We start from the raw sequence: 72,089 nt of genomic DNA, 5'->3' as shown, positions 1-72,089 counted from the left end.
CTTTTCTCCTATTATTTAATGTTGCTCTTCTTCCCTTTTCCTTTACGATATGAGATTTCATCATATATTCTACTATTTGTGCATTCATTCATTTTGGCTGCTCCGAGTCTTGGTTTTCACATATGGGATCTTGGTTGTGGCATGAGGACTTCTTAGTTGTGGCATGCGTGCGAGATCTAGTTCCCCGACCAGAGATCAGACCCGGGCCCCCTGCATTGGGAATGTGGATTATTGCCCACTGGACCACCGGGGAAGTCCCATGTATTCTACTTTTGAGGATGCAATTTATAGAAGAGAAAGGGGTCCCGAGACTCACAGACCGGCATGCAAACTCAAATCTGTGCCTTTTGGGCAAGTTGTATAACCTCCTGTATGGTTGTTAGCATAACCGACACAATCTTGGGCCCTTACAGTTTCTCCTGTCCTCCTGCTGACCCTACCCAGGAATGTACTGTGCGGTAAATCACTTCTCTATCATCCAGGGCTTTGTAGTTAATAGATATTGTTTAATAATCATTAGGGCCAGGTAGCCTCTATGCTTTGTTAGTCCCCAAACAATGATGAAAACTTTTGCTGATGTATTGCTGGTGCCCACGAGACTAGTTACCCATTCATAAATCTTGACTTAGGAATGCATCCCCTGTTTCCAAGAACCTACCTCCATTTCACAGATTAACTATAAATTGTCCCAATGACCCCTTGATGGTGCTGAGTGCAGCTGCAAATGCTTCTGTATCGTTATCACCTCATCCCACCCTGTGAGTAAGTGACCCTATAATAAACTCATCCATTGATTATATTCAGCTGCCTGCCTCATTTTTCAGTCTCAAGATACCTTCTTAGTACAGTGGGCACTTTTCATTCCCTCTGTCCTCCAACACCTCTCAAAGATCCATCTCCTTATCCATAGAACTGGGGACACTAATCTCTCTCATTACATTATTTGGAGGAATAAATAAGATAATATACGTAAAGTGCCTGACACATAGATGGCTCTACGTAGCTGGTTATTTACCCGCTACTTCCTTTTTCCTTATTTTGTTTTTGCAGTACTATGCATGCAGTAGTCATTGAATAGATGCTTATTGAATGAGTATTTACAGTTTAATTTGGTAGACCCTCATATGCTTGGAGTGATTGAGATTAGGAGTGATTTAATAATTATTATTATAACCCATTTATTATTTTATGACAGGCACTGAAGTTGGGGCAGTACTTTTTATATAATATCTGACATGACTCTCCCCAAACATATAAGATAGACATTATTTTTATTATTAATGATACAGCCTGTATTGCTCAGGATCTACACTTCATTTTACATATTAGGAAGGTGAAGCTTAGAGGAGTTGAGTAATTTACATGAGGTAAACTATATGAGTAATCTACATGAGCAGAATCTTGACTCTAGAACCCAAACCCTGAACCACTAAGTTAGACTGTAGGTTGCTTGTTATTTAATCCCCAGCAGCCCCATAAGGAGGATAGAGCCCCACCACTAGAGGATCATTTGTTTCCTGAGCGCAAAGTGAAATCATCCTTCTTAAAGAGAGTATTAAGTAATGTGCAGTCATACAAAATGGAAAGATTTGAGACAGGGCCACATTGTTCCATTGGAAAGGATGAATATTCAGGGGTGGGGAAGATGGAAAATTAGCGGTCTGGGAGGAAAACGTGTTGAGAGAGACTTTGTAGGGCAGCCCAGAGCTGGTGGATAACAGGAAGTACAAATGGGAAGTTTTACTAGATTGTTTGCAGCTTAAGATGCAATATATGCCTTCCCTTTGTCTGCCACAGCATCTCTAATAAGACTGATGTCGTTCTCTGAAGCTTTGTGTAAACCAAGCCCTATTTTCAAAGCTGGAGAAGAGTCGGCTCACAAGGAACCATGACACCCAGGCTAAAGTTCAATGAAATTCAGACCTTATTTTCCTGTTTTCTTTTCCCACCATTTTCCTTCTCTTCTACATCTACAGCCTTGTCTTCCAGGCTTGTGTCCTTATTAACTCAGCTTCTGCCACCAAAACTTTAAAAGGCCTTAGAGACCATCTAGATGTGACTATAACAATGTTCCCTAGGAGTTCACTGGGGTCTCATATATCCTTTGGATGAAGCAGAGTCAGAGCCAGATATGTGTGTGTTCTACTACATAAGTATATATATATATAATGATATTGACATTTTGGTCACTGCAACACCACCAAATTGGTGTTGGACTGTCACTGAATGTGTCCAAATATGTTCCTAACTGAACTGTTTTCTAACAAGCAGGTCACAAATGCAAAAATAAGTTGGCAAAATCCTAATAACGTGTTCTCTCATCTTACTGGGTGGGCCAAAAGGTTCATTCAGTTTTTTCTCTAAGATGGCTCTAGTAGCACTTAGTTGTCTTTAACTTCATTTGAAACAATGTTGTTAGACTGTATGTGACAGATGACATATCAGCATGCACTTAAGACTTATCAAAATTGATGAATTTTTGTGTAGACATTTTAATATTGAAGATGGAAGGAAAAAAGCAACATTTTCAGCATATTATGCTTTATTATTTCAAGAAAGGTAAAAACACAAGTGAAATGGACAAAAAGATTTGTTCAGTGTATGGAGAAGGTGCTGTGACTGATCGAACGTGTCAAAAGTGGTTTGGGAAGCTTTGTGCTGGAGGTTTCTCGCTGGACAATGCTCTATAGTCGGGTAGACCAGTTGAAGTTGATAGTGATCAAATGGAAACAATAAATTCAGAGCAATCGTTTAACCACGTGGGAGACAGCCGACATACTCAAAATACCCAAATCAAGCGTTGAAAATCATTTGCACCAGCTTGGTTATGTGAATCGCTTTGATGTTTGGGTTCCACATAAGCAAAAAAAACCTTCTTGACCATATTTCCACATGTGATTCTCTACTGAAACCTAATGAAAACGTTCCGTTTTTAAAACGAATTGTGACGGGCGATGACAAGTGGATCCTGTACAACAGTGTGTAACGGAAGAGATCGTGGGGCAAGCAAAAGGAACCACCACCAACTACACCAGAGGCCGGTCTTCATCCAAAGAAGGTGATGTTGTGTATATGGTGGGATTCGGAGGGAGCCCTCCGAATGAGCTCCTTCGGGAAAACCAAATGATTAATTCCAACAAGTACTGCTCCCAATTAGACCAACTGAAAGTGGCACTCGACAAAAACATCAGGAATTAGTCAACAGAAAACGCATAATCTTCCATCAGGATAATGCAAGACCGCATGTTTCTTTGATGACCAGGCAAAAACTGTTACAGCTTGGCTGGGAAATTCTGATTCATCCACCGTATTCACCAGACATTGCACCTTCGGATTTCCATTTATTTCAGTCTTTACAAAATTCTCTTAATGGAAAAAATTTCGATTCCCTGGAAGACTGTAAAAGGCACCTGGAACAGTTCTTTGCTCAAAAAGATAAAAAGTTTTGGGAAGATGGAATTACGAAGTTGCCTGAAAAATGGCAGAAGGTAGTGGAACAAAAGAGTGAATACATTTTTCAATAAAGTTCTTGGTGAAAATGAAAAATGTGTCTTTTATTTTTACTTAAAAAACTGAAGCCACTTTTTGGCCCACCCAATACATAGAAACTGATAATAGGTCAGATTGCATATTGTTGGCAGCAAAGTGAAATAGCAGTCAGAGCAATGATTCTGAATCATGTTTAAAATGCCAGGGCTGGGGGGAGGGGATATGGGTGAAGGTGATCAAATGGTACAGACTTCATTATAAGTTATGAATAAATTCTGAAGATCTAATGTACAGCATGGTGACTATAGTTAACAATACTGTAGTGTATATTTGAACGTGGCTAAGAGAGTAGATTTTAAAAGTTCTTGCCACACACAAACACACAATATGTAATTATGTGAGGTGATGGATGTGTAAACTAACCTTATTGTGGTAATTGTTTTGCAGTATATACATATATCAAATCATTATGTTTTGTACCTTATACTTATACAGTGTTATGTCAATCATATTAATAAAGCTGGAAAATAAATAATTTCTTAAAATAGCATCACAACAAATAATAATACAATGACAGTAATTCCTGCAAAATAGAGACCAACTGATAAGAGGCAGGATATCTCGAACTGTTTGGGGAGGTCTGAGGTACGTTGCTCTGGAAAGTTTAGTACAGGTCTCTTAAACTTTAATGTGTAAGTGAATGACCTGGAGAGCTCATTAAAATGCAGATTCTGATTTAGCAGGTCCGAATTGCAGCCCAGGAGTTTGCATTTCTAACAAGCTCTCAGGTGATGGCAATGCTGCTGGTCTGCAGATCACACTAAGAGTAGCAAGCATTTGATGGGCGGTAACTGTTTCCTCTCTTGTATATTCTGCTTGGTACCAGAAAAACGAGTTACTGAAGAGGGACACGAGCTGAGTCTGTAGGTAAGAGCTCCCGAATTGACACTTCCTACATTTAGTAAGAGTTCGGGGTAGTTGCACTGCCTTTACTTTACAAATATTTGTTTTTCTGATCCCAAGATTGCTCTATGTACCTGTATAGTCCACGCTTTCAGCAACCCTAGGGTTCACACACGATTTTAAAATAAAGTTGTTTGTTTGTTTAGGTGAACCATGATCTTAGCATATCAAACTCAAAGGGGTTAAAGGACATTAGGGTTGCCTCGCTAGCCATGATGGTGTTGTCATCCTGTTCATCAGTTTGATAAGGCAGACATCTATTCCGGGGAGCTGTCAGTCCAAGTGCAAGTTTGAGAAAGATATGTTCTACTTGAGATTTGAAGAAAGCAGAAATAAGGTGCTGGGGTCAAAGGCTGTGTCAGAAGATATACTGGAATAATTCTTCTTTCAAGAAGTTAGATGGACATAACATCTTATAGTTGTTTAATGTTTACAATTACAGAACAACTTCATCTGAGCTATGTCATTTAATTGTCAAGAAAACCCTAGGAGGCAGCTTTGCCTTTTCTTTTTTAAACAGATGAAGAAACAAGAGCTGAGAGGTAAAGTGATTTGCTCAAAGTCCCCTGCTAGAGTGAAGCTGGGACTAGAGCAGAGATCTTCCGCTCTGGTCCTCTTCTCATTACAACATTGACAACTACATCATATGTTTGTTCCCACTAACCTTTCCTGGGCAGACACCAATAGTCTATCTCAGAATTCTTTTCCACTGAGCTCTTAGCTTCACAACCTTCCCAACTCCATGTCCCAGGAAGCTAGAAAGCCACTACCAAGGAATTGGACCTAGCGTGGATAAGAAACGTATTTCCCCCGTAGAAGTGCTAACTTTTATTATCCACAAAGAATGATTATAAAGAGACTCACTTTCCTTGGAGATCTATATAAGGATAAGCCCTCATTTTTTCAGGTCTAATTAAAGACTCTGGAGGTCCTTTCTAACCCTGGAATTCCATGAAGTTAACTTCCAAGTTATTATTTTTCCATGGATTTGCCCTGAAGTTACAGTGAGGGGATATCTATGCCAAGATAGGAAGAATTCTAAGATGGGCCCCCTGATTCCCTCCCTAATGTTCACACCCTATATAATCTCCCTCTTTGAGTTTGGGTGGGACTGGTGGCCTGCTTCTAGCCAACCGAATATGGCAAAGGGGAAGGGATTTTGCAGATCTAATTGAGGTCCCAAATCAGTTGATTTTGAGTTAACTGAAAGGGAGATTATCCTGGATGGACCTGATTTAATCAGTTAAATGTCCTTATCAGAGGACAAGCCTCTCCCTTTGGTCAGAGATTCTCTCTCCATTGCTGGCTTTGAAGTACAGTACCAGGTTGTGAGAGAGCCTATGGAGAGACAAATGGCAGGGAGCTGTAGGTGTCTTTAGAGCTGAGAGCAGCCCCTGGCCATAACCAGCTAGTGAACAGGCACCTCAGTTGTACAGCCACAAGGAGATGAATTCTGCCAACAACCTGAGGGCGCCTGGAAGCAGATCCTTCCCCAGTTGAACCTCCAGATGAAAATACAGCCTGGCTAACACCTTGCTTGTAGCATTGTGAGACCCTAAGCAGAAGACCCAGCTAAGCCATGCTCAGACTCTTGACCAATAGCACTTGTGGGATAATAAAAGTGTGTTGTGTTAAGTTGCTAAGTTTATGATAATTTGTTATGCAGAAATAGAAAACTAACATTCATGCTTTATATTGCACTTGCCTTAATAAATCTTAATCCTGTTCTGTTTCTCCACTGCACATCTATTCACCTCTTCAAAGTGCCAGTTAAAGCTCACTTAGGCTCAGTTTTGTCCTGAGAACAAAGTAGAGCACAATAGGACACTTAAGGTGGCAGAACTCCTCCCTGGAATAGAGGGAAGACCTCACTCCACACCCCTATATTTATGCATGATATCGCAGTCCAGTCTAGTTGACAATTGGCTGTGAAATCAGCACAAACCTTGGAACAATCCTTACACTTTACTATGATTTTCCAACTTTTACTAAGAACCACCACAGCAAAAAGCCACTTAATGATATGCATTCTGAGCAGTCCTGCTTGAAAGTCCTGCTTGAAAGTTCTGTTGGAGAAAGCAGTTAAACTTGACTTAGTTTTCATAATAAGAATAAATTCTGAGTTTTCTTTAGTGAGATTTTCCAACACAATATAGGCTTAGAGATATAGCCATTCATTTAATCATTTAGCATTGACTCTGGGCCATGCTTAGTCCTGGGCAGTAAGGATATAAGGGTGATAAAGATAGGGCACTTGCCCTCGAGTTTCTAGAGGAGAAAATAGGCAAGAAAACCAATAATTACAATGCAACATGAATGAAAAAGGCAGTGGGTGAGAATCAGGAGTCCAAAAGAAAAAACTATCCCCCCAAATTACTACATTGAAGTTTATTGTTTATTTCTCTCTCCTAAGAGACTGTGAAGGCTATTCTTTCTATTACTATTCTTTAGATTCTAAATACTTAGCAGTGTCTGCAAATAGTAGTTATTCAATTCTGTATATCACTAAAAGAAAGACACCACAATTAAGATCATATCATTATCTTAAGTCCCACCAAAAAGAAAAAGAATGCTGCTAATTAAACTACAACATGCCAGAGATCATAAACAGATTCTGATTTCAGCCATGTTAAAATATGGGGGAAAATTCTCAACTTAGTATTGATTTATAGCAAGTAATCACTGAACTGTTGTGTTGAATATCTAGAGGGATTATGGGAGTAATAGAGATTTCAGAGTGGATTTCAAAGATATAAGGTACGTTCATAGCGTGTCATCCAGCCCTGTACACTGTCAACTCAAGCCAAGTTGTCAGAAGAATGACCTCTTGAGTTCTTGACCCCAAGACAGACAGAGCTGCGTGACGATGTATCTTTATATAGTTCTAAGAGTTGTAAGGTGCCAAAGCTATGAAAGAATGAAAGATCCCATAAAGTTTAAAAATTTTTAAATAGATAGAAAATACATGTACTTATCTTAGAATCCCATCTAATTTAAAGGTCTTTAGAGTTAGACCAGAAAAAAAAAAAAAAGCATCTATTATTTTGGGTTGAACTGTGTCTCCCTACAAATTCTTGTGTTGAAGTCCTAACCCCAGTACCTAAGACTGTGACCTTGGAAATAGGGTCATTGCAGATATAATGTTATGATGAGGTCAAACTAGAGTAGGGGGCCCCTACTTTAATTTGCCTGGTGTCCTTATAAGCATGAAAAATTTGGACACAGGCACATGGGGAGAATACCATTTGAAGATGAAGGCAGAGATAGGGACGATGCATCCACAAGCCAAGGAATGTGAAAGATTGCCAGCAAACCATCAGAAGCTGGGAGAGAGGCCTGGAACAGATTCTCCCTCACAGCTCTCAGAAGGAACCAACCCTACCAACACCTTGATTTCAGACTGCTAGCTTCCAGATCTCTGAGATAATAAATTTCTATTGTTTAAGCAATCCAGTTTGTGGTATTTTGTTATGGCACCTTAGCAAACAAATACATCTCCATATCCTAAGAGCTAAAGAAACACCACACCCGGTCACATGACCAGACTGGGTAAAAGTTGCAGTCCTCTGTGAGTAGGCAGAATTCAACAGTGTGAGTCAGAAGACCAAAACTCTTTCCACATTTTGAAATCTATGACACAACATCTGTAAAAAGATGGTCTGACAGTGAGAAGAATTGCTTCGGATGTCTGCAGCTCCAGGTCCCACCTCTGACCAAAATCTCTGATCATTAGAATCCTCTAATAATTAAGGTGGTAATTGTCATCCTTAGTAGCTGGGCAACCATAGTCTAGATGGTAGCACTCTTCCTGGTCTTTCCATCCCAGGAAGATTAAGAATCGGGTACAGAAAAATTTAAAAGAGTCAAAATGAAGATATTAGTATGTTTTATATTAGGAAAGGATCTGTGTACATGTGACATGTTTCAGGTGTCCTTCATCCTCTCATAGAACATTCTACCATCTAGGCTGGAGAGGCACAGAGCTTGTGTTGACCCATGAGAGTGGATCATTACATTTTCAGGAATTTTGCAAGCTATTAATAAACAATGTTCCGAACCTTGCAACTGCACAAAAATCTAAAACCATGGCTAGCACTGTTGCAACCAATAGTGCCCAAGCAGAAAGAGATGCCAATTTAGTGATTATAATTTGTATGAGGATGAGAAATAGTTTAATAGCAGATGACATATCAAATTTAACGACAATACTTCTATTGGGAATGGGATGCAGCTCTGTTAAGTCATGGTCGAACTGCAACCACAGTTTGGCTACAGATGCAAGAGTTTGACAAAAATCTTCAATGACATTCTGAGGGAATCAGTTGACTATATGGCATATACAATCAAGAGTATTGCAGATTTTATTATTATTTGGAAATTGTGTGCTACATGTATTTACTATCATCGCCCCTCCCCTACAGCCAGTTGTTAAACATTTACCACCACTCGGAGACAGACCATTAACAGATACTCAGATAATACATAATTAAGATGAATCCAGGTGGTGGGAAGAGCTATGAAGGCATTAAAGCAGAGTGATATGGTGGAGAATGACCAGTGGTTGGGGAAAACTCACAGAGGGATGAGTGACTAAAAGTAGCTGGCCGCGTGAATATGGGGGGCGTGTCCTTCTGGAAGGGCAAGTTCAAAGGCCATGAGGAAGGAAAGAATTTGTGCGTTGCTATTATTGTGTTGTTAGCAGTATCTACACCTGAGATCCCAAATCCAAAGTCTCCACTTATTCCTTTCTTCCCTGATCTATATCTGGGAACCACTCAAGGTCATTGTCCCTTTGGCCCCATGGAAACACCTGTGGTTGCTGGCTTCTTCCATGAGCCCTCAGAGGTCTGCTCGGTTTAGATAATAATTGTACTATACATTCCTTTCTTGATTCTCTTCTTTGGAATTCAAAGCGCTGGAACCTATATTTTTCCATTTTCCCTGTTCCTAAGTTAACTTCCTTACAAAGTTTAAACTAGACTGCATCTGAAGCCTCAGGACTACCTCCCCACATTCTCTAATGGTGCAGCTGTGATCCTTCCAAGAGCCTCATTGCAGGGCTTGTTTAATGCTGCCCTTGGTTAAGGGCAAGTTATTCCTCGTCTATGCCTTTTAAAAAATGTTTATTCTTCAATTTGGTTTTGGAAATTGACAGCTCCTAAAGTAAAAGGAGACAGTTTGGGGCAGATGTTTTGATTTCCATACCTTCCATAATCCCATTTATTCAGTCATTCACAGTTCCCGAAATCTGGAGGCCTGCCTGGGCTGTGGGCTCAAAGGGTGCTTATTTTTAGTGTCACAGCACCACATTCAACTCTTAAATGCCACGGCCCTAATTCATTTCTTAATGATGGTGCAAATGAGTTGAATATTTCACATTGTCGACTTTTAACTTCTCAAACATCATTAAACAAAACCATTACAGTGATATATTCGCTCCAAAAGATAAGTACTTTGGCTGCAGCATGAAATAGCTAATTAGTAATTTAAAATATGGTGCCTTGCCTTTTTTCCCTTTTAGTTTATAACAAAGGAAACTTTTCTCCTCCCGGGGCTGAGGGGCTGGTTCTTCTCACAGACTGTCTGCAGAGTGCTTCCCTTATTGCCAGCGCTTATGATCCAGCCTGGAGTGTGTAAGTTAGCTTGTGCAATTACTAATGTCAAGTCAGTTGCTGACATTAGAGCCAGCTGCTTGAAGTGTCAGCACAGCTGCTTTGTGAGATGAGAATGAAACCTTACCACTGCTCCTTGTTCTAAGGCTAGGCTATAAGAAAATGCTGATTATGAACCAAGGGGCTTATAACATATTCATTTTTGCTCTTTTTACCACCAGCTCAGATTTCTAAGATAGCGAAACCTAAGTTCAGGAATCTGGAAGCAAAAGCAAAAATGTGTCCCTGATTCTGAAACAGTGCTCTATTACTCATGGATTTCAGGATCTGTTTTTTTTTTTTCCATTTTTTGATGGTATGACTCACGGGGTTTTTAAGGAACCACCCATGAAGGCCCCATTCTCTTGGGTAATTAAAGTTCCTCCTGGGTGAGAACAATAGTCCCTACTTCCGGAATGACGGAGGACTTAATAGCTCTGACCATCTAAGCAACTTTGAGCACAAGCAAAGCCTTCCTGCCGTGAGGCTTTGCTTCAGCATGTTCTGGTCCAGATGGAACCAGTGCCTGGGTTACAAAGATGCCTAAAATGGAACAAAAGAAAGAATTGAATAGGCCTGGACAAGCCTGCCTCACCAAGGCTGGGGCAGAATGGGGCAGAGGGAAGCAGTGTGCAAGCCCAAAGATTCTTTCATCCTTTTTATCCCAAGCTCTAACCAGGTTTAGTTTCTTTAACATCCTGTATTAATGCATTTGATGCAAACGTGACTGCCTCTAGGCAAGGGAATATAGATGGTTATAAAATGAGTGATTAAAAAAAAATTACGTGAGGGGAGTGACAATTTCCTCTACCCTTCCTCTCCTTGTCCTTCTCTCTCTTCCTTGTGCTAAAAACAAAGGTCAACCCAGTAAATCTGAAGATCTCATTTGCTTTATGAGGGGGTTTGTGAAAGGACAGCATCCCATCTAGGAACTAGAAGGGGGCTCAAAGGAGCGGTACAAACTGGAAGACTTTCATAGAAAGGGGTGGGCGGGAGGAAGGAAGTCATTAGCAAAAAAACAGAAAAGGTTATTCTGGGCCAGGACATCATCTTTTCTGGGGTGGGGAAAGGCAGGATTCTTTATCATACAGGTCACTTCAGGTGTTGATCGGGAACCTTCAGATAGACTGTTTTAAAGGTCACATTTCTGGGAGGGGTTGAAACAACAATTAAGTCCTGGTTTGCTGTAGTCAGCGGCATATGACTCCATCTGGGGCTTGTTATTATTTTTTTTTTTTTTGCGGTACGTGGGTCTCTCACTGCTGTGGCCCCTCCCGCCGCGGAGCACAGGCTCCGGACGCGCAGGCTCAGCGGCCATGGCTCACGGGCCCAGCCGCTCCGCGGCATGTGGGATCTTCCCGGACCGGGGCACAAACCCGTGTCCCCTGCATCAGCAGTCAGACTCTCAACCACTGCGCCACCAGGGAAGCCCGGGGCTTGTTATTTTTTAACACTTGGTTTTTAAAGATTAAGAAAAAACAAAACAACACTACAGTTTGCTGTGGGAGTGTAGTTTCACCAACTCCTTCCATTCCAGTCTATCCCAGCTGTCAATCAAAGCCAAACAACCAAAGTTGGCCCTAATTCAAAAGAAGAAAATGTCTTTTATGACACTTTGACATGTGTTGGATGATTTAGTAAGATCATGGTTTCTCATCTCATTTTCTAAGACTTACTGAATTCATCTTTTCCCCATTTGTCATCGTTTTCACTGACATTTTCTTCTAATGGTCAAAATATTATCTTTTTCTGCTCTTCACTCTCAATGTACTTCATTAGTTGCATGACTCTGGCCAATAAGTCTTTAAATAAGAAAACAGAAAGGAAAATTTAAAGAGAAAACAGAGCTGTCAACTGAAGAAAACTGCACAACCTCAAAGTTGTGAGTTAAATTTTATTCAGGGACCTTACTGAGGACTGCTGCCTGGGAGATAGCCTCTCAGGTAGCTATAAGGAACTGCTCTGAAGAGGTAAGGGAGAAGCCAGGATATACAGTGGGGATTTTTGCTGGAGAAAAAAACCCCCATGTAGTCAAACATCAAAAGATTACTGCAAACAACAAAAGATTACTGCTAATCACAAAAAATAGTCACCTAAAGTTAATGATTTTAGTGCTTTTCTATGTATGGGAAGATGAAAAAAATCTGGGTTCACTGAAATTATTCCTGAGATATGCATCTTAACTGTCTAAGCCAGTACCCAAAGCACAGAATGCTTCCTGTTTTTCTCCATCCTGAATTCCCCTCAGGGTGCACCGTCAGTGGGGAGCTACAGTGGCTAGTGGCTTGATCCTTGTAGAACTGGGATGGCAGGCAACATTCTTTGTTTACTGGCACGGCAGTTCCTCGTCCACAGAGATATTAGTATGAAAAGTGATGAAGTGCCTACCAGGGCCATGATTCCCAAGCTGTGCTTCAAGGTGCCCTGGGGTGCTATGGCAAACTCACAGGGATGCCAAGGGATATTTGAAAACTTGAAGAGAAGCACAGGATCTATTCAGATGCTGCATCAACTGTAAGCTCAAGGTAGTTCACAAGATCAGCATTAAACTGTGCAGCATCCCTTAGCATGACATATACTTGTGCAAAGTAGTGTAGAACAGGGAATGAGGATGATGATGTCCAGTCATTGAAATAAATTTCTAAGCCCAGAGTGGAGCCACTCCTGAAACCGAGCAGGACCCTGTGAGTCTCCTGGGCAAGGAAGTCTTTCCGTGTCCCCCATTTCTTGTCTGTAGGAAATAGACTCCAGCATCCATGACATACCCTGAGTCCCAAAGGGCAGATTTGAACAGCTGCTAATGAGGGAAGGGAGGGGATGCAGAATCAAGGGAGACGCAGTCAAGAAACAATAGTGCAGTCTTGAGGCAGGGTCCTGGTTCCACCGCAAGGGATACACATAACAATATCTTTGAGTTCTTTATAGAACTAAAACCCCCAACAAATGGAAAATGTTAGCATTCTTCATTCTAGAGAAGACTACCTGAGACCAGATTAAAGGAATGCAGGCCCTGCACACACCCTAATCTTATCAGCAAACCTGCCCTTGAACCATTGCTATAAAACTCCTCACCAGGAAATTCACTGGCAGTCCAGTGGTTAGGACTCCACGCTTCCACTGCAGGGAGCATGGGTTTGATCCTTGGTCAGGGAATTTAGATATTGCAAGCCATGGCCAAAACAGAAAAGAAAAGAAAACAAACAAACAAAAACTCCTCACCAAATCCTTCCAGGTTGGGACACACACAGGTTTTTGAGGCACAAGCCTGCTGTGTCCCCCTTTGCCTGGCAAAACAATAAGGCTACTCTTTTCTACTTCACCCAAAACTCTGTCTCCAAAATTAAATTCATCACTGGTGCCTGGAGGCTGAGTTTTCGGCCTCACTCCTGCCCTGGGTACCACATCAGCTAACCAAAACTTAGGTAATTTTCATGTCCCTGTAAATGTTCTGCTTGACCAGAATTACAGGATATCCATTCAGCCAGTCCCCAAACACCAAGCCAGCTCTGGGCTGTAGTCTTATTTCCTTGTTCCTTATTCCTTTTTAATTTTTCTTTTCCTGTTCCTTATTCTTTATCCTATAAAAGCGTCCTGCCATCTACCTTATTTTTCACTGAAGTGTTCAATAAAGTTTGTTTGTATCACCTAAATTGTCCCTTTTAACCATTTTTAATAAGTCTGATCACAAGATTTGAAAAGCTCTCCAGTGCCTAACAGACTACATGTCCCTTAATAAGTAATTTTGGTTATTTAAGAATGAAAAAAAACTATTATTTTTCTTTCAATTTATATGTACAATTTTTTTTCAAACAGCTACTGAGTTGTTCAGACATAAATATTTACTAAGTTGTTTAGACCTAATTAATAAATGGAACTATTATGTATTTCTTTTGTCCTAGGGATACTGAAAAAATTACCAAGACACTAAGAATGCCACAAATGGAGAAAGTTTGGGAACCTTTGTATCAAAGTATCAGAGAAATAAATATGAATAGGAGCATGAGAAAAACTGGAGGATATAATATAAAACTTACACTGGAGATGAATATACAAGGTATTGGGAATTGAGGGGCACGTGGCAGTAGAATGTAGACATTCCAGCTGACCTTTGAGGTGGTCTCTCCATGGTAGCATTACAATAGTGATACAGGACTCTCAGGCCACCCCATACTTCTGTCCACAAATACTGGCAGGTGCCACCGACCTATGTGGACATACTTCCCTGTTGAGTTTAAACACATCTTCAGAATCCTTCTCAACTCAGTGCTCAGACAGCCAATCATCTGTCAGAGCTGACAGCTGAGATAAAACCTACCTGCTCTCCCTGTTATAAATCTAATTCACAGCTGCACAGTCTCAAAAACTCAGAATTTCTCATTCTGTCAGAACTTTTTCAACACCTGTGATTAAAACTGGCCTGTGCACACAGACTCACACTTAAATAATGAGAGGGAACCATTGTAGGAGCTTAAATCTGTCTCTAGAATTTGCCCAGAACCCCTCCATCCACCCCCTGCCTACCTTGATGGGTACTTTTTGCTCTTTTTTTCTCCCATGGCTGCTTGAAACCTCCTTCACTGGGAGTTAGTGTTTCAGCTTCTCCTCCCAGCCCGGCGTACCTGATCACCTCGGGACTCACTTGCTGGTTTTGATCTCAGCAGCCCTCCGCAACATGGCTCTTGGCATCTGTGCCCCGATTTTTCTGGGGTCTTGAGTAGGACCCCACCCCCGCCAAGCTACCTTAGGTCCTATCCCTCCTGTGATGGTTAATTTTATGTGTCAACTTGATTGGGCTAAGGGATGCCCTGATAGATGGTGTGTCTGCAAAGGTGTTTCTGAAACATATTAGCATTTGAAGAAGTGAACACAGTAAAGCAGATTGCCCTCCCCAATGTGGGTGGTCAGCATCCAATCCATTGAGGGTGCCAAATAGAAAAAAAGATAGAGAATGGATAAATTAGCTCTCTCTGCTTGAGCTGAGACATCCATTTTCTGCCCTTGGACATTGGTGCTCCTGCTTCTTAGGCTTTTGAACTCAGATCAGGACTCACACCACTAACTCCCTAATTCTTAGGTCTTTGGACTCAAACTGAATTACACCACCAGCATTCCTGTTTCTCCATCTTGCAGATAGCAGATCACGGGACTTCTCAGCCTTCATCACCTCATGAGCCAGTCCTTATAATAAATCTCCTTTTATGTCTATCTTTCTATCTATACTGTTTGTTCTGTTTCTCTGGGGAGTCTGGATTAGACTCTGAGATTCTCAAATGTGGGTGTTGGGGAAGAAGACATCTTTCTCTACCCTTCTAGGTTCTTTTGGCTGGCCTAAGAATTAAATGGCATGAGACAAATTAACAGGAGAAAATCAAACAAAGTTTAATAACATGTATACATAGGAGAGACCCAGAAAAAATGAGTAACTCATCAAAATGGCCGAGTTTTACATACCTTCTTCAGCTAAGGACAAAAGAGGATACTGAGGGTGGGGAGAGTCAGTTTGGGAGGTTACCAAGAAAAGCACAGTAAACAAGGGTGAGATTGTGATGCAGATTTAAGTCTTTGCCTTCTCCATTGATAAGTTTCTTGAGTACTGGTCACCCTACTCTTCCTGGTACAGTGAAGAGGACATCCTTACAAATGGAGATTTCCCTTTATATATGTAAATATTTCTTACAAAAGGGTAACTCCTATTCAGTTTTCAGAGTGTTTTCCATGTCTGCTGTTTCTCAAAAAATAACCAGCTTAAAATAATTCATATGCCAAAGAGACATATTTGGGGATGACAAATTCTGCTTCCCTACATGGGAGAATTCACTAACACTAATTGATCCCACTGTGATGGGCTTATGTGCTGTGCTAAAGTGGATGGATTTTATTGGGTAGATAATTGGAAGTTGATATTGTTACTGAACTGAACTTGAATCTGCTCACCCACTGCACAGCAAAGCCAATTTACTGACACCAGGTTGTGGTGAAGGAAAGTACAGTGTTTACTGCAGGGTGCCAAACAAGGAGAATGGGCAGTTCATGCTCAAAAGACCAAAACTTCCAGGTGGCTTTCAGGGAAGGGTTTCTAAAGGCAATATTTAGGGTGAGGGTTGTAGCTCACAGACTTTCTTCTGATTGGTTGCTTGTAAGGTAACATGGTGATATTTCAGGAATCTTAATCATCAACCTTCTTGTTCCAACAGTCTGGGGTCAGCATGTAGTCACCATTCTCTACCTGGGTGGGGGATCTTACTTTCTGCATAACAACCCGAAGATATGCATCAGATTGTTATGTATATCCCTTGAGGAGGAACTAAAACTGTTTTACTGCTGAACTTGCTTGTGACTGCTTTTCCTTTGTTTCTACATTTCCTCACTTCCCTAATTAGTAACTGTTTGAGTCTGCTCTTTGGAACTCAAGGAAGTCTTAGGGGACCAAAGCCTTTTTCTACAAAGAAGAAATGGGACACAGGGGCTTTTGTACCCAGAAGGGTCCCACAGGTTTCTGCTTGTTATATAAATACACACACACACACACACACACACACACACACACACACATTTTTCTGGCTGTAGATTTATTTAACATAAAACAATCTCCTCCAACTTTATTGAGGTAACTGACCATATCCACAACCAAATTCACCTCTAAACTGGAATCTGGTTGCTGATCCGGCCCCAGCCTTGATTTTCTTGTCCACACCAGGGGGCACAGAGCTTCTCTGTAGGTGTCTCTGTAGGCGTCCCCTCAGGTGAGTCTTGCAGGTCACTCTCTCTCCAGACCCTTGGGCCTTGACCTGCCAGTCTCAAGACAGCTGTGGCTCAGGGGGCAGGTGGAAGTTATCACAGAGATACTGGACACCCTCCTTGGTAAGGTAGCAATAGAAACGTCTTCAGGCAAACTGTTCTCTCACATCGCCTTGTCATTTGAGAGACTGAATGGCCTTCATAATGTGAAGATTGGGCGCATTCTTATCTGCCAGCTCCAGGCTATAGGGGAGTAGAATTTGCCACCCCAAAATATGTCTCTTTGGCATGTTAATTATTTTGAGGTGGTCTAGGTAGCAATAGAAACGTCTTCAGGCAAACTGTTCTCTCACATCGCCTTGTCATTTGAGAGACTGAATGGCCTTCATAATGTGAAGATTGGGCGCATTCTTATCTGCCAGCTCCAGGCTATAGGGGAGTAGAATTTGCCACCCCAAAATATGTCTCTTCGGCATGTTAATTATTTTGAGGTGGTCATTTTCTGAGAAACGGCAGACATGGGAAGGGCTCTGAAAACCTAGTAGGAGTTGCCCTTTTGTAAGGGACATCTCCATTTGTAAGGGTTGTAAGGCCAACTGGCCCGAGGCAGGGGAACACAATCAGATTCACAGGTTGCATCAGACCAAAATTCTCCGGACCACCCAGTTCCAGAAACTGCCCTGGAGACATTCCGGACCACCCAGTTCCAGGAACTGACCTGGGGACTTTGAACCCAGTCCAGCCTTCCCGCCTTTCGAGGGGCGGGACTAACGGTCCCCCAGGATACCCGAAAAGACCACCAAATAAGGAACACCCTGCGCCCTCCCAGATTCACCACACCCCTTTCCCTTCTTCCCCTATAAAATCTTGCCCAACCCTCGCCCAGGTGCGACTTCTCTGGCCCCTTTCTCTCGGACCAGTGAACCTCGCCCGGGAGCGCTCCCTAATAAAGCTCACTTGAAGCTTTCCTCTGTTTCGTGGTGCCGTTTGTTACGATCTGACCTTACAAGGGTGTCTCCCTCCTTGCTGGAAGAGGAGGATGACCATGATCCCTGGAAACACTTATCAGTGGAGAAGGCAATGACTTAAATCTGCATCACACTCACCCTTTTTTACTTACTTTCCCTGATAACCTTCCATCACTGACTCTCCCCACCCTCAACATCCTCTTTTGTCTTTAGCTGATAGTGGTATTCAAGATGAGGGCTTTGGCCATTTTGGTGAGTTACTCAGTTTTCCTGGGTTTCTCCCATGTATACATGTTACTAAACTTTGATTTTCTCCTGTTAATTTGTCTCATGTCAGTTTAACCCCTAGACCAGTCAAGAGAACCTAGAAGGGTAGAGGAAAATGTCTTCCTCCCCGACAGGGTGTTTAGGCGTGTGGATATCATTCTTGGCCACCATCAGTCCCTCCTTAAAAATGAGTCAATAAGAGGCAATCTGGTTCTTCTTGGGCATCAAGATCTTGATTCTGTACCCTCCAGGGCTGGAGCTGGAAAACACTCAGGTCTATATTTGAGCAAGATTATTTGGGTAGTGAAACCTAGCAGGACCCTGGGGCTCCCGGGCACAGAAGTCTTTCCGTGTTCCCTGTTTCTTGTTTGTAGGGAATAGACTCTAGCCTCCATGACCTTCCCTGAGTTCCAAAGGGCAGATTTGAACAGTTGCTAATCAGGGAAGGGAGGGGATGCAGAGACAAGGGAGGAGCAGCCAAGAAACAATAAGTGCAGCCTTGAAACAAACAAGTGCAGCCTTGGGGCAAGGTCCTGGTTCCCCTTGAAGGGATACACCAGGTAACAATATCTTTGAGCTCTTTACAGAACTAAAACCCCCAACAAATGGAAGATGTTAGCATTCTTCATTCCAGAGAAGATCACAGTTTGATAACCTAGAGAGGCTTATCAGGAGACCACCTGAGACCAGATTAAAAGAGTGGAGGCCCTGCACACACCCTGATTTTTTAATCAGCAACTCCTCTGCCCTTGAACCATTGCTATCAAATTCATCAAATCCTCCCAGGTTGGGACAAACAGTTTTTCAGGGTATGAGCCCACTGTGTCCCCCTTTGCCTGCCAAAGCAATAAAGCTATTCTTTTCTACTTCACCCAAAACTCTCTGAGATTTGATTCAGTACTGATGCACAGAGGCCAAGTTTTCAGCATTAGTAGCACGATGATGGAAAGATTGAAAAGAGAATTCTTGTGAGTAAACACCTGATGTTTTAGTTGCCTGCAATCTTAATTATGAGCCAACCATATAATGGGATTCTGTGGCTACCCAACAATCTCACATCAACCCTAGACATTACAGAAATTTAGCACTCATATCAAGAAAGTACAGAACCCTTCTAGACCATGCACTGATCAGATCATGTCTGTGTTACATTTTTCAGTTTCAGCACTCACATTTTATTTTATTTTATTTTATTTATTTTTGGCCACTGTGCAGCTTGTGGGATCTTAGTTCCCTGACAAGGGATCGAACCCAGGCCCTAACCATGGGACCACCAGGGAATTCCTGCAGCACCCACATTTTAAAACAGGCAATACTGTAACAAAGATTCTCTCCTTGACCAAACTTAGGCTCCTCTAAGACCTATTTTCAGCTAGGTCTTGACCTTGGCCCATGTCTTATCTTCAGCCTACCTAGCGCAGTTGTAGCAAGAAATCCTGCTAAGTCAGTTTACTTAGACTCCTTCTACCCTTGATGTCGCCTCCTAGTAATTTTCCATCCACTGACTCCTCACTCAGCTCACTGGCTATAAATCCCCAACTATCTTGGTTGTATTTGGAGATGAGCTGAATCTTTCTCCCCTATTACAGTACTTTGACTGCAATAGCCTTTTTTTTTTTTTTTTAATTTTTGTCTGCATTTGGTCTTCGTTGCTGCACATGGGCTTTCTCTAGTTGCGGCAAGCAGGGGCTACTTTTCGATGTGGTTTGGGGGCTTCTCGTCGCAGTGGCTTCTCTTGTTGCAGAGCACAGGATCTAGGCATGCGGGCTTCAGTAGTTGTGAGATGCAGGCTCAGTAGTTGTGGCTCACGGGGTCTAGAGCACAGGCTCAGTAGCTGTGGCGCACAGGCTTAGTTGCTCTGCGGCATGTGGGATCTTCCCGGACCGGGGATCAAACCCGTGTCCCTGCATTGGCAGGCGGACTCAACCACTGCGCCACCAGGGAAGCCCTGCAATAGTCTTGAATAAAGTCTTCCTTAACATTTTAACAAAGGTACGACTAATTTTTTAAACAATTGACACATTATAAAGTGTCCTGAGAGGATGACCCAAGAACTAAAGGGTCTTGAAATCACATTACTTGGGGTACAGTTAAAGGGTCTAGGGCTTAGTTACCGAGATGTGATTTTAAAAATAGCATAGTTTTTGCTCTACCTGTATTTCAGTTACTGTGCAGCAGGGGTTCCATCTTGAGAGTCTAAGGACTCAGGAGTGGGGTGTGTCTAGAGGTTTGGTAGGAACTTCTGTCCAGGAAAGGATCAAAGGAAGAACAAAGGAGGCCTCTGGGGGAAGTGAAGTCAGGCAGAGAGAGCCATGTTATCAGCCCAGAGGAAAGCAGGGTCTGGGAGGAAGAAATATTCCTCTACCCTTCTAGGTTCTTCTGGTTTAAGAACTAAAATTGACATAAGACAGATTAACAGGAGAAAATGAAACAAAATTTAATAACATGTATACATGGCAGAAACACAGAAAATCCGAGTAACTTGCTAAAATGATCCAAGCTTTTACCTTAAATACCATCCTCAGCTAAAGACAAAAGAGGGGTTGATGGTAGGGAGAGTCAGTTATGGGAGATTACCAGGAAAAGCACAGTAAGACAAGGGTGATTGTGATGCAGGTTTAAGTCTTTGCCTTCTCCACTGATAACTGTTTCTAGAGATTTTGTCATCCTCTTCTTCCAGGCACAGAGAGGGAGACACCCTTACAGATGAAGATTTTCTTTACAAATGTAAAAGTTTCCTACAAAAGAGCAACTCCTACTTGGTTTCCAGAGCTCTTCCCAAGTTTGCTGTTTCTCAGAAAATAACAGCTTAGAACAATTACTATGCCAAAGAGACATGTTTCACAGCAGTCATTTCTGCTCCCCTACAGTGGGGACTGTGTTGTTCACCATGGTCTCCTCATCAGGACTGTTGAAAGAGTCCTGAGGAGAGGAGAGATGAAAACAAAAACAGTTCTGTTAGCAGCTCTATAAGCTGTTGGAGGAGAATGGCTGCTCTGCTGTGGTTCCTCCTCACAGATGAAGCCCCACTGTATTCGCTCCAGTGAGACATTCATGTGGGGATTCTTATGCTCTTGTCTGGACCTAATTCCAGCAGAAAGATAGATGGTACAGCGAAAGGGTCTAGAAAGCAACTAGACCCAGGAAGAAGGATTGGAGACCTCACCTGGTGTCAGAGAAACAGGAGGGAACGGAGCACAGCAAAACCTTTAAAAGAATGACATAGCCATAGGACATGACAAAAACTGGTTAGAACCAACTAGGTCCAAACTGGCAGAAGATGTGACTTCCAGTAGACCTTGAGCCTCATTATATGCTCACTGTAATACTTTAGCATATGATAAATGACACACCCACCAGTGCCATGACAGTTCTAAGGCCAACCATAAAAGGTCAAAAAGTGGACAGTGACCCAATTCCTGGACATCTCTGTCCCTTCCCCCCAAATAGTTGGAATAATCTTCCCACTCACTAGCCTATGAAATTACTCAGCCCATAAAAACTAACCATGACATATTTCAGACCTCTCACCTTCTGAGATGGCCCACACTCTATCTGTGGAGTATGTTTCTCTCTAAATAAATCCACTTCTTACCTAACACTCTGTCTCTCACTGAATTCTTTCTGCAACAAGACATCAAGAACCTGAGCTTCATTAAGTCCTGAGACCAGGTGTGTGATCTCAATTAAAAGACCGTGGGTTCAAGTCCCAATCTGAGTTGCATGGTTTTGGTTTCATCAGCTCTACTTTTGCCAGCAAGAGTGGTACTACATGCCAGGATGAGAGGACGCATTGGCCAGCAAAGGTGACACACTGACTTTAATGGAATTTGAGAAGACTTGGGGTCCCTATGATCGGATAGGTTGGGCAGAACCTAAGAAATACAGCTCTAGGACTGTACTTTTGACAATTTTTATCCCCAGACTGGTGTCACCAAGGAAAACATGATTACCTTTGTAAAGATATGGATAATGATTTCTAGGAGCATAGTACCCACCTTCCTAATCCTAAAAGTTCCTACCTAGTGCAGTGCCTGGCATATACGTATAGGGGCTCAGACATTTGTTGATTTCCGAAAACATTATAGGACAGTCATTTATCTTTAAATCCAATTCAACACAATAATAACAAAAACAGCAGCTAATGTTTGCCAAGCATCTAGGTGCTTTCTGAGCACTGTCTCATTTAATACTCCAGGCAGCCCTGCCTGGTAATTACCAGCTTCATTTGACAGAAGAGAAAACAGTACCCCTGAGAACTGCATAGCTAGGTGGTAAGCTCCTCTGTAATCCTAGTGTGTTTGTGTGCATAGATATATGCAGATGCTCCATAGATAGCAGACCTCAATTGAAAGGGGGAAGCTGAGATTTGGGGCCAAGTCTAACTGACCGTGAAGCGTACACAGTTTCCAACACTTTTCAAGAATGAAAACATTTTGTGCTTCCTCGGACATGCCAAGTCCTACCTGGTAGAGGAAAGAGGGAGAGAGGTTTCCTTCTCTAGAGGCCCACAGAATCGGACCAAAAAGAGAGGAAAATCCACGCACAGTGTCATAGAGGGTAACTTTGGCATAATAGAGGCTACTCAGAGTTCTTGTTCATTTACTCAGCACCATCTGTGTGTCAGGTGCTACTTAATGTACTGGGAACACAGCTGCATCGCCTGGCTTTGGGTCCAGATCCTTAGTTCTTTACTTTTGCAGCTCTGATAAGTGTTTTTAGGATTATTTGATGTGCTTCTGGTCCCCAGACAAGTCAATCTGACTTGCATGCTTCTCACGCATGATTTCCTTACAGTTTGGTGGATCGCTAAGGAATCATGAAAAAATACAAAATATGAGGATGCTATGTATGATGTATCTTTTTAAAAAATTATTTTTGTAATAAATTGGAAAATTATGAAAGTGAACCATTAAAATGAGCTGTAATCCTATCACTGGCAATGTCTACCATAAATGTCAGTGTCTTCTTATACACACACAATTTTTTCTTTTCTTTTTTTTAATAAAACTGGGATTGCTGTCTCATAACTTTTTCTTTCTTGTTTTTAAATAAAAATAGCTTCCCCCCACCTATAAACAAAATCCATGCATATTGTATGGAGACCAGAAACCATAGCAATGTATAATAAGGAAATATTCCTGTTTTGTCTGTGAGTCTAAAGGGACAGTTCTAAAGGACTGTCTTATTTTGTAGGGTTGAGGGAGGGAAGAAGGAATGAAAGAGAAAACTTCATTTCTCTTTTTACTCACAACACTTATGACACCAAACCAGTGGGTTTTCCACACCAAGCTATTCTCCAATTCTCTGCAGACACCAACTGGTTGCCTTAAAATTCAATTCAATTCAATTCTGACACTATCTGCCTGGAGGTAGCATGAGAACCCACAGGGTAAGGGCTCAGTCCCACAAGATGTCCCCAGTTCAGATGCCGATCCCAAGCAGTAGGTCCATAGGTTACCCACAACTCATGTCCTACTTGGCAACAAACTGGAGGTGTCCATGACTCTTTCCTCGGGTTCAATAATTTGCTAAAACAGCTTACAGAACTCGGTGAAACATGTTTATTACTTTATTCTAAAAGATACAACTCACATAAAGAACAAAATCTTACTGTATAGCACAGGGAATTCCCTGGTGGTCCAGTGGTTAAGACTCAGTGCTTTCACTGCCGAGGGCAGGGGTTCAATCCCTGGTCGGGGAACTAAGATCCCACAAGCTGCGTGGTGTGCCCCACCCCCCAAAAATGGGGCTGTTGTGAGCTGGATGTTCTAAGCAGGACTAAGGAGGACAATTTAGTTGTGTCCCCTGCATTAAGCAGCACACAGTAGGTGCTCAGTAAACAGTGAAGAAAAATGTAGAGGTGGGACATAAAAGCCAAGGTGGTTGGCAAAGTTGACGTTAACTTTACAAGTCAATATCTTGTAATAAACTATAATGGAAAAGAATCTGAAAGAACTGAATCACTTTGCTGTATATCTGAAAGTAAAAAAAGCATTGTAAATCAACTATTAAAAAAATAAAAAAGATACAACCCAGGAACCTCCAAATGGAAGAGCTGCACAAGGCAAGGTGTGTAGGAAGGGGCAGAGAGCTTCCAAGCCTTCTCCAGGCATGCCACCCTCCCAGCATGTGGATGGGTTCACCAACCTGGACGCTCTCCAAATCCCTTTGGAGGCACGATTAGGTAGGCACGATTGACTAAATCATTGGCCACTAGTGATTAACTCAATCTCCAGCTCCTCTCCCCTCCCTCAAGCTGGGGAGGTGGGGCTGAAAGTTCCAACCCTCTAATCACATGGTTGGTTTCCCTGGCAAAAAGCCCCCATCCTTAGGGACTTTTCAAAAATCACTTCATTCACATAAACTTTTTTCTGGTTGGAAGGGGCTTGTTATGAATAACAAAATATACTCCTTCCACCTTTATTGTTCTAGAGCGATTTCAGAAACTGGGGACAAAAACTAAATACTATAACAAAAGATGTTCCTTTCAGCTCTTATCACTTAGGAAATTACAAGGATTTTAGGAGCTCTGTACCAGAAACTGGGGAGGAAGACCAAATATATATTTCTTATTATATCACAATATCACAAGGACACAGTTGGAGGAAGACATCTTTTGGGATGTGCACAGCTGGAGCGCTGGTTCAGGAAGGACTTCCTTCCTCTCAGGGTATGTGCAGCATCCTGGTAATCCTTGGACCAGAAAGAGGAACTTGGTGGGCAGTCCAGTCAGGACACTACTTATAAACAGAAAAAGTGGAAAAGGCAGCCAGGAGGAGAGGTGAGACTGACAGGCTTCAGATGGCAGTGTGAAAATTAATGAATAGAAACTTCATTTAAAATGGAGTTGGAAGACCAGAAAGGGGAGATCTCACGCTCTAGCACTTGACCCCAATTGCAGACCCAGCAGGAAAAGATATTCCTTGCAACTCCAACAGGAAGAAGGGTACTATTTTACTCCCCAGCAGGAGGAAGGAAGAATTTCTCCTTGCCTGGCAACAGCTCAGTCAATGAGAGATTATCACAACTTAGCAAATGAAAAGCTACTGCATGTTGAACTCTCAGTTTCCTCTGATGGATTCTTTGTTATAACAGCTCCTCCCAAGTATCCTTTCTCCTCACTATTATATCCTGGTGAAAGGAGGACATATTGGTAAAGAATCTGTATTAGTTCCCTATTGCTGCTGTAACAAACTACCACAAACTTAGTGACTTAAAATAACACATATTTACTATCTTCTGAAGGTCTGAGGTCTGAAAAGGGGTAAAATAAAGGGGCTGCATTCATTCTGGAAGCTCTAGGAGAGAATACACTTATTTGCCTTTTCCAGCTTCTAGAGGCCACCTGTGTTCCTTGGCTTGCAGCCCTTTACCATGTCTCCAAAGCCAGCAGTGTAGCATCTTCAAATTTCTTTCTCTCTCACCTTTGATTTAGCTCAAAATAGTCAAATAGACATATAAACAAACATTAAAAAAATGAACACATGTCTACAGATCTTTATAATCCAATAATCCCTTTACAGAAATTACTAAATAGTCAGACCATAAATCAAATTCCCAGTCATTGCTCTCACCAGTGGGGAAACACTAATTGGCCATAAACAAATCAGAACACAAAATTAGTAGAAATACAATTAAAATTAGAAAAACAGAGAGTAAGTTCAACCAACTCTGTCAGGTGAATCCATTGGGCATCTCATGAAGACCTTCAAAACTGTTAAGAAGATAATTTTCAAAATGGTAAAATCCTGACTTTCACTCAGATATCAAGTGAATACATGGTAAAGATTTTATTTAACTCATTATTTACTGATGGAACCGGGCAGATGTTACAACCAGTTCAAAAGGAGAATCCAAAGAATAGACATACGTATGGATCAGGAATACTGAAATGAACGTACAAGTGTATACAAAACTGACTTTTTAACAGTGGGGTAGTGCTGCTCCTCCACCAGATAGAATTTATTTGCATGTCTATAGTCAAGAATTATTTGCATTGCTATTGCTTTGCTACAACATACAGAGTTGTAAAATAGCCTAGTCACATTCTTGACTCCCGCATTCCGCTGAAAAACTATCCAGTAGTCTTTTTTGCTTATCTCGAAGTCTTCAATGTTTCCTTATAGTCTTATTGACTCAATTCTTCAACACTAGCACGTTTTTACAAAATGAGAGACATGTTAAATGTGCAGACTACAGAGTCACACCACCTGGATCTAATGCTGGGGTCCACCGTTTTAGCTGTGTGGCCTTGGGAAAGTGACTAAGCCAGCCATCAGCAAACAGTGGCTTACTGGTCAAATCCAACCAACTTCCTGTTTTTGTACAGCCCTTGAGCTCAGAATGGCTTTTATATTTTTAAGTGATTAAAAAATCCAAAGAAGAATAATATTTCATGACACATGAAAATTATAAAAAATTTTGCTGCCCATAAAAGAAGTTTTATTAAAATACCACTATATTCATTTGTTTACATATTGTCTACCCCTGCTTTCACATTTTAAAAAGAAAACCACAGGCCCAAAATGGAGTCACTTATGCTAGGCCACACATTAACCCACACTTTAATACCTAATCTAAGTGAAGCTTTGACTCCCCCAGAAATGTAGTCTTAACCAGGTCTGTCAGGAATTTGCTGGTCAGCACAAATAAGGTAAACTTTCTCATGGTATCCCTCTCTATCCCCCAAAGGAAGATGAGCTAACTCAACTACTAAGACTTTTTTTCCCAAAGGGAAGATAACCTAACCTGAAATAATTCTTTTTTCTGTTTATGACTTCCTTGTCCTGCCTTTAAAAATCCTTCCTTTTCCATAGCCCTTTGGAGGTCCCCTTTACTTGCTAGGTGGAATGCTGCCTGATTCATGAATATTCAACAAAGCCATTTAGATCTTTAAAGTTTACTTGGTTTAGTTTTTAAAACAGATTTGGTGGCACCAATGGGATTTGAAGTGAACTTCTGATGACATTTGGGGACAAAAGACCCCACAAGCATGGTACCCATGAACCCCGCTTTTTTTTTTGCGGTACGCGGGCCTCTCACTGTTGTGGCCTCTCCCGTTGCGGAGCACAGGCTCCGGACGCGCAGGCTCAGCGGCCATGGCTCACGGGCACAGCCGCTCCGCGGCATGTGAGATCCTCCTGGACCGGGGCACGAACCTGTGTCCCCTGCATCGGCAGGCGGACTCTCAACCGCTGCGCCACCAGGGAAGCCCCCCATGAACCCCTTTTTGAGTTCACTATCCTTCTCACCATTTCCAAAGGCTGTGGGTAAATTTCTTTCGATTCTGAACTCTGCTCTCTTTGTGTGGAGCTCCCAATCTAATTGGCTTTCCAGCCCATTCCCTATTTGTCTAGAATCACTAGTTTCACGATGGGAGCTGTTGGTAGTTTGAGCCACAATTCCCCATTTGATTGGAAACCCGCAGCCCTTGGTTCTGTTCCCAGATTCCACATTGGGAACCGCTGGTGGCAGCTACGATTCCCCATTTATCTGAAATCAGTCTGCAGCCTTCATTTGAGGTCTGCTTGTTCGATCCTTTCTTCCAGTCCCAAGTTCCACATTGGGAATTGGTGGTGGTGCGCACAGAGCCTTTTTCTTGGCCAAGCTGCAGTAATTTGTTACTGCTGGAGTGTTGAAGTGCACATATTTGTTTGTCTCGTTTTGTGTAGATAAAGGCCAGCTAAAAGAGATTGGATCTTTAGTTTCTAAAGAACCAAGCGTGACGCCTTCCAGCACACCTGCTTATTTTATGTCCGAGAACTATAATCCTGGAAACTGTAAAGATCTACAAAAATGGAAAAATATTACTAAAACAACCTAGAATTACAATGGCCATTATGCGGAATGTTCCAATTAGACAAAATAATTCATTTAGGAAGTGCATTTGAAAGTAAGGCTTCCTGAATTAAACAGAATGGGATACCTATATTAATTGGGATGCAGAAACTTCCAAAAGCCTTCAAATTCCAAAATAGCTTCAGTAAAAGACTCGTTATAAAAGGCTAATAAAAAATTAAAAATACAAGAAGCACCTAAAGCAAAAGACAATAGGACTGACGTGACACTGCTCCCCTCTATCCTTCTTTATCTCATGTTTTACTGATTCTCTGTGTGGTGTCTTTCTACTTTGAAGAGACTACTAAACAGTTACTTTTTTTCTTTTTTAAGAAGATGTTGGGGGTAGGAGTTTATTAATTAATTAATTTATTTTTGCTGTGTTGCGTCTTCGTTTCTGTGCGAGGGCTTTCTCTAGTTGTGGCAAGTGGGGGCCACTCTTCATTGCGGTGCACGGGCCTCTCACTATGGCGGCCTCTCTTGTTGCGGAGCACAGGCTCCAGACGCGCAGGCTCAGTAGTTGTGGCTCACGGGCCTAGTTGCTCCGTGGCATGTGGGATCTTCCCAGAGCAGGGCTCGAACCCGTGTCCCCTGCATTGGCAGGCAGATTCTCAACCACTGCGCCACCAGGGAAGCCCCCTAAACGGTTACTTTTTAACATAAGAATACCTGAGGTTGCAGACAACCTCCTCAGGTATCTTTCACCCCTTTGTCAAAGACTGACAGTTAAGAGATTTCCTAAACTGTGGAGGACTCCCCCAATTTTTTTTTGAAGAATTTAGAGTCATTATTGGGGTCTATGATCCCGGGATGCCAGAACTTTATTAACTTGTGCACGTGTTCATAGGACCTGGTGAAGACCAAAAATGGATGCAGGAAGCAAAATAGCAAAGCCCTGTGAATAATATTCGAGATCTTTGACCAGAAAAATTTCCCAAAATAGCAACTGACCTTTTATAAGCCATTCCTAGAGTCTCCCCTGTCTGCACTGATTGGTCAATTATTCAATCATGCAAACAAAAGAAAGTTGAATCTTTGGCAGATTTTAAGGCCCACTTAGAAGCCCTCTTCCTGTGGCATTCTAGGTTCCACATAAGTAGGGTCACCCAACATGCTCTAGCTACCCTATTTGTAAATGGTTATCTCCTGGGATTAGTGGATTGATAAAAAGGCAGAAAATAGGATGGGGGCCGGGGTGAGGCAACAACCTGACTGAGTTCATGACCACAGCTGAGCATTTTGAAAGGATCTTAGAGTAAGACCACAAGCAAAAATCTGCCAACCTGTTGGCCTTAAAGCTATAACAGCTCCAAGACCAGAGACCTAAAATAATATCTCTCAGCCTCTCGTATTACACCCTCCTAGGGGTCCACCACCAAAATGCTGGCCTAAGGACCTTTGTCTCATTTGAAATCAACTGAGACACTGGAAAAAAGATTGTCCTCCAAGATCCTATGCAAATTCTTCAACTCGAGTGCCCCCATGTCTACTCCCAAGGGAGGGCCCATACGGCTTGTTCCCAGGGTTGACAGGACCCCAAGGGATTCTCCAGTAAACTATTATCAGTAATTTCCTTAAATGACGGAGGGGAAACTGAAATTAAAATTAATGAGAAACCTTGTCAAATTCTAGTTGATATCGGAGCTACTCTTTCTACCTTAAACCATTCTACTTTAAACCATTCTCATAGGCCAACAAATCCCTCAGAGGTTTCCATAGTGGGGGTAGCTAATAAAGTTCAGAGAGAATTTCTATCTCAACCAGTATAAATGACTCCAGAATCTTTTACTGAAAAGCATTCTTTTTTTGCTATTTGACACAACTCCAGTCAATCTATTAGGCAGAGATCTTATTTCTAGATTAAAAGGGCTAATACGTTTTGCTTCCAATGGAGACCTCACTTTAGAATTTCCTGACCAACCTGAACCTGATCTTCCATGTTCATGCAATCTGTTCATGATACAGAAGAGGAAGAATTCCCACAGAAGTCCCCTAAATTAATCGAGTTGTCCAAAAATCTGTGGGCAATTTCTAGTGCTGACATTGGGAGAATAACAAGTGCAGAGCCTATAAAGATACAGGTAGATATTACTAAACATCTTCCTAAATTACCTCAATACCCACTGAATCCTGAGGCCATATAGGGCCTCACACTCATATCAGAAGATGTAATTACCCAAAGGTTAGTCATTCCCTGTACCAACCCCTGCTACACACAGATCCTGCCAGTTTGAAAACCTAATGGATGGGGATGGTGATTTGTCTAGGACTTAAGAGCTATTAACAAGAGAGTTTTCCCAGTTTCTCAGTTGTCTCAAACCCAAATACCCTTTTGTCACAAGTCCCACCAGACTCAAAATTGTTTACTGTTGTAGACCTTTGTTCAGCATTTTGCAGCATTCATAGACCCCAATAACCAACAACTATTTTCCTTTTCTTGGAACAATTGTTACCAAACGGACCTCAGGTCCACTTGCTCATGAGGAGCAAAGCCAAGCTACTAACACCAGGTTGTGGTGAAGGAAAGCACAGCGCTTACTGCAGGCAACGAGCAAAGAGAACAGGTGGCTCATTCTCAAAAGATTCAACTCCCCAGTAGCTTTCAGGGGAGGGTTTTTTAAAGGCAACATTTGGGTTGAGGGCTGCAGCTCATGGACTTTCTTCTGATTGGTTAGTGGTGAGGTAACAAGATGATGTTTTAGAAATCTTAATCATCAACCTTCTGTTTCCAACCAGTCTGGGGTCTATGTGCTTGTGGTCAGCATGAGTCACCATCCTCCACCTGGGCGGGGGGGTCTTAGTTTCTACAGAACAACTCAGAGGTATGCATCTGATTAGTATATAATTGGATATAGTAATCCGATTGGTATATGGATTGGGGAACTAGGACTCTGTTTTTTCACTGAACTTTTGCCTAGGCTATCATTACTTTTCTTGTTAGACTGCTTTTCCTTTGTTTCTCCATTTCCTCACTTCCTTAATTAGTAACTGCTTGAGTCTGCTCTTTGGAACTCAGGGAAGGCCTAGGAGACTAAAGCCTTTTTCTACAAATAAGAACCAGGGGACATGAAGGGGCTTTTGTACCTGGGAAGTGTCCGACTCATTTTCAATCCACCCTTTTCTCTGATACTCCTCAATCCTGAGGGAAACAGGGGCAGGACAAGAAAGGCAATAAAGTACCATAAAAAAGAATGAAATAATGCCATTTGCAGCAACATGGATGGACCTAGAGATTATCATATTAAGTGAAGTAAGTCACAGAGAAAGACAAACATCATATGATATCACTTATATGTGGAGTCTAAAAAAATGATACAAATGAACTTATGTACAAATCAGAATAGACCCACAGAAATAGAAAACAAACTTATGGTTACCAAAGGGGAAAGGGGAGGGGGAGGGATAAATTAGGAGTTTGGGATTAACATATACACACTACCCTATATAAAATAATCAACAAGGACCTACTATATAGCATAGGGAACTATACTCAATATTTTGTAATAACCTAAAGGGAAAAGAATCTGAAAAAGAATAGATATGGATATGGAGAGATATTATATAGCTCTCCATATCCATATCTATTCTTTTTATATATCCATATATCTTTTTATATATCCATATATATATAACCGAATCATTTTGCTGTATACTTGAAACTAACACAACATTGTAAATTAACTGTACTTCAATTAAAAAAAAAAAGAAAGGGAACAAAGTAGCTCAGCAGGGTAACTCGAAGTCGGGGGACCCAGTTTCACAGTCAGTAATATACCTGGAGAGTCGTGCCTCAGGGGTTCACTGAGGCCCCTTCTTATTTCTCCCAAGTACTCTCCCAAGTTCTCCCCCAAGATGTAAGCTCCCTTCAGTTCCCTGGAAATCAATCCTTTTACGATATGTAGATGACTTTTTACTGTGCTCATTTACCCAAGAGGCATCCGTAAAAGATTAGCTGAAAAGGGACATAAATTCACTAAGGAAAAATTATAATTATCTCTAGATACCACTCATTATCTAGGTCATAACCTAAGCACTGAAGAAATCCAGCTATCTCGAAAAAGGTTTAAGCTAATTTAAGAATTTCCTAGATCTGCAACTATGCGAGAGTTTCATGGATTAATAAGCTTGGCTGGTTATTGCAGGCTATGGGTTTCTAATTCTTCTCCATTTGTTTCCCCACTCTAGGAACTTACTAAACTTTCAGTCCTTGAACCCCTTCTTTGGGAAGATAAACATGAGCAGGCTTTTATAAGACAAACAAACTCTGCAAGAACCACTGCCCTAGGGCTGCCCAATGATTCAAAACATTTCACCTCGTTTTGTGCATGAGAGAGAACCAGGCTCTGGAAATGCTCATGCGAGGACACGGTAATAAACACAGACCTGTTGCCTATTGTAGCAGGCAACTCGATTCAGTTGCTCCTGCCTGTTAGTGGAAGTTTGTGGAAGCCTCAGCCGACCTAACCCTAGGAAATAATGTTTATTTACAATCTCCTCATGTAGTCCAGAGTTGTCTTAACTCTGAACTGACACAACATTTCTCTGCAAGCAGGCTAACATCCTATGAGATTCTTCTGCTTCCACCTCCTAATCTCCATCTTAAATGTTGCAACATTCTTAACCCTGCTACTCTATTTCGTCTACGTGATGAAGGTGAGCCCATGACTATGAGATAAGAATATCTCATTTTGTGACACTGCGTCCTGATTTATAAGGTACCCCTTTTAACCAATCCTGAGTTAATCCTGTTTGTTGATGGGTTATACTGTAGAAATGACAATGGAAATTTCCAAGCTGTTTATGCTATTACAACCCAACATGAATGACTTGAAAGAGAAAACCTCCCACAAACTAAATCAGCTCAATTAGCAGATGCCCTTATCAGATCACAGCAGTTATCTGGGGACAAACTGTTAACATTTACACTTACTGCTGGTATGTCTTGAAGTCATCCATGATTTGGGGATATTATGGAAACAGAAGAGTTTTCCTACAGTCGCTGGGACCCCAATCCACAGTGGGCAACAAGTATTATAGATGATCTTCTTACTGTTATTTTCTTCCCTTCTGAAACTGCTGTCTTCAGAATTGATGCTCACACTAAAAGGACTGAACCTGAGTGAGTATCAGCGGAATGCCCTAGCTGACTTTCATGTGAGGGCAGCAGCAACAAAGTCTATAAAAATTATGGCTCTTGTGAATGAAGTCCATTCTGCCTCTGCAGAATGACCCCTTGTTGCCAGATTTTTGTCATCCTGATGTCCTTGTAACATGGCAACAGTCTGCTCCTGAATCAGAGAAATTAAGATAGGCAAACAATGGTTGTAGACTAAATGAACAGTCAGGGCTATGGGAAACCCAAGACAGCCACTTGGTTCTTCCCGACTCCCTGGCAAACCCCATTTTTCAGCTTTTCATTCCTTCCCCCATCATAGTGCATTTAAGATGATTCAATCTATGAACAGACATTGGTGGGGAGACTTTGATAAAACTGCAAAAATAGTAATATCTGATGTGCCAGGTCCATAATCCTGAAAATACTATTTAGGCCTCAGACCTCCTCCCTCCGGACCCTTTGAACACCTGTAGCTGGACTTTATTCGACTGCCACTTAACATGTGTGATCGATATGTTGTTATTGTGTAGATTTTTTCCAGATGGGTTGAAGCCTTCCTCTGCCACAAGGCTGATGACCTCACGGTGGCAAAGAAACTATTAGAAAATGTGTTCCCCACCTGGGGTAGACCTTCCCTTATCTCCAGTGATTGAGGCACCCAGTTCACAGGACAAATCATACAAGCCTTAATGAAAACCTCGTAAACTTCTTGGAATTATACTGTCTGTATCACATTTAATCATTGGGCAAGGTCAAGAGAAAACTACTGGACTCCCTTGGCCTAAGGTAATGCCTCTGGCTTTGCTGACTCTATGCAGTACTCTCTTTGGAAAACAAAAGTCATATCTCCACAGTCACCGGTAGACCAGTGTTCATTAGTACGCAACTTTCTGCTGATCCCTTGAGCTGATCCCATGAGACATACCAGCATGTCTCATGCTTGTATGACAAGCTACTGTAAGTCTTATGCTAAAGTCTATCATCGACAGGTTGAAGAAGTTTTCCCAGATCTCAATTCTGTTGGTCACAGTCTGGAGCCTGGTGACTGGGTATTCTGGAAACATCATCAGAGGAAGACAGCCCTCAAGCCCCATTAGAAGGGACCTTACCAAATGCTCTGACCACTGACACTGCTACAAAACTAGAAGGCATGGAGCCTTGGGTACACATTTCTCTCATGGCTAAAAAAGGCTCCACCTGACACCTGGTCCTGAGACCAGACACTGGAGACCTCCAAATCGAATTGACGAGAAAGAGAAGTAGCTCGTTTCGAAGTAGACTGCTTCTACCTAAGATGCTGGAATGAGACTTCATACTTTAACTAAACATGAAACCCTTCCTCCTTCTTTTTCTTCTCTTTACTCTGGGGTTGGCCTGGAAAGGTAACACCTTATCCATATCTCCCAGGTTTCATAGTTAAGGGGGGTAAACTTCCAGATTGCTGGATTTGTCATCAAAGATTTTGATCTATCCATGATACCAGAGATTTCCTGATCCTCCCTGTGACCAATTTCTCTTCTATTCCCAATGTCAGTGCAAACTACAGTCAACCCTCCCAGCCCACCCCAAAGTCTCCTACAGAGTTCAACTTTTATGGCCAGGACTTGTGCCTTGTTTTTTCCTGCCTCTGATCATACCTGTATTTACTCAATTAGACACAATTACCTACGTAAATCTTAGTACATTTGCACCTCTACGTTCCCATGACTATCTGGATCAGATTTGGCCCCATCCACTAGGAGATCTCAATCCCTGAGAATGAATCCATTAAAAGTGCCTCCTTAATGAAAATGATTGTGCCCCAACAGGGTTTGTCTTTGTCTGTGCTGGTTATCATTCTTCTTGTGTCAAGAATGCCTAGATGGCTGGCACACAGCCGGGCAATGCCTCAGGTTATCCAACAGTGCCTCTACATTTTCACAAGCAAACTGAGAGCTCATTTCTTGATTCCCCTGGATCTACATCATTGAGTTAGAAAGGACCTAGCGGGATTTACAATAGCCAGGTCATGGAAGCAACCTAAATGCCCATCAACAGACGAATGGATAAAGAAGATGTGGTGCATATATACAATGGAATATTACCCAGCCATAAAAAGGAACGAAATTGGGTCATTTGTAGAGACATGGATGCATCTAGAGACTGTCATACAGAGTGAAGTAAGTCAGAAAGAGAAAAACAAATATCGTATATTAATGCATATATGTGGAACCTAAAAAAATGGTACAGATGAACTGGTTTGCAAGGCAGAAATAGAGACACAGATGTAGAGAACACACGTATGGATACCAAGCGGGGAAAAGGGGGCAGGGGTGGTGGTGGGATGAATTGAGAGATTGGGATTGACATATATACACCAATATGTATAAAATGGATAACTAATAAGAACTTGTTGTATAAAATAAATAAATAAATAAAATTCAAAAATTCAGAAAAAAAACGAAAGAACGGGCCTAGCAGGAAGCACTTATGACTCAGGATCTTCCTCCTTTGGCAGGGCCATACTTACCTAGCTAGGAGTAAACACAAATGAGGACATGATCAGAAGTTTCTCCTTAACTCTCAAAAATATTGCAGATTCCATCATTAAGACAACAGCCGCCCAACAAAGATCCTTAGACTCTCTGGCCAAAGTTGCTCTCCGCAATAGGATAACCCTTGATTATCTTTTAGCTAAGCGAGGAGTCTATGCTGTGGTCAATGCCACCCGTGCACTTTTGGGAAAGTTGAAAGCAATTACACAAGATCACTGAGCAAGCTGCTTGGCTTAAAAAGGTGACTCCTTCAACGGCCCTTTTCTTTGACTTACTTGATTTTGATTGGTTTGGGTGTCCAGACATTGGGAATTATCGTGCTTATTAGAATCATTATAATCTCCCCGGTGTGTTGTATTTTCTCAAAAGCTTTAAATACAAGTCCGTAGGCACTAACCACCAAGCAAATGATCTCCATAAGGTTGGACCATCAGAAAAGAACTGAAGAGGATGACTGACTGGAGAGTGTGAGCCTGAAGCTGTGACCTGTGCATATCACAGGGATTAAGCAAATATGTCATAATTTATGGATACCACACAAAGGAACAACAAAAACTGAAAACTTCAGAGCAGTAGATGAGCGTAGTGCTAATGTCTTAAATTTTGATCACCTCTTTCAGTTAAGCTGAGGGGGAATTGTTTAAAAAAAAAAAAAAAGAAAAGTCACAGACCCAATACGGAGTCACTTATGCTAGGCCATGCCACCAAATCGGGGCTTAATACCTAACCTATGAAGCTTCAACCTCCCCTAGAAATGTAGTCTTAACTGGTCAGCCAGGAATTTTCTGGTCAGCACCAATGAGGTAATCTGTCACATGGGTCCTCTGCATCCTCCAAAGGAAGATGAGGTAACCCACCTAATAAGACAATTTTTTCCCAAAAGGGAAATGACCTAATCTGAAATAATCCCTTCTTTCTATTTATGACTTCCTTGTCTTGTCTTTCAGTAGCCCTTTGGAGCACTTGCTAGATGGGACACTGCCCAAATCGTGAATTGTTCAGTGAAGCCAATTAGACCTGTAAAATGTACTCAGCTGAAGTTTGTTTTTTTAACACACACTACAATACAGAGTTGAGTAGTTGGGTTGCCAACCTCTGTGTCCTGTACTAAACTTTTCTAAGCCTTGGTTTGCTTGTCTGTAAAATGAGGATAAAAATGGCACCTACATCATAGTTGCGGTGAAAATTCATTGAGATAATGCATGGAAACTCTTACTATGGTGCCTGTCATAGAGTAAACTCTCAGTAAGCCTTAGCTAATCAGAATCCTTCCTCGAAATTGTGTATGCTGAGAAGTTGTTATAGACGCTGTGATACAAATGCTCCCTCTTTCATTTGGGGTCACTAAATTAGGATGTTATAAGTCTAGAATTGTCTACAGTCATACCTCTCTCCCTGCTTCCTCCATTAAAAACAAAAACAAAAACAAACTAATATAGCTTACATTTATTGAGCACATTTTATGTGTCAGACACCGTGGTGAGTTCCTTACATATATTATCTCATTTAATCTTTACAACAACTTGATAAGGTAAATATTATTATTGTCCCCATTTTATAGATATGGAAACTGAGACTCAAAATCGTTAAGTAACTTATTTTAGGTTAAGGTGTGGAGTCACATTCATCTGTTCTGATCAGTAAGCCTTGGCAGTCTTACTGAGAGCCATCAGCCTATCCTGCCCTCCTGCAGGAAGGATACCCAACCACAGTAGAGGGAATGAGGCCACTTTACCTGAAGAGGGCTGACTCATGAGATAGAGGAAAGGAAGAGAGCCCTGCTGAGAGCCTACCTCTGTTGGCCAGACATTCTGTTTTGTTTTGTTTGACTTAAACTAATTTGAGTTCATTTTCTGCTGTCAGAGATGGAAATAGACTGAGGAAAATAAAAGATGAAAAAGACATGAGCATTTTCTTCCAATAGCCCAGAAGGTGTAAGGAGAGATAGACAAAAAACCAAACAAAAACACAAAGCACTGGGGGCTAAGTAAAGGCATGTTTTGAATACTATGAGGGCACAAAGGGAGGGGATTTTTAACAGCATCAATTCAGGAAATCCTCGCTGTGTGCCTTCCACATGTCAGGCACTGAGCTGGATGCCCTTTGGTCGATTTCTTTACAGTTCAAGCATGATGCAAATCATTGGATTCGGCTTTTGGGTCTCTTATTTGTACCTTTTCTGTGTTGGCTATAGAATACCTATGTGTTCTGGATAACATCCATGATTGGTCCTTCTGTGATGTGGCATTTCTTTACAGTTTTATGATGATTGTACTGTGCCAATGATGCTGCAGCGAGGCCCACAAACAGACTAGGGAAAGCACTTGTTAAAATATAAAAGTGTAATTAAAAAAAAAGTCACAGGTGTCTTTCCACGAATCAAATTATACACTTGCTCAGATTTAAAACACAAACTTATTAAAAGAGGGCCCCAATTATATCTCCCTTTCACAATGCAGGTAGCTCTTTAGTCACAATTATCTGTTGTTACAAAATTGCCCACACAAATAATTGCGCTCACAATTGTCTAATTGTGGGCTGAAAATGCAGGGCAAGCAGTTAATTATTTCTCAGATGTCTGATACTGCTTGTCACTAGCTGGTTGTGGCACAAGTAATTGCATAGGTTGCTCTTTGCCTAAGTGACACCGTCCACTGGGCGTGAACTTCAAGAGCAAAACCCTCTTCTTACCTTTGCCAGAGTATGCTTTTCTCTGAAGAGACCTTTTATTTTCCCTATCGACCTTTCATGTGGCACTAGCTTACTGACTTTCTGGGCCTTGCTTCTTCATCTGTTCTGATTTCTTCAAGAATCATCTTGTCAACTTTTAGGATGTGTATGTGCTTTTTACTTTAATTCCATTTTAAAGTACTTTCTTAATTTCGCTCTCTCAACTTTTCTCATGTGGAGTAGGACTGGAAAATTTTCCTTTTTATGGGAGAGGTGAACATGGAGAGAAGTATTACTGTCTCAATAGGACCAGTGTGTTCAAATTAGGAAGAAAAAGTGGAAATCTCTAATAATAGAGAGACATATCCTGTAGGAAAAAAAACAGGGGTCTGAAAATCATGCACATTCCTGAAGCAGAATTCGAGTAAGGAGTTCTGTTTCTGTGGTGATGTCACTATTACTCACCCACATGACTGTGTGGGAAAATGGAGAGCGGGCATAAATAACAATAAAACCAGCATCCTAATTTGAGCACTTTGTTTTATCAAGAGTGTAATCATCAACTGGAAGAAAAGGGAGCAGCTCTGAATGAGGTGATTTACTCAGCATCTAAGTGGAAAAACTGAGATTAAAATTCTGAATTATTACCTCTAGGTCTAGAGCATTCCCCCTTTCCCTATATGCTCACCTCCATCACCTCCAAGATGTAATTTCCATGATAAAAAATCACTTCCATGATAAACAATCTTATCTTCTGAATTACTCTCAGGATTTCTGCTCTACAAAGTTAGAGTCCTGAAACTTAATTTTCTTTCTTCTCAGAAACATCTCTTTTTCTTTCAGTTGCAATGAAATCAAAGTGTCTGGGAGTGAAGTTCCTACAATTATGTGTACTATTTTAATTATGGTTTCTCACTCAGAGTTTTGTTTTTTGCATCTAAATTTTGCATCTATTCCTTTGGTAATCTCTATTATATCCCCTTATGATTTATAAATTTCATTATATCAGTTTTAGAGATATTGGAAGGTTACGGGCAATAAAAGTTGGTAGAAAAGACATGATTAGAATTAAGATTTTCTCAGAAAACACTACTCTACCTTTTGAGGAAATATTACTGAGTATAATATAATTGTCTTTACTGAATATATCAGTCAGGGTTCTAGGTTGCAGACAACAGAGGTTACTCTAACTGTTGAAGTAGGAAGAGATTTATTAAAGGAACATCAGGCAACTCACAGATTCTCCAAAGTGAACAGAGAACTAGGATTTGATGCTACACAGTCAGGAACAAAGAGGCCAGAAAAAGCACAGTCAGAAAAATGCCCTGACATACCACAGAACCTTTCCAGTGGGACATCACTTGCAGCCACCTTCAGCCATTCAGCACTGATGATATAAACAATCAGATGCCAGAACCCTCCAACAACCTCAGTGTAAGAACTGGATGACCCACTACTTTACTTACCAGAGAATTTGATCTCCCCACATGTGGCTGCCTCTTGTGAGTCATTTCCACATGCAAATCTGTGTGCATAAATCTGGTTTGTGGAAACTGGGTCACTTGCCTACCACCTAGCTGTGAGAGAGTCTGAGAAATACATCTTACAGCTCTTTATCCTCTATCTATAGCAGAGGTTGGCAAACATTTTCTTTAAAGAGCCAGATAGTAAATATTTGCAGGATTTGCAGGAATATGGACTCTGTCACAACTATTCAACATTGCAGCTATAATGCAAAAGCAGCCATAGATGATACAGAAACAAATGAGCCAGGATATATTGCAATAAAACATTCTTTATGGACACTGAAATTTGAATCTCATAAAATCTTCACATGTCACAAAATATGTTTCTTTTGATTTTTTTCCAAACATTAAAAAATATGAATTGCCCAGAAAGGAACACTTACATATATGATCGACTTTTTCAATAAGGGTACCAAGACCATTTGATGGGGAAAGAATAGTCTTTTCAACAAATTGTGCTGGAAGAAAGATATCCATATGCAAAGGAATGAAGCTGGACCCTTAACTTACATTGCATACACAAATCAACTCAAAATGGATAAAAACTTTAAACATAAGAACTAAAACCATAAAGCTCTTAGAAGAAAACATAAGGGAAAGTCTTCAAGCATTGAGTTTGGCAATGATTTTCTTGGATATGACACCAAAAGTACAAGCAACAAAAGTAAAAATAGATGAATTGAACTTCATCAAAATTAAGAATGTTTGTGCAAAAGGACATTGTGAATAGAGTAAAAGGGCAACCCACAGAATAGTAGAAAACTTTACAAATCATGTATCTCCTAAGAGATTAATATCCAGAGTATATAAAGAATTCCTAAAACTCAAGAGCAAACAACCCAATTCAAAAATGGACAAAGGTTGTGAAAAGACATTTCTCCAAAGAAAATATATAAATAGCCACCAATAAGCACATCACTAGCCATTGGGGAAATGTAAATCAAAACCACAATAAGCAATCATCTTATACCTATTAGGATGGCTACTATGAAAAACAAAAACAAAAAACAGAAAATAATAAGTGTTGGTGAGAATGTGGAGAGGTTAGAACACTTGTGCATTGCAGAGAAAGGAAAACAGTACAGCTGCTATGGAAAATGGTATGGCAGTTCCTCAAAAAGTTAAAAATAGAACTAATTTATGACCCAGCAATCCTACTTTTGGGTATATACTCAAAAGAATTAAAAGCAGGGTCTAGAACAGATATTTGTACATCCATATCTATAGCAGTATTATTCACAACAGCCAAAAGGTGGGAGCAACCCAAGTGTCCATTGACAGATGAATGGATAAGCAAAATGTGGTATACACAGACAATGAAATATTATTCAGCCTTAAAAAGGAAGGAAATTCTGAGAAATGCAACAACATGGATGAACCTCAAGGACTTTATTCTAAGTCAGTCACAAAGAATAAAAACTGTATAATTCCACTTATATGAGATATTGTACTATTGTGATTTATAATAAAAAATATATATATATTTGGTCTTCATCTTCATTTCTGGCACAGAGCTCCTAAAACCCTTGGAATTTCCTAAGTGATGAGAATTATCAAGGTATTTTTGTTATGTTAATGAGGTTACTTTTGGAACACACCTAAGGAGGGGGTAATTGTTGCCAGGAGAACCTATCATGTAATTAGAGGTTGGAACTTTTAGTCTTACCTCCCTGACCTCTGGGAAAGGGAGAAGGGCTGGAGGTTGAATCAATTGTCAGTGGCTAATGATTTAATCAATCGTGCCTATGCAGTGAAGCCTCCATAAAAACCCAAAAGAACTGGATTCAGAGAGCTTCCAGGTTGGTGAACACATGGAGATTCGGGCAGACTGGTGCACTTGGAGAGGGCATAGAAACTCCTGCCCTTTCCCCATATCTTGCCCTATGCACCTCTTCCATCAGGCTGTTCCTGAGTTATATATTCTTTTATAATAAACCAGTAATCTACTAAATCAAGTGTTTCTCTGAGTTCTGAGCCACTCTAGCAAATTAATCGAAACCAAAGAGGAGTCTTTGGAACCTCTCATCTATAGCTGGTCGGTCAGAAGCACAACAGATGATGGCCTGAGCTTGCAACTGGTGTCTGAAGGAGGTTGGCAGACTTGTAGAACTGAACACTTACCCTGTGGGATCTGATGCTATCTCCATGCAGATGGTGTCAGGATTGCGTTGAACTGTAGGACCCCCAACTGATGGCTGAGAATTGCTTGGATGTGTGTGGAACAACCACACACACAGTGGAATTGGGGATCAGACCACTTTAGAGACATAGAGTAGTCAAATTCATAGAGACGGAACATAGATTGGTGGTTGCCAGGGTTTGGGGGAAGATGGGAATTGGGAGTTATTGTTGAATAGGTACGGTGTTTCCATTTTTTAAGATGAAAAGAGCTCTGAAGGTGAAGGATGGTGATGGTTGCACAACATGTGAATGTACTTAATGCCACTGAAATGTATACTTAAAAATGGTTAAAATGGTAAATTTTATGTTATGTAGATTTTACCACAATTTATAAATGTGAAAACCATCCCTAGCTCACAGGCTGTAGAAAAACAGGCAGAAGTGAAACTGAGCAGAACCCTACGGGGCCCTCCTTGTACAAGCCCCTTCATGTCCCCTGCTTCTTGTTTGTAGAAAAAGCTTTAGTGTCCTAGGCCTTCCCTGAGTTCCAAAGAGCAGACTAGAGCACTTGATTAGAGTAGAGGGATAATGCAGAAACAAAGGAAAGCAGCCAAGCAAGAAAATTAACAGTAGGTTGAACATAGTTCAACAATAAAACAGAGTCACAGGACTCCTAGTTCCTCCTCAAGGGCTATACATAACAATCTGACAAGCATCCTTGAGTTATTTTTCAGAAACCAGGACCCCCACTGAATGGAAACTGCTGACCACTAACACGTAGACCCCAGACTGGTTGGAACCAGAAGACTGTTGATTTGCGATTCCCCAGACATCACCCTGTGACCTCACCACGAACCAATCAGAACCACAAGCTGATTATGCACCCTGCAACCCTCACCCCTAATGTTGCCTTTAAAAACCCTTGCCCAAAAGCCATCAGGGAGCTTGAGTCTTTTGAGCACGCACTGCCAGTTCTCCTTGCTTGGTGCCTAGGAAATAAACACTGTACTTTCTTTCACCAGAATCCAGTGTCAGTAGATTGGCTTTGCTGTGCGATGGGTGAATGAACCCGAGTTCAGTTTGGGGACAGGAGGCTAAATTTGACCTGTAGGCTGTATGTGGCTTGCCAACTACTGTTCTGTAGTATAAGAAGATCAGCTAGCCAAGCACTCAAATGACTGTGCAGACTCATGGTATCTACCACAATGGGTAAAGGAATATGCTTCCTACTAGTCTGTTAATATTTATTTGCTCTTCTGGAAATTAAAGTTTCCCTGCACTTTAAACTTTAAGAACTTCAACTTCCCAGCCCTCAACCTTTCTCTATATTCTTATCTACGATCCTGTTTCCTTTCACCCCAGGCAGAATATCCTTTTGTAAGACTCACCCTAGGTCTTTTTCTCTTGATTCCATCTCCTCCCATCCTTCTCTTAGATTCTTGCTTCATTAATCTTCTCTTCCTCTCCAATGCCTTCTTTCTCTTAGCAGCAAATCTGCCCTACTTCCTTGAACAGAAAAGAGCTTTCATTCAACCCTGCCTGCCCCTCAAGCTACTATTTATCGCTTTCATTCTCTAACACTAATTTCTTAAAGCATAGCTTCCACTAGAGTTACTAAGCTAAACTAAAGAGAGAAATATCTTCCCTTCATTCTTTAATTTACTGAGGTCTGATTTCCTGTGAACTGAAACATCTTTCTAAGGTATTTCCTGACTATGAATCCAACAGCCTCTCCTTAGTACTCCCCCATTTGACTTTTCTGCTGCATCCAGTGTGTTACGTGCTCCTTCTCAGATCCCTTTCAAATCCATCCACATTTACTGGGCATGTACCACCTGTCAGGCGTGGTGGTGGGTGCTGGGACACACTCTCCACCCTCTCTGTATCTCCATCTTTCCAAGGTTCCCCGGAGGGAACCCGTCTGTTCTTGCTTTCTATTCCTTCCCCGGGTAATTTATGACTCCCTTGGTGTTGAGAGCTTACTCTACACCAAGCCTAGTTCTAAGTGTTTTACATGTATGAGCTCATTTGATCCTCAAAACCATCCCATGAAATAGGGGCTATTAACACCCCCATTTTACAGATGAGAAAATCGAGGTACAGAAAGATAGCCCACAGTTCTACAGCTAGTAGTTTGCTGATCAGGGATTCATATCAGGAAGTCTGAATGTAGGACTTGCCCTCTTTACCCTTGACTGCCTCTCCCTCAGCTTCAAATATCCCCTCCACACTGACTGCCAAATCCATAGTTACAGCTTTGACATATCTCCCGGCTAGGTCATCCTCTAACATTGGTGGGGCCCTGACAAAAGAACAAAATTGAGGCCCACGTTCCAAAGGCCTGAAACTTTTAAAGTTATAAACGAAGCTATCGACTGTTGAATAAATGCCTTCTATCAACCTGCTTTGACAAATACCCCTTCTTCACAATCTGTCAAATTTTGAATTCTTGGGCTCTATGGAGTTCAGGCTAGAACATGGTGGCACTGAGTAAGCCGGCTCTGAGCCCCTGGCCTACCGCTTCGTTTCCTTATCATACTGTGCACACACAGCCTGTACACGCTAGCTCTGCCCGTAACCCCCCAAACACTCAGGGTCTAGGGCTTCACCCACTGGCAGCACCGTTCACCCTCAGCTATGTGTTCCCAGGGAAGAAGCTTGCTTGGGTCCTGGACACAGGCTCAGGGCCTGTGGGGCTGGGAGTCTTTGGGTCCTAGGACTGTGCAGTCTGGGTAAGCAGGTTGCCTCTGAGCCATGGATCCCTTATGCCAGACCGGCTCTTTAAAGCAGCCTTCCTCAATCTGTCGAGAAGGATCTAACCCCCTTTTTTCCACTTCCAATCTGTTACAGATCAATACTTCTTTTGATACAATGAAAGTAAGTTACTAGAGAATAAAACAAAAAGGAAGCAGACTCACGGATACAGAGAACAAGTTAATTACCAGTGGGAAAAGGGAAGGGGGAGGGGCAATACTGGGGTAGGAGGAGAAAAAGGGTTATTATGGAATTACATGAAATCATGTGTGTGAAGCTGCTGAAAATTGTAAAGCACTATAGAATTTAAAGAATCTTTCATTCAATTAAAAAAACGAATTACTAGAAAAGTGAGATAAAAATACACACAATATTCGAGTGTACATTTTTTATTATTAGCTTCATTTATTTATAGATTCTTAGACATAAAATTATATTTCAATATAATCAGAACAAATGTAGAAGATGGGAAAAATTATAAAAATTGAGCATATTGTTCTTGAAAGTGTGTGTATAAATGATTGACCTAGGCAATCACTACTAATTTTATAACTCTTGGTTATTCCATGGTCATAAACAAAAATTTATGAATGAAATGATTCCCCCTGTTAGATGCTATATGCCCACTTTAAGTAGCACCACTAATATAAACATTTAAGGGTTTTAATAAAACAAGTGAGCTTGCTTACTAACTCTTAAGTCTTGTTGGGTTGATGATCACACGCCACTTGTAGGGAACAAGGTACATCAAACGGGTTTCCACGCTTTGTTTTAATAATACTCAGAGTAGGGAACCTAGTCTCACAGGGTTATTTTGACGAAACAGAAGAAGATATTTCAGAGTAACTTGATCAAACTTAGGTTTCTCATTTAAAGTTTTTATACAAAATAGAGCAAAATTCATCCTTAGTCCTCCATCAATAGCCAGTTCTAATGACTTATCCTCTGAAATCATAATGAAATTTAAATTATCTTCCTATGAAAGATTTTAGATCCACAAATTTTCTACTTAGTTCAGCTGACTTTTGTAGTGAAACTTTTGAAGGAAGCAGTATGTTGATTTACATTCTGGCACCAGTCCCTTAAACAGGGTAACTAACCCAGAATGCTTTCCAGTCATTGCAGCTGTGCCATCAGAATATAATCCTACACAAAAGCCTAACCCAGACACATTTATGGACAATGTAATCCTTTATAGTCTTATACAGTTCACAGTTATGTTTATTAGGCATGAAGTGAGAAAATAGAAGGACTATTTCTTCCTATCATGGTCATGTTTAAATCATACTTGCACTAAAGGATGGCCATTTTAATAGTGCTTGTGCATTCATCTAGTTTCAATGAAAGATACTTTGCTAGTTTCACTTTTTTTTTTTCTGTGAATTAGCCTTCCATATCATTAATCAGTTCCCAAATATGCTGAACTATAGTTTCACTGGAAGATGGCCTTTGAGCTACCTCCTTTGCCCCCATATCACCCAACATTTCTAAGGCAACATCTTTGTTAGACTTGCATTCATGTCTTGGCAGCTGTATGTTTGCCTGGTCTTAGCAACCGCAAACACTACTTTATAAGAAGACTGCAAAGCTGCTTATATGTGAAATAGTTAACATCATCCTCTATTTTTTAATTTAATACTCTTTCTTTCAAATAATTCTCTTTTCACTTATTGCTTACATTTGATAAGCAAAAGCCACCTACGTTTTGATGGTTTCATTGCTTCATTAGTCAGTACATTTCTACAGATAATATACAGTAGTTTTAGCACTTCATCATCAATTATGGCTACAAACTGAGCTCAGTAACAAGGGCTCATATTCCTGAGTAAAACTGGTATGAATTCTTTTGGTATTCATTCTTTCAGAATCACTTCTATTGTTATCATTCGGTTTACTACTACTAACATTTTGAAATGTGTCTTTTCTTGAAAAAGAAGTCTGTAAAACTTGTTTCTTAGGGAATTCCTTGGTGGTCCAGTGGTTAAGAATCTGCCTTCCAATGCAGGGGATGTGGGTTAGATCCCTGGTTGGGGAACTAAGATCCCACATGCTGCGGGGCAACTAAGCCCTCCCACCACAACTAGAGAGAAGGCTGCATGGGATGTAGAGCCCACACACCACAACAAAGACCCAATGCAGCCAAAAATAAATAAATGTAAAAAAAAAAATACCAAAAAACTTGTTCCCTAATCAGTAAATTAGGGTTAAAAAATAAATGATATAAAGTTTTCTTCCTTAGAATTAATATGTTAAAGTGCCCATACTACCCAAAGCAATCTACAGATTTAATGTGATTCCTATCAAGTTACCCATGACATTTTCCCCAGAATTAGAAAAAATAATCCTAAAATTTATATGGAACATAAAAGACACAGAAGTGTCAAAGCAATTCTGAAGAAAAAGAACAAAGCAGGAGGCATAACCCTCCCAAACTTCAGACAATACTACAAAACTACAGTAATCAAAACAGCATGGTATTGGCACAAAAACAGACATATGGATCAATGGAGCAGAATAGAGAACCCAGAGATAAACCCACACACCTATGGTCAATTAATCTTTAAAAAGGGAGGCAAGAATATACAATGGGAGAAAGATAGTCTCTTCAGCAAGTGGTGTAGGGAAAGTTGGACAGCTGCATGTAAATCAATGAAGTTAGAACATACTCTCTCACCAAAAACAAAAATAAACTCAAAATGGCTTAAAGACTTAAACATAAGACATGACACCAAAAAAAAAAAAAAAAAAAAAAAAAAAAGACATGACACCATAAAACTCCTAGAAGAGATAATAGTCAAAACATTCTCTAACATAAATCATAGCAATGTTTTCTTAGGTCTGTTTCCCAAGGCAATAGAAATAAAAGCAAACATAAACAAATGGGACCTAATCAAACTTACAAGCTTTTGCACAGCAAAGGAAATCAAAACAAACAAACAAACCCAAAATGAAAAGACAACCTACAGATTGGAAGAAAATATTTGCAAACACTGTGACCTACAGGGCTTAATTTCCAAAATATACAAACAGCTCATACAACTCAACAACAAAAAAACAAACAACCCAATTGAAAAATGGGCAGAAGACCTAAATAGACATTTCTCCAAAGAAGACATACAAATGGCCAAGAGACACATGAAAAGATGCTCAGCATTGCTAATTATTAGAAAAATGCAAATCAAAACTGCAGTGAAGTACCACCTCACAAGAGTGAGAATGGCCACATTAAAAACTCTGCAAATAACAAATGTTGGAGAGGATGTGGAAAAAAGGGAACCCTCCTACCCTGTTGGTGGGAATGTAAGTTGGTACAGCCACTGTGGAAAACAGTATGGAGGTTCCTCAGAAAACTAAAAATAGAATTACCATATGATCCAGCAATCCCATTCGTGGGCATACATCCAAACAAAACTCTAATCCAAAAAGATATATGCACCCCAATGTTCACAGCAGCACTACTTACAATAGCCAAGACATGGAAACAAATTAAATGTCCATCAACAGATGAATGGGTAAAGAAGATGCGGTACATATATACAATGGAATACTACTCAGCCATAAAAAGAAAAAATAATGCCAATTGTAGCAACATGGATGCAACTAGAGAAGTGAAGTCAGAAAGAGAAAGACAAATACCGTATGATATCACTTATATGTGGAATCTAAAATACGACACAAATGAAACTATCTACGAAACAGAAACAGACTCACAGACATAGAGAACAGGCTTGTGGTTGCCAAAGGGCAGGGGGTTAGGGAAGGGATGGAGTGGGAGGCTGGGGTCAGCAGATGTAAGCTATTATATATGGAATGGATAAACAACAAGGTCCTACTCTATAGCGCAGAGAACTATTCAGTATCCTATGATAAATCATAATGGAAAAGAATATTAAGAAAAAAAGTTATATATATGTATAACTGAATCACTATGCTGTACGGCAGAAATTAACACAACATTTTAAATCAACTATAATTAAATTTTTTAAATGTTTATATCCTTACTTTAGCTATTGGGTTAAAAATATACTTTTTAATTTTAAAATATTTAAATATATTATAGCATATTATTATGTATTATGTATTTATATAAATAAAACGGATTTGATGAAAATGATAAAAATAACATAAAAATAAAGAAATGCTTTCATTTACTTATATTTTACTCACTTTTGGGTTATAGGTGACTAATCTTAAAATATCATGTGTTGAAACTAGTGAATATAACAAAAAAGAAGCAGACTCAACTGATATAGAAAGCAAAGTAGCGGTTACCAGTGGGGAGAGGGAAGAGGGGAGGGGCAATAAAGGGGTAGGGGAGTAAGTGGAACAAAGAATTAGGTATAGAAGTGAGAGAGTGGCATGGACATATATACACTACCCAATGTAAAATAGATAGCTAGTGGGAAGCAGCCGCATAGCACAGGGAGATCAGCTCCGTGCTCTGTGGAGATAAGGGAATATATGTATACGTATAGCTGATTCACTTTGTTATACAGCAGAAACTAACACAACATTGTAAAGCAATTATACTCCAATAAAGACGTCAAAAAAATGTATTAGGGGGCTTCCCTGGTGGCACAATCTGTACAACCTGGGGAATATAGCCAATATTTTATAATAACTATAAATGGAGTATAACCCTTAAAAATGGTAAATCACTATATTGTACACCTGTAACTTACACAATATTTTACAACTATACTTCAATAAAAATTTTTTAAAAATATATGTTGAAAAGTGGTCCTGCTGTCCTTGATGTCTGCAGTCTACACCGCATGTGACTCACCACTCAATTTCAAACTGGTCTATACCCTGTTTAATGATATGATGCACCGATATCAAATTGGTTCAGAAGTTTCTAAATGCTTTCTCTCAATTTCTGTACTTATCCCATGTGGCCCAGTAGCAGTTTGTGGACTGACTAGTCCCCGGACCACCACATGAGTAGCCCTGCTCTGAAACCCAGGCCCAGGACAGGCCCCCTCTTGCCTGGATCTCAGGGGTGCACTACTCCTGAATTAAAAACTTGAATTTTTAGCTGTCTCCTGAATATATTTGTATGGGTAATGATAATAGTAAAGCATTATTAAGCTATCATTAAAACTACCTAGTATTGAAAACTTAGCCTGTGCCAGGAATATGATAGTAAGGAAGAGGTTTCTAGCTTCACTGACTTTAAATTCTAGTGAGAGAAATGGATGTTTAATTCTCACATCTCTTTGAAAGGTTGTCTTATCCTCATTTTACAGATAAGGAAATTGAAGCTTATAGAGGTTAGTTAATATGTCCACGGTCTCGGAGCTAGTGAGAGGTTCATCAGGGACTCAGAACCATGTCTTACTGGCCATGGGTTTGATGTGCAGTGTCGCTGGCAGTAGCCTCCATGTCTCCAGTCTCTTACTTCCTGAGGCTCCACCCAGCTAAGAGTTTATTCCTAAAACATGAGTCATGGTAAATTATGTCCCTTCTTAGTAAACTTGTACTTCCTAAAATGGATCATAATATAAAGATGAGCTCTCACCAAGTAGTCACTGTGATCTGGTAGCATTTTCTATTTGGAAAGTTGACCATAAATGTCTCCTTTAGAAAAAAACAAAACAAAACAAAAACCAAGCACTTATCAAGCATCTATCTCAGAGCTGTAGTTTCTACTTGTAGAAAGTTGTGCAAACGTGGTGCATAAGAAATTAAGTGATACAAGAGTATGACCACCAGTACTTTTCCTGCTGTGGTGTGAGCATGCATGATAAAATTATACCAGTTTAGTGTCATCCTCATCAATTTGTATTCTGATTATAATTTCATCTGATTGATTTAACTACTACTGAATGCAACATTAAACATTAATCTAGAGCGATGACGTAATGTAGCAGAGACTGGCTAGTTGTTCACCATGCTCCTTCTGTTTTCCTCCTGGGTCCAGCTGATGCTCTTTCAAGGAGGTGAGGCCATGCGGCTAAGTTCTATCCAATAGGAAGCAGGCAGAAATCAGGATGCCCGCTTCTAGGTGTAGCCCATAATACCTTTCCCAGAATTCTCCATCCTCTCTTCCTGCCCCCTTCTGCTGGCCAGAACACAGAGGATTCAACCAAGGACTCTGGATGTAAGAAACTCGGGTCCTCGAGTGACAGTGAGGAAGAGAAACCCAGCCCCGCCCCAACCTATACTGGACTATGCTGTGACATGATTGCAGATTAAACTTATACTGTATTAAGCTACTGATTGTTCTGGGTAAAAATAGTAACGAACCTGCATAAATAAGTAGATGAATAAAATGAATGGGTACATTAAATACATAAAATGTGCACTTTCTAATGAAATCAGTCTGTGGCGAAAAAACAGAACTTCTGTACTCTAAACAGTGACCTGGATTTTCTAATAACAGCCTAGAGGACTTTCCTGTTTAGATTTAGCCAGGCTCAGGTAACAGGGTTATAAATTTATGTGGCTAAATATTTAGCAGTGTTGACAAAAATGTGTTTCTGGTAATAGATTGTGCATTAGAATTAAACATTGTTTCTTCCTTACTCTTTAGTTCCATGTTTACAGTTCTGATAGATGATACACCTTGGTTAAGTGGTCTTAATTAGTGACCATTTAACTAGCGTTTCAGTCATTTCCTTTATCTGTAATTGCGTATGTCCCCAAAACTATTTGGGCTTAGACCATCTCCATAAAATTGTATTTAATTCCACAGTTTCACTGATATGGCTTTTTGTTTCACTATTTTCAGTCCTCTAAAAGTTTTCTTTTCCTCTTTGCTTTTTTTTATTAGCAGATTTTATTTGTGACCAATAGAACGACCCTCAAGATGAGCCGAATTAAATTAAATGACATTTATATCTTAGGAGAACCAAAGAAATGCATAGTTATAATTTTAGTGGAGTTACAGACTTCTGATCATTGAGGGAAGAATTAGGTTAAGATATGATTTAAACTCAGGAACAGGCTCTAACACCTGCTCTTTTTGGAAGTTATGGAACCATGTTACGACCACTATTAGGGTTCAGACTCCATGTGACCCACAGGTTTAAGAAAAAGAATAAGTCCTGTGATCTGGAAAGAAGTTTTCTTGGTGCAATAGGAAACGTCAGTGCACTAGGACAAAATACCACTGTGGTTTGAGCTGACATAATTATTTCCTCATTGGAAATGATGAAGTAAATAAAACCCAAATTATTTATACTCTAATGTTTAGAATAATCTGTATATATTTGGTATTTTAAGTATTACTTGGAGACTTTAAGAATTTGGTAGATTAAGATATCTGGCAAGTTGTGATTCTAATTTAGAAAAAGTTAATTGACTTAATTGATTTAGACCTCAGAGGGATAAGATAAATTTTCTTGGATTATAAGCAATAATTGGAAAATTAAAAGAACTTAATTTTAACCATTTTAGTAAATTTAATTTAGTAGACATATAAGAATTATATAAGATAGGATAATGTTTGTTTGATAACCAGTTAAAGCACAAAAATTAAATATATTTAAATTATAGATACAATTTTAAATGTTTAATATATTATTTAATTAAGTTGTATAAACTCTATTAAAAGTGATTTTTGACCTCTTCTGGATTTGTAAATGCAATAAGATTTATAAGTTGAAATCTTAAGAAAGAACAAAACTTTTTAGATTGCAATTCAAAATTTAAAGGAAAACAGAAAAGGCCGTGAACAATCTTTTCAGGGCATGAAAGTCACCTCTAAGAATACTGTAAAACTCCCATGATCATTTTTCTTTTTTTCTATTGTCATGCAGCTGCCCTTGGCACCAATATCTTCTTTTTCTTCTCCTAGTATGAAAATACTATGCCTTTTAAAATCAAATGCACACCATTGTAAAGCAATTATACCCCAATAAAGATGTTTAAAAAAAAATTAAATTAAATTAAATGCAAAGGTGATACTAAGTAATAATTTGTAAAATGTTTTGTAAATTGAAAATGAAATTTTGCTTTTTTCTAAAATCTCTTGTGTGGTCGTTTACTGGTCTTATGGACGTTTGCCTATACACATGCAGAAGCCGCCTTCTCATGCCATAAAGGTAACAGCAGTAGCAGTGACCCACGAAAACAGCACTAAAACTGTATAGCATTCACTCTTCTGCATGAGAGGGGCAGAAGAAAAATAAACATGTGGATGGCTGATTCTTTTTAATCCTTGGATCCCTGAGGTTGTTTTGTCCTTGAGATAATGGTGTTGAATCTCTTTTATAAACTTTGCAAGTGACAGAAGATGATCTTATTAATCCAAGCGTCCTTGACTTTGAAATGTCTAAGGTGAGGTTTCTGAGTCCATCTGGAGAAGTGAGGCTCTAACAGGTCTCTGCAAGCCCTCAAGCTTCTGAAGACCCTCCGAGAGGATAGCCTGGGGCTCGCTTCTTCAGCTGGAGCAGCTTCACTTCTATTTCTTTTAATAACTGGGAGTCTGGTCAGATTTCATTTGGAGAGTGGCTTCCACAGCTTTGTGGGTTTTGAAAATCGCTGGGCCACAGTGTGCTTTTTCCATAAGCAGTGGCAGCGCTGTGTAAGTGAGCACACATTATCCTAAAGATGGCAAGGCCCAGCAGGAAAAATATAAGTTGCACAAGGAGATGGTTGTGGGACCGTTGATCTGTTTTTCTAAAAAGTGAAGAACTTCACAAACACTGACTTGGGGAGGTTACTAGACCTTTAGCCAAACTGTGGGGCAACCACCTTACCTTTAACTTATTTCATTTGGAAATGGGATGGTTTTTGTTTGCTTGTTTAATTTAAGACTCTCCCATGCTTCTAATTCAGAAATCTCTCATTTTATTTGGCACTGAGGATGCACTCTACGACCGTGAACCTGTGGGTTAGTAGAGGTTACTAACGCGGCAGAACAAGTCTTTTCATGCCTTCTGTTCTAGGACTCAGCTACTCCTGAGGCTAAAAGCTTTTAAAAATTTGACTCAAGACTGGTAAGGAGCCAGAAACTCAGAATAAGACACTGGCAAACTACTAGCAAGAGGTTTTTGTTTTGTTTGTGCTCTCTTACAGTGCAAAAGTTCTGATTGCTTTTTAGATACCTTATTCTGTGGCCCTGCAGTCAGATGACCATGGGGGTCTCTGATACTATCCTGCTCTACCCTCAAAGGTATGAAGGACCTCCCACCCCCCCTACCCCGCACTGCACCTTACCCATAGGTGGAGCCTGTAATGACTGAGAGTGACCTGCAGCTCAAGCTGGAAGTTGGATATAAAAGGAGGCGAGGCAGGGAGTGAAATAGAAAAGGTTAAAGATGACTAAGGGCAGGTGTTTGGTGGGGAAGAAGACATAATGGAGAGGGTCATGGGGTACTATGTGGTGATCTGAGTCATGGGACATTCCTAGACCTCTAGGACCATGACCCTGTTCTTGTGGCTAAGAATTTCCAGAGCCCCCTCCTCCTTAACTGGAACAAGGTTTGACCCTTCAGCAAGGAACTGAGTGAACAGTCTTCAGGATTCCAAGTGTGTGCTTGACTTACTGCTTAACAGTCAAAGGGTATTTTGGGGGAAATTTGAACCGTTATCTTAAGATCTGGCAGAAATGCAGGCATGATTCTGCTCTCTGGACTCTTATTTCATTTTTTAAAAAATCACAGCAACATGGATGTTTAGGGACACTGAGAGTCCAGCTGAAAGGATTTTATGGTCTCTTATTTTCCTTTTGAAATTCGAGGCTAAGAAATATTCAAATCTTACCCCCACTGCTTGCAGCCCTGGCCTGAAAATGGGACTTTTCACTTGACTGAATCGATCTGGGCTTTAAGCTGACACTACCCTCTAGAGCAGCATTCTCCAAGAGAACTCTCTGTAATGATGGAAATATTGCATATTTGCACTATCCAATATGGTAGCCACTAGACACATATGGCTATTGAACGCTAGAAATGTGGCTAGTGCAACTAAGGAACTGAATTTTTAATTTTGTTCAACCAACTTAAGTGTAAATGTAAACGCCTTGTGTTCTAGTAGTCAATGTCTAGATTCCTAGCAGACAAGACAGGGAGGACTCATGTATTGCAGGTCAGCCCAGTGGGCCTGGTGGGCTACAATTCCTAAGGGGGAGGTATTCTGAACATTTTAATACTTTCTTTAAGGGAATAAATTACAGGCCCTTAGCGACAGTCACACATAATTTTCCTATCTCATTTGGGACACTGAAAGGCAAGTTTCAACATAACTCTAATAGAAATGTCAAGCAGCAAGCAGGCATTATCTCTGACTAAGAAGACTCTGAACAATCTGGAGCCTGTCTCTGGGAAGGGGCACCCAGAGAACTTAATGCTTTGCTTAAGAACCACACTAATAGTCCAGTCTCTTAATTCTACCTGCTTCCTATGGGAAGGAAACATTGTCACCTGGTGATATCCTATGTTTCAGAACCTGTAAGGGAGAATTTCCTGAGGTCCTCTATCAAAACTGCCTCTCGCTGTAATGTTGAGAACTGGTGCTGGAGAAAATGACAGCCTTCTCTGGCTAGGAGAGCACTCCATTAGAATCCAGTCATTGGACAGTATAACTGTGATCTCTGAGCACAGAATTTATCGGTCATCTCTTATGTGTCAAGTACAAGAATTATCTCCTATAATCTTTACAATAACGAGATAAATACCATTATCCTCCAACCATAACTGAGGTTTAGAAAGGTTGATTAACTTGCCCAAGGTTAAAGTGAGTGGTACAGCAGGCAGGTAAAGCCATGTACGTCTGAGGTCACTGCCCATGCTCAAATTGCCTGCTAATAATCATCTTCCTGGCATATACGTAGTTGGAAAACACGGGCTTTCTGCTGTGCTTCTTTCCTTTTTTTTTTTTACATCTTTGAGTATAATTGCTTTACAGTGTTATGTTAGTTTCTGCTGTATAACAAAGTGAATCAGCTATACATGTCCATCCATCCCCATATCTCTTCCCTCTTGCGTCTCCCTCCCCCCCTCCCTATCCCACCCCTCTAGGTGGTCACAAAGCACCAAGCTGATCTCGCTGTTCTACACAGCTTCTTCCCACTAGCTATCTATTTTACATTTGGTAGTGTATATATGTCAATGAGGCACTTATTTCTTACTTTGTTCATGAACTCTTATTTCCTTCCCCTTTTCCTAAGTAAGTGTCATGAGAAAGGAAGCATAAAGCATCTGAACAGCCAGGAAAAGGCAATATTCAGGGTTCAATTCCAGAATATCTGCCCCTTCCAGACCCACACTCCCTCAAGTAGGCCATGCTTGCTCGGCTTACGGGCCTCCCCCATCCAGCTTCCCGGACCCTGAAGAAAGCCTCCATTCACTCACTGAGCACCTGTAAGGATCCGACAGTGGGTAGCTGCTGTCAGCACCCATATCCATTGCTTGGTATTCATTCCAAATGGCACCTCACTTCTGGCAAAACCCATACCGCCTGACCGTATGTCTGGGTGTCTTGATGGTAAACATATTTTTTTTAAACAAAGACGTGAGCATCGTTTTGTTTTCTTTCATTAGCTGTCTTATGTTGCAGTCATAGCAGGTGGCATAATGGTGGCATCTAGTTTAAAAATAATGCTGTTGCCTTTTTTTCTCTTTGAGGTTGTTATGTATTTACCTTGATGGTGACTTGCTAAGGAGGGTATTGTTGAAAAACAAAGACCTTCAAGTCAGGCAGACATGGCTCTGAATTCCAGCTTTATCATTCACTCATTCAAAAATACTCATGGAGGCTCCACTATGTGCCAGGAGCTGTTTTAAGTGCAGGGATAAAGCAGTGAATAAAACAAGGATCCCTGCCCTCACAGAGCTTATGTTCAAGGGGAATGAGACAGATGTTAAAAAAGATAAATGAGAAGAAAACACAGTATGTTAGCTGGTAAAAAGTGCTAAGGAGACAAAGCAGGGGAGGGGGTAGAAAATGTTAAAACTAACTAGTGGTGGGTGGGGGAGGGATGGATTGGGAGTTTGGGATTAGCAAATGCAATCTATTATATACATGTATAACTGAATCACTTTGCTGTACACCAGAAACTAACAGTGTAAATCAACCATACGTCAATAAAATAAATTTTTAAAAAACTGGCTAGTCAGGTAAGGTCTATCTGAGAAAATGTCATTTGAGGCGAGATTTGAAGGAGGTGAAGCATTGGACGTGCATGCATTAGTTTGTGTGATATTAGGTAAAAGTTACCTAAATTTCTAGGTACTTGATTTTCTCAACTCTGAAATGGGAACAAAAGCCACCTTGCTGATCTGTTCTGAGGATCTGGCCCAGGCATTGAATAGGAGCATGACAAAAGCTGTTATTACTGTATTCACCATCACCATCACCAGTAAGAGCAGCACGGCCACTATAAATAGCTGCTTGCTGGAAGTGGAGATAGGTTATTTATACATTCATTATCCCCAAATAACCCTCTTAAGGAAACTCAGGTAATAGCTTAACTCTGAAGACTGAATGAAGTACCCTAGCCTTGGAAGAAGGTCATGTGGGTTAAATATTTCTGTCAATAGAGGCTTGGCAGGAAACAAAAGCCCCCTTAAAGTGGGTAATTTGAGGGCAAGAGAGCCCGGGAATTGCATTGGGCCAGCCTCCCAGGGAACATAGCAGGTGGAGAAGGGTGAGGGGGGAGTGGGAGAGGCCACAGAAGATCCCCAGGATAAGACTGAAGGGAAAGTTAATCCTAATTCCCAGGTTCCACTGGGAGCCACGTGGTCACTATCCTCCTCCGTATTGAGAGAGAGCAGCCTGAGTTCCTTCCTTCTTCAGATGTCCCTTTAGTCACATTTGTTGTTCTCCTCCTACTTCTTGTAAAGTCCGAGATTTGGTTGGGGATTTTGAAAGAAAACCCAGATTAAATTGAAAATAAAACCCAGTTGTGTGTAAAGCCGGAGACCATAAGGCAACCCAGCCAATCTCTACCCAGGGCGGGGCACTGCTGACAAGGATGAAACACTCAGCTAGTCACTCACCAACATGAAAAAGGCCAGACCAGAGGGGTACTGACCAAGAGCACAGCAGCGTCACCATTTTATCTTTTAAATGAACTTTAAGCTATGACATTAAGTAGGAAAGTCAGATATGAAACCATATACATAATACAATGTCAGCCACGTAAAAAATATGCATAGGCATTGAAACAAGACTAAGAAGAAATAAACTATTTCCACTATCTTTGAACTATAGATTATGGTGATTTTTTCTTGACCTTTTCCATATTTTTCTAAGTTTCATTAATGAACATGTATTCCTTTTAAAATAAAAAGAAATCAATGAGTTACTTTTTTAAGTAAAGGAAAAATCGGTTCCTATGATTCATATCTCTGTTTAAAACTACAGTAATAGTTATAACTTTCATTTTTGGAAAACTTTAATCTGGGACCATTTAAAAAAGACTCATTAGACTGATTATTTTCCATTTTTAAGAAAATTATTTTACAGATAATTTTTAAAAAGAGAATGCTAGACAATTTAAAGGATATTGGCTTACTTTCGATTCGTGTTTAAATCTAACATTAAAGGTATGCTTTGAGAGCTTCCATCCATGGGTGTCAAATTCATTCTCATCAACTATGAAAATTCTTAGACTGGAAATAATTATAAAACATTAAATATAATTTAATTAATTAACAATCCTTTTCTTATATTGCATTAACCACGAAGTGGATCCAGATAGATCACTGGTTCAATTTTTTTTCTTCATTTCAGACTAAGGCTAATTCTGTTCGGGTCAACAAACTTTTTCTGAGCACACGGCAATGTGCCTGGCACCAGGTTAGGTGCTGGGGATACAGAGAAGAATGAGACAAGCCGCTTGCCCTTAAAGAGACGTAGCAGCAGAGACAGACATGCAAGGAGATGATTTCAATCCAGTACGGTAAGTGCAAATAAAGCTAACTGTAGGTGGCTGGGAAAGCCCAAACAAGGGGCTTAAAGGAAGAGCTACTCAATTTGAAACCCCCAAAATGAAAAACCTACTTGCCACTGAGCTGGCTGACTCTTTCATAACGGGAACTCTTTGTTTTTGATTTTTTTACTGGGCTGATCAGGATGGAGGCCACAGGCTTGTGGTGATGAGTGACATCTCAGCAGGTTTGATTCAGCTCAGCTGTCCCCACCTGCCATTACTCTCTGATAAGTGGGGACAGCCACATACATCAAAAAATGGAAGCAATGATTCACTGAGGCCAGATGTTGTTCAAGACAACATCTGTTATGTGGAGCTGTGCTCTGCCTGCTAAGGGGATCACGTTCTCATGAGTTGCCAAGAAGTTGCAAGTTGCCTTTGGTAGTGGAACGGAGAAGGTAGACAGCAAAGAATAAGACTATCCTAAAGAATCTGGGTTACATTTTGGAAAATGTGGAATACTCTGGATGGCGGACTGTTTTGGTGCAGGCTGAGGAACCACTGCAGGTGATGAGCAAGAGCTGGTGCATGGGATGCAGGTGGAGCTGGTACTCAGGTGGGACGTACTGGTTCAGCCACAAGGCAGATCATAGTGGGATCTGCTCTACTTGGTGGGAGCTTGTGCATACCAGTTATTAAGTACTTTTACTATCATCCCTTCAGGGAAGATTTATGTACCCTGAATGTGAGGGGACAGATAACTTTTTCAGTTTTCTCTTAAAACGGTTTGTGTTTAGGCAGTGAGGCATAAATTCTTATCATAATGGAATAATGTCATAATTTTTAGTCCAGATATGACTTACTTTTGCGGCTTAATATGACTCAGTTTAGATTTGGGATATATGATTGTACTAGAATAGTTCAACATGTAGACCATCTTTTTTCAAATAGTCTTCTGGAAAATTTTGGTAAATTTTACCTGGATTGTATAACTTAATTTTAATGTTTCTGACACAATTAAATCATTCTCCCTAAACCTGTAAATTCTTTTAAAAACTTTAATCTTTTATAATTATATGAAGCTTGCCTTAAGAGGCCTTTTATCATTGCTTGTAATTAGAGCCCCTAAATATTTTAAAAGCTTCTTTGTCGGGTAAAATGGAAAGTCAGGATTCCAAGCCTATGAAAACACTGCCACGCTGTCCAGCTGTCCCGGCCACTCTTTTAGCTAAAATCCTAAAAGCTGTCCACGATCTGGAGGAGATCTAGAACAACTGGGGCGCAAGTGCCGTGGAAATCACAGATTGGCCACACTTGACTCTGGTTTCATCCTGTCACAATTACTCTAAACCATCTATTTCAGCCCAAGGCTAAAGTCTCAGCTGACTTACCACAGACGCAAACCATAGTAATGACTTTTTCTGCCAATTCTCCATCCCAAGTTAATAAGTGAGAAATTTTCGGGCCCCTGGGGTAGTATTTTCTACTTAGGAGTGAAAATGGCTTTTTCTATGCCACCTCTGCCTTGCCTTTTCCCCCTCCTCATTCCTCTCTCCCTGGAACAAAGATTTAGACCACCAGGATTGCAATACTAGTTAAAATATCAGTACTGATAAGAAACTTAATTAGCAGAAGGAAAAATGTAGTAGCAAAGATGAAAGGAAAGAACTCCATGCTCTGGAAATGTTTAGGTAATAGCTAATATTTGTAAAACCATCTACAGTTCACTCAGCTGTTTGACGTACATAACCACCTTATTTAATCTTTGCACCAGTCCTGACAGGTGGTTGCTTGTCTCATCTTTACAGGTGGGGTGAAATTGAGCAGGTAAATCCAGCCAATGGCAGTCGTTTGTCCTCTCAGACCCAGCTCCCTTGATCATGACACACTTTATGTGGAACCACAACTGCCTCATGGACCGTGGGCACCATGAGGAAGCTGACTCAGCTTCAGCCAAAGGAGGAAAGTCTGACCAGACAGGTAGAGCATGGAATGTGCTGTGAAGAGGTGGGAGAGCGTGTGGGCTGATGGGGTCTGGAAATGCTCACCATCACTGAAGTCTGTGTCCTGGCAGCTGACACACAGAACCCTCATTAACCAGTACCCTTATTAGGGTTAAGCATGGTGATGCATTCTGTGACTAGTATTAGTGGGAAGCCACTGATACTATGGGCCCTGAAAGGACAAGAGGAGGAGCAGTTAGCAGACCCTAGTGAGAGCTGTGGCTGGCAGATTGGGGCCACCTAACAGGGCCTCTGATTCGGGTACTGGCATTCATGAAACCATACCCTGTACTTTACACACCCAAGGCCCATAAGGTAGAAACAAAACAGAAACAAAATGATACATCAAGAACACCAAGCTTGTTTTGCAGAGTTCCAGGAAAACCACAGACATGGAAACAACTTGCTGGCAGCCCGACAGAAGCAGGCACATTGAGGGACTAGGACAACTGATAGTTAACCTTAGACACCACAGGTTGAGTTATCCATCCCATGCTACATACGGACCCTCTTCAGATTTGCACGTGCTACCCATGAAGAGGCATGAAGAACAGTCACATCTCTGCAGAGAACTCTTGAAACTTACAAATTACTTTCCACCAATCACTCTCCAGCCCATCTCTCTCTTCCAACATAAAAATCCCACTCAACAGCTGATGGGGAGACAAATCTGAGTATTGCCTCCTGTCTCCTTGCTTGGCTACCCTGCAGTAAAGCCTTTTTCTCTCTGCAAAACACCTTTGCCTTGGCATTTGGTCTTTCTGTTGTGCAGCAGGCAACGAGCCCACTTGCCCAGTTACGTTAGATAGAGAAAGTAGTAGCTATAGCTGAACCACAGAAGAAGTCTGGGGGACAAATAATCTGACACTCTCTCCGTGCCAAAGCCTAACCAGAAGTCAGAGGGCACAAGAACTCAGGTGGAGCCATCTCTAGAGGTCAGCTTCCCATGGCGCAAAGCAGGGTGGCATGAGTGGAAAGTGGACCTGAGAGCAGACAGGAGAAATGGGCAATATCTAAGACAGAGGCCGTTTTAAGACTCACGTCATATTATCCTGCCCTTGAAGACTCCATTTCCTGGTGGGGACTTGAAAGAGGTGTGTGGGACTTCATGATTCTTCTCTCTTCTTTTCCTCACTAAACCCCCTTCCTTATCTCAAACAATTGACTCCCTGGAAATTGCTAGATGCTTTGGGAGATGGGACAGAAAAGTAGATGCAAATTGCTTGTAGTCCAGTAGAAGAAATACACATTATGATGATATTGTAGACTGGCATTCAAATCCATCCCACTTATTTTCAAGTGTGCCTTTTTATACTACAAAGCCTGGAAAGTTAAACAAATAAAAGCAAAAGCAAAAACTGCATTTCCCAGATTCTATTGCTGCTACACTCTGGATGTGAACCTAACCTAATGTTCTTAGGTTCAACCACGCATATGCACTTGAGGGAAATTAAGAAAACACAAGCAAACTAGAAGCCATAACATCTTCTCCTTCTGCTCTTTCTGCCTGTGACCAGGGTCACTGAGTTTTTGGTTGTGGGTGTTCAGAGATGGAGTTCATGGCATCTATTCTGCTGGGGCAGATTGCAGCCAAAATGGTGTGGTTCTGGGGCTGGGATAACCACCAGATTGTGGTGGCTTCCCAATCATGGTGGCTTCCTGATCATGGTAGTGGTGATATAATTGAAGAGTCAGTGGTTTTTTGATCACAGAGGAGGCAGCAGCAAACTTAGTGGCTTGGCTCTGCCGTGTGGTTCAGTCTAAATTCTTTTTCTTTCATCCTCCCAACAATTTGACAAGTCACTTAATATCCTACAAAAGACTTCTTCCTGCTTAAACTACATTCTGTCTTTGCAATTAAACTGTGATTGCTATAGAAATAAACTAAAATGCAAAGTAGAAGGGGGTAAGCCCTGCTAGAGATATAGATTAGGTACTATGCAAATCTTGAAATAACTAGATATTAGGCTTATGTTATAGGAGATATAGAGAAAAATTCCCCTTCATGGAATCTGAGACCTCTTGACAGTCTCACGTAATGAGTTTTCCTTTTCCAGGGAAGCAGATGGGATTAACAGACACTGTAACTATTGTCTATTGTATTTAAGAAAGCACACAAGTCTGTGTATCTATTCCCGGAGATGGGCTCCAAGTCTGTAATGAGGAAAGAGAAATACTACATTTGCAAATCTCCTGGCAATAGTTCCTTTTAATTTTAGAAATCATACTTGCTTGCTTTTTAGGTTTCCGTTAAAAAATTAATGAAAAATGTGTCTATCAGCAACTTCAGTAATGCTATAGAAATTCAGTTTCTTCCCTGAGGAAAACAATAAAAGGAATCAGGGCATTTCATTGTCTACCTCTGTTGCCGTTACCTATTGTTGCATGAAAAACTACCCCCAAACTTAGTGACTTAAAATAACAATCATTCCATTACATATCATGATTATATTGGTCATAAATTTGAACTGGGCTCAGCTAGGTGATTTTTCTGTTCAAATAACATTGATGGAGGTGACTTGGTAATATTCGGCTGGTGGAATGATTGGTTTAGAGGGTACAGAACGGCACCTGGTAGGGATAACTGGAAGGCTGAGCTGTCTACTGGAGCACCTATACTTGGCTCAAAGTAGTCAAAATTCTTACATAGTGGCTTAGGGCTCCAAGAGCAGTATTCCAGTGAATAAGGGGAAGCTGCATGGCCTTTAATGATCTAGCCTCAGAAGTTACACAGCAACAGTTCTGTCATACTTTATCGCTCAAAGTAGTCACATACCCACCCATATTCAAAGACTGGGGACCGATATGCCACTTTTAGATAGGGGAAATGTCAAAACATTTGCAGCAATGCTTTAGAAACGTCCCAGTGCCCGTACACCACTCGCCTTTACCTGTGTCTGGGTAAAGCCCCTATTGCTAAGTGAGCCATGACAGGAACGGTTTAGCCGCTTGAAGAAGCTCACCTTTAAGTCAAGGACTAGAAGCAAAACAGGTATGGGTGCTCTTAACATCGTGCTTAATAGGGAATTAAGAGTGAAATTTTTTGGCTAGCTTCTTGATGTCTTGCAATTTTCATTGCATTAAGAAAGAGAAGAATCTCATTTTTCATAGTCCTTGGGACAGCATGTAACAAAACAGAAACTTGGTCACACGAGAGTAAAGTGGATGTAGTGATGAGTTGAGGGTATGTTCCCAAGATCAAGACCAAAACCCAGGTCCTATAACTAGGCCATAATTTCAAAGCAGATTGAGACTCAGTATCCCTTTGATTCTGTGTTACCTGAGTAAGATTATCTTCATACCCTCCTGGGTAACTGTGGTTGGTCTCAGAACCCAACCAGGCTAAGCCTGGTGCTGAGTGTTAAGTTATGGGTCAGGAAAGGGGTTGTTCAGCAAGCTGTTGACTCTCAATAACTAACGCTGATGAACATACATTGGTTGAGTAGCTATTTTGTGCCGGGCATTGTTGGGCCCAAGGCAGATGTAGAAAATGAGATATTGTCTTTGCCCTGCAAGAGCTCAAGTCTAGTGAAGGAGACAGATGAGTAAACAAATAACCACAATACCATGTGATAAAATAGTATAATTTAATTAAGTGCTAACTGTTTTAGGAGCACAGAGGAGGGAGTGACCGGTTTTAAAGGTGACCTCTGAGATAAGATTTTTTAGGTTGAGAAGGTAGGAAGAGCCCCTTGGATAGAAGAAACACCCTGTCAGCAGTGTGGGCTGTGTTATGGTACATGTTATTTACAGGGAATGGTGGGTAGTCCTGTGAGATTGGAGTGTAGCTCCTAGAGATGCGGGGGGAGGGCAGCGGGACATAAAGCTGGAAGGAGAGTTCTGGCTGGATTGTCAAGGTCTTTGTGTTTCAGGCTAAGGAGTTGGAGGTTTTACCCATAGAAAATAGTGAAGGATGCGAAAGGGGAGAAAATGTGGAAAGACACAAATGCTATACTAGCTGTCTTTAATCAGGGAAGCCAAAATTGGTTCCACTCCTCAGAGTTTTGTCATCTTTGATATTTTGGCAAATCTCCACTGGAACCAGACTCCAAATGCAAATTTTAGACTTTCTCTTGTGTTTCTATGTTTTGTTTTTAAGTGTAAAATTTTATATTGCTGCTTTGTTCCATCCATTTAAGACAAGATTACCTATCAAAAATCATCTGAAAGGCAAAGAGCATGGCTTAGCCAGTTTCCCTGTCATGTCCTTCACTTCAAAGTAAAGGGTAGGTCGACAAACCTACAAAATGCTTTTTGTTCTGGGCAGAAGAATTAGTGGTCAGCTCTGTGTGTGTTGATGGAATTGTTTTTGGTACAAACCATCTCCCAGAGGCAAATTATTTAAATCACCTCTTGAAACCACACGTACATATTTGTGCAGCCAGAAGTGGGAGGTGTAGGTGGCAGGGGATTACAGGTGACTCAGTATGTCTGGCATCTGGATCAGAAATTTCTCTCAACTGATGGCAGAGTTTTTGTCTCCATAATAGGCGTTGCACATGAACTGCCACCAAATCATCATGTGTGCTGTGTGCCGTATGAGGCAATTACAGATCTGTTTTGAGGTGAGTCAACCTGTAAGATGATGCAAGTTTTTAAATTTTTTCCAGCTCATTTAGCTAGGATGGCCTCCAGGACTTGTTCTCCTGTTAGCTTCTTAGATGTCTGACTCCTGGTTAGTTATAGTAAGTCTATCTTGGAGTTTAGATCTTCCCAATATTGACATAAACCACTGCATGCTTTGAAATTTTTAAGGAGTTCAACCACATGTGTAGCAAGATACCCAATGAGGGAGAACATTAATTTTCCTTCCCCACCCCGTTTAAGTGAAACTGCCACGCAGATGTAAACAATGGGCACTATTTTAATGAATATTGTGTCTTTCTAGCTGGGGCTATATCCAGTTGCCTTGCACAGGTCTTCTTTTTCTGGGGAAGCTCTACCTGCTTGGCCCTTATTAGTAAGGGACTCAGATATTGCTGGGAACAAATGGACAAACTGGCATAAGGGCCAAGGAAATTCAAAAGATAGGGATAGGAACACCAATCCCCTTTCCTTAATGTTAGTATTACACCTCTATGGGGGCTTCCCTGGTGACGCAATGGTTGAGAGTCCGCCTGCCCATGCAGGGGACACGGGTTCGTGCCCCGGTCCGGGAAGATCCCACATGCCGCAGAGCGACTGGGCCCGTGAGCCATGGCCGCTGAGCCTGTGCGTCCGGAACCTGTGCTCCTCAACGGGAGAGGCCACGGCAGTGAGAGGCCCGTGTACCGCAAAAAAAAAAAAAAAAAAATTACACCTCTATGGGATTAAACTGGTCACATTTCAAGGTCACCAAGCAGGACGGCACTGAACCCTGAAGGGAAGCTTACCAGTGGAGAGGGCAGATGATCTAGCGGTTCAGTTTTTCCCCAGGGCTTGGATTGTCATGGGAGAGAGTTCCACCTGTGGCTGAGGTTGGAGACCCTCCTCTCACAGCCACTCTGTCACTGTTGGTGGCCTTGGGGAAATGACAGAGAATGTGTGCAAGCTGAAAGAGTTATGTAACTAAGAGCTATAATATGGAAATCAGGCCCGCTTCTTCATTTTGCATTCATCTCCCGGCTCCCTTCAAAGAAACTACTACCTATGCCTTTATCATCAAAGCAGAGGCTCTGGGCATAGTACTGGACCACTTCTTTTTCTTGGGGGTGGAGGGATGGGGGCTTTATTATTTATTTATCTACCTACCTACCTACCTATGTATTTACTTATTTTTCAGTACTCTTACAAAGATCTTTATCATATATGTTCTTAAACACTTCTCTACATGCATTACAGAGTGTCCATCACACTGGACCACCTCTTTTTGTAGGAACCTCAGCAATAGCCGTAGAGAATGTGGAACTCCAGTGCGCCAAGCAGATTCTCTGTGAGGCAACAGAATAGGTATTAGACTGAATAACCCCTGGGGGCTTTTGGCTTATAAAGGAAAAACTCTACAAGGAAAGAAATCATTCCTGTAATAGGTGAGGCTTTGAGTTATTAATCTGAAGAATACACTTTTTTTTTTTTTGCGGTACGTGGGCCTCTCACTGTTGTGGCCTCTCCCGTTGTGGAGCACAGGCTCCGGACGTGCAGGCTCAGGGGCCATAGCTCATGGGCCCAGCCCCGCCCCCGGCATGTGGGATCTTCCCGGACCGGGGCACGAACCCGTGTCCCCTGCATCGGCAGGCGGTCTCTCAACCACTGCGCCACGAGGGAAGCCCCGTGAAGAGTACACTCTTATGATGGTGATAGCAAGATGCATTGGTTATTATATAAAACTACTTAAAACAAACCATAAGAAACATTGTAGGATTCATGTTCCAGAGAGCGCTGTTCTCAGCTCTGAATTCCTCCTTAGTGAGAATCTGCCTGCATAACTTTCATCCTTTCCCTTTCTCCTCCATGAAGTATTGGATGTGGTGAGGGAGAAAAATGGAAAAGTCTATGAATACATGTGTTATTAATTTTTTTCCTGTTATATTTATCCAAACTAAAAAAGAATAATAATAAATGACCTTTATGATGCCTTGTGTTAAAAAGGAAAAAAAGAAAGAAACATTGTAGGATTCAAATGAAATGAGATTATTGGAACAAAGATTGTGAAACTCCATGTTCTTGAGGGCAGAGGTCTTAAGCATGGATTCTTTCTAACATGTTGAACAGTTCAAATTCAGGAGTTGTATGGATAGTCTGTTCTCTAAGGATTGTATATTTTTATATATTATCCTTTACCTCTTAGACTAATCAGTGGATTTTCCCTGCTGGTGGGCCAAAGGGAGGAAGATGGCTTTCAACAGGGTGATTACCTCATATATACTTAACAACCTCATGGAGATCAAAGGGACTAAATGTATCTCAAATATTTATTAATGTGCTAAATCCAACTGAGATGCTCAAACCCACTTCTTTTTCTTCATGTAAGTGAAAGGATGTCTAATAATAAACACTAGAATTTATTTAGCACTTACTATATGTCCAGCACTATGCTCAGGACTTTTCATGGGCTATCTCACTTAGTCCTTTGTTAGATTTGACTTTCTAGATGTAAAAAGTTAGTCCCCTAATAGATCAATTGTTGCCAATTTTTTAAAAAAGTGAAACAATAACAAAAAAATCCACCAGTCTCCTGAATTATAGAAAGGTCTTTACAAACGCAACAGGATATTAAAATGGAACTATTTCAGACTAATTTTTTGGCGGAGGTACCATAATTATGGGTACCATAATTATGGGTACCAAATACTCCCCCATTTTGAAGTGAGACTCCAGCCTAGTTATGCAGGACTTGCAAAGGAGTTGCCCCAGAATCGGGTGTTGATGTGGCCAGAAAACTAGAAATTAGAAGGATTCTTTCAGAAAGAGGATTTAAGTGTGAGTCCCACAGCCCCCCTCTCCCCTCACTAGGAGGTATTGACAGAGAGGGGCTTCAAGGAGAGATTGATGTTTGGGGCACATAATGGACCAGGGTCTGTTTCCCACTTGAGGGATATTGAGGGCAGTAGGTTCACCCAAGTAGCACCTGGAAGTAGAAGAGGGGCTATTGTGTAAGTAGTGATTGTATTCCTGGGACACAGGGTCCTAGTGGACCAGGAGGAAGAGCCAGAGAGCTGCTATATTAGATTCTGCCATGAAGTGCTGAGGAGACACTGCTTAGCAGAGAGATCCTGAAGGTATACCGTCCACAGCTACAGGCCAAGTGAAGAGTCCTATGTAGCCAGCTGGCAAGTACAGTGCCCATAGCTAGAAACCACACATGAGAGATCCCTGGTGATTGGGGGTGGAGGTGGGTCTCTGAAGAACCCATGAAAGTACTCACAAGAGAGCCAGCTTTAAATACCATTCAAGGCTGACAAAACCCAGCCTCGTATGCGTGCCATTCAAGTAAAATATTCCCTGACCCATCTCCTGTTTCCCCACTGGCAGAGTTGACTAATGGGCAAGGTGGAGTCACAGAGAGTAAGGAGGGGAAGCCACCTACCAGCCCCCTTTCCATGGATGCTTCCTGCCTGCAGCAGGTCTAGCTGGGGGAGAGGAGAGCCTTTGGATTTAATTGATGCTTGGAGGGTTTTGTCTGTCTGTTGACTGACTTGCTTTAAGCACAATGACCTAGTACAGTAACACTAAATTAACAAACAGAGGCTGTTTTTGATGGAAATGAAGAGTACTATTAATTAAGAATAACCAGGAAAGTTATACATCCTGTCCTAGATTTTATCCAAGGGGTAAGGTAAGCTAACCCCCAGGTTTGCAGGGGCAGTAATAATAATCTTTAGTTTATTAGAGTGGGTAAGTCCCCCCTTTTTACCCAATAGTTACACACATAATAGGTATTGATATTTACAACTAAAGTCTATAATAGTTTGTTTCTTTCAGTTTGCAAGGAGGAGGCCTGCTGAGATACCCCTAGGTAGCTGGACTTATTGTAACAGTACACATAGAATTAAGGAAGCCCATGGAACTATCTGAGCAGGCATATACTCGTTTAGAACTGCAACATTAGAATGTAGCACAGGCTCAAGGAATCAGAAATAGTGGCTTCTAATTGTTTGGGACAAAGTGGTAGCTCCAGATATCCCAGGCACCGTGTCTCACTCTAGGATTGACTGTCTGGCACTCTTCTCTTCTCTGTGGGCATCTTGCATCTGATAGGCTACGTGTGTTACCATTCAATATGGGGCACCCCAGTGGGCATTGTTTCCTAGGCACTTGACCTAACCTTCCCTTGCTCAAGAACTAACCCTTTGTCCAAACATTTGGGACTAGAGTAGAGAATTCTGCGGCACAGGCATGGCAGATACATGAAGACAGAACTGCTTGTAAGTCACTTCATGAGATGTGGTCTGTGGGCATAGGGATTTAATTGACTATCTGATGGAGTTTCTCACTAAACACCTTCTCCCCTTAACCAAATTCCCACAAACAGTAGTTGGATGGCAAAAAAATTATTCTTTTGTACACTTTCCTAATTGTTTTTTTTTTAATGCTGTTGTGTGTGCTACCATTTCTGTGCACCAATTTTTTTTGTTTTTTGTTTTTTTTTTTGTGGTACGTGGGCCTCTCAATGTTGCGGCCTCTCACGTTGAGGAGCACAGGCTCCGGACGCGCAGGCTCAGCAGCCATGGCTCACCGGTCCAGCCGCTCCGCGGCATGTGGGATCTTCCTGGACCGGTCTCCTGCATCGGCAGGCGGACTCTCAACCACTGCGCCACCAGGGAAGCCCTGTGCACCAATTTTTATCAATAAACATTTATTGAGCATCAATTATATATGTCATTATTACCCTAGAATCTTTTTCTTTGAGATTCTTTGTTCTTTTTCTCTCGCCTTTCCTTTTTATAAGGTCCTGCAAACAAAACTGGGACTGTAGATGCCTTCAATTTTCCTGGCCACATAATTCCAAAAACCTTTTGCTCTGGTGCGTTCAGGGCCGGAGTGTGGCTCTATCTCTTTCCCACAATACTTCCTGGATCTTTTCTGCTGCAGAACTCCTTATTAGCCTTCATCTTTGATTTGCCATGTAAAGTTCTTTATAGGAGGGCTATAATTTTGTTCTAACCCTCATTAGTCACCCTTAGAATCCAGTGTTTTATTTTATTGCTTGATGGTTGAATTCTTTTGAATTACTAAAATAGCTCCTTTCATTTTAGCTGTTTCCATTTACTCAGGCATCTATAGATTCAGACAGTATCTGACATCTTTAGATTCAGAACAATTATGAGTTTTTCTTATTGAAAAGATCCTTCAAATGCTTCCGGATAATAATTTCCAAATTCTAATTTAAAAGCATACTTAGTCAACTGCCTTCATTTTTTTATATGTAGGGAAATTACATGTAAGGAATTGGAAAAGATACCTGATTTTTTTCAACAAACATTTGTAGAAAGCCTTGCATGTGTCAGGCCTCTATCCTGTCCTAGGATTAAGTGATTATAATCATGTCATTGCCTTTCTCAGAAACTTTCAGTGATGAGCCAATATCTAAAAAATTAAACATCCCAACTGGATATTCAAGGCCCAAATATCAGGCTCCAAACTGCTTTTCGAGATTTTTCCCCCCAGCATTATTGAGATATAATTGACATATAACATTGTGTAAGTTTAAGGTGTACAATGTGATATTTGATACACTTATGTATTGTGAAATGATACCACAGTAAGCTTAGTTAACACTTTCCTCATGTCACATAATTACCATTTCTTTCATTTTTTTTTCCTTGTTGGTGAGAATATTTGAGTTCTACTCTCTTAGCAACATTTATGTAATACAATGTCGCTAACTATAGTTACCATGGTATACATTAGATCTCCAGAACTCTGATTGGTGGGGACTGGATCACATGATTGCACCCAGGGTCACATGACAGGCCATGGCTGCAAGGGATGCTGGGAAACCAGTGTGTGGTTTCCACCTTGGGATGGTGAGACTCACAGTGAGGAAAATGTCCACATAGTTAGGGAGTACAAAAAGACAGTCAGAGAATGCAAGATGTCCAGGGCAGCTTCTTCCAGAGCCTGAACGCTGGCCAACCAGACCCATGGGGCCCTCTCTCTGCACCTCACCATGCACAGTTCCCTCCTCAGCTCAGCCACACCGGTGCCTTCTGTCCTCACACACCAGACCCACTCCCACCTCAGGATCTGGAACATTCTCCTCCCACTTCTCCAGCCAGGCCTCAGCCTAAATGCAACCCCCTAAGGTGACACCTCCCACCCTCAGTCTTTCTACCACCCCCAAACCCAAGACCCAAAGCACCGAGAACCCTGCAAAGATGATTCACCACTGCCCTTACCCCGTCTAAATACAATACAAGATTATAAACTTCTTTCCAGGTTCAGCAGGGCAACTATTCACTTACCCAGATGCCGTGACTCCAGTGGATCCCAGCCGTGGGTGCTCCAAGGCATCTTCTAAACAGACACAGGGCTCCTCCCTGAAGGAATATTCTGGGGTACAACTGACCACTTTGTTGAATATATCTGTGGCGTGTAAGCCACTGTGTGGGCTGTCTGTGCAGCTCCTTCAGAGAGTCTTTCTCTCACAGCCTGGCCAGAGTTCTCCTGGACCCCAGCATTTAAAAAGCATCAGGGCTTCCCTGGTGGCGCAGTGGTTAAGAATCCGCCTGCCAATGCAGGAGACACATGCAGGGGAAACGGTTTCGATCCCTGGTCCGGGAAGATCCCACATGTCATGGAGCAACTAAGCCTGTGCACCACAACTACTGAGCCTGCGCTCTAGAGCCCGCGAGCCACAACTACTGAGCCTGTGTGCCTAGAGCCCGTGCTCCGCAGCAAGAGAAGCCACCGCAATGAGAAGCCCATGCACAGCAAAGAGTAGCCCGTGCTCGCCGCAACTGGAGAAAGCCCACGCACAGCAACGAAGACTCAACGCAGCCAAAAATAAATAAAATTTAAAAAATAAACAAGTGAAAACATCAGACGTCGATAGTACAACACTGAATTTTACAGGCATTTTTAAAGGACCTGACCCTCGACCAACTTGGATGCTGGTAGCAATGCCGATGCCAAGTGTGGGGAGGACACCCCAGGACTGAGATATCTGCCTGTGTCTCTCGGGTTAGACACCTTCTGGGTGAACTCTG

The 72,089-nt window shown here is 41.1% G+C and overlaps 1 pseudogene; it reads right to left on the bottom strand.

Annotated features, from left to right (window-relative positions):
* Positions 1 to 16,702: 16,702 nt before the first annotated feature.
* On the bottom strand, positions 16,703 to 56,038 carry LOC112394420 (40S ribosomal protein S10 pseudogene; annotated as a pseudogene).
* Positions 56,039 to 72,089: the final 16,051 nt, after the last annotated feature.

Source organism: Neophocaena asiaeorientalis, unplaced genomic scaffold (genome assembly GCF_003031525.2).
Source record: "Neophocaena asiaeorientalis asiaeorientalis breed wild unplaced genomic scaffold, Neophocaena_asiaeorientalis_V1.1 scaffold134, whole genome shotgun sequence".
In the NCBI taxonomy this organism is placed as follows: domain Eukaryota; kingdom Metazoa; phylum Chordata; class Mammalia; order Artiodactyla; family Phocoenidae; genus Neophocaena; species Neophocaena asiaeorientalis.
The sequence above is the reverse complement of the archived record's forward strand: the minus strand, read 5'-3'. Positions and strand labels throughout refer to the sequence as shown.